Here is a 72,089-nt window from a genome sequence, read left to right as displayed (position 1 = left end):
AGAGAATAGTCAGTGCAGGAGTGATTGCTGAGAGAACTGAGGGATGGAGAGACTGGAGGTTGTAATGATGATGAGCAGAGATTGGAGTTGCAGGCAGAAGGAGCAGAAGGAGCCAGATTAGGGTCAGATAGAGAATTTCAGAATTAATGAATGTGGATGTGGAGTAGTATGGGTGATAGCAAGATCAAGGGTGGTCAAGGTCTCCATGTTTGGTGGGTTGCCCGAAGAAGCCATGGGAAATGAGTAAGTTGAGGAATTGATAAGTTATGGGACTTGAGGAGTGTCATTGTGTATGGTGTAACTCCTGCTCTGAGGACAAGAGTCGTGGAGGAAAAACAGACTGTGAACCAAGTACCGAACTCAGTGAGCAAAGTGCAGTGTCCTGGGGACCAGGGGACAGCAGCCACCTGAATCTCACTTGGGTAATAAACAGGAATGGAAGAACCTCTGCAGAGGAGAGGTTCCTGAGGGATGATGGTAGAACCTGGAAGTGGTAATAAGGCCAGGAAGTCTGTGGGTATGAGTGAAACTAGTGTCGCTAGGGAAGGTATATCCTCAGGAAGGAACCAGTTCTCAGTAAGTACAAGAAGATGAAGGGAATAAGAAGGGAAAAACCTTAAGATGAAGTCTCATTTGTTACCTGTGGAACCGGCAGAGCACAGTGGACAGACTGAGAGAGCAAGGTATCTGCCATGACAGAAGCCTGGTTTCTCCTGCCTGCTTCTCTCCCCTGTACCTGCCTTTTGTACGAAGGCGCTCACCTTGAGTCGGCAAACGTAGACCCAGGTTGAAAATGTATATCTTTTCTTTGGTACTTAATTGTTGCATCTCCATGAGCCAGTAGTTCCTCTGGATGTTTTCCCTCTGAAAAGCCAAATCTGACCGGCCTGTAGTAATACAATTATGTCATTTATGTGTTTCTTAGTCGCAGCAAAATGTTTTGCATTAAAAATGACTCCTTGTTTTACAAAAAGATTTATCCTGAGGTTTCTTTACAAATTCTGTTTTTATGCTAGGAGCTTAGCTCTGTGCAGGATAAATATGACATACCCATAAATAAGCATTGTAAAAACCAGCACATAACTTTAATGGAAAGGTACCACAGGGTGAAGAGATCCAAGGGAGGCTGTGCCACGTGATGGAAAGGGGACTTGGGGTCCAAGGACCTAGCGGAGCTTGCCTTGCCATTCAGTGGAAAAGCTCCTTAACTTCTTGGGCCTTTGGGTGTTCCTCTCTAACAAAGTTTCTTAAACTGTGGGTCACCACCCCTAGGGGGTCATGTAACCGAACATGGGAATTGCCAAAAAATTTGGCAGCAGTGAAAGGTTTCTACATGCAACGACCAGAAATGAATTTAAAATCCAACACGTCATGAGTCCGAGTTGTTTCTGACAGTGCTGCCCTGTGCCTCATTGCAGACTTCACTGCAGCCTCGGTTCTGAACACGCACAAGCGCACTCTGTCTGGGCTGCCCGAAGGCTGCCGGAACCGCCTCGGCTCGGATTCAAGCTGGGTCACCCCGAGATTTCTCAGATAAATGTAGGTCTTTAACGCTGAGTATTACACCACAGGCCGTCTAAGTTCCTCCCCAGCTAGAGCCTCTGGGCCTTGAGATCACTGTCAGCCAGTGGGTCAGAGGAGGCACCTCAAGAGAAGCATTTTCCAACCCCCAAAGTTGGATTCTTTCTTTGATTTTGTGTCTGGGTTTAGGGCTGACCTCTGGGCTGCAGTACCAAATTCTCCCAGCGGGTGTCACCCACCCACGGCTTTGTAAGAGCCGGGATTTCCCAAGTGGGGCTGATTGTGCGGGACCACGGACAGCTCACCCAGGGAATCTCACCTTCCCGGCCCCAGGCGCTCGACAGCTCCTTTCTCGGGTCTCAGAGACCTTGGGAGGGGATCGCCATCCCCGCGGAGCATCCTGGCAAGCTGCCTTCAGTGACGGGGAGCTCCCAACCCGCACCTACAGCAAGCTGAGAGCCGCCTCCATCCCGGTGTTCCTGGGGCCCAGCTGGCTCTGCCCGCCCTCGTCTCCCTCCGTAAACCACCTTCTGGGGTTTAGGTCTTCGGCCTGTCCGGCTCTGTTACATCCTGGTTCTGTCCCAGCTTTATGTCATCTGCAGGTTTGATAAGCATTCCGTCTGTGTCTCCATCAATCACTGATACAAATACTGGACACTGCCGGCCCAGTACGGACCAAGGTTAGGGATGGAGGAAAAGCCTCTGGGCTGACATCATCTCTTACCTATCTCAGCCCTCGTGCACGCGGCCATCAGCCTGGACAAGACCTTTCCCCTCCCCTTACAGAGGTTGTCTCCCTGCCTCACTGCAATCCACCCTACACTCAGCCATCCAAGTGATTTTCCTAAAGTGAACTTTGACAAGGTCTGTGCTCATAAACCTCAATGGCTTCTTCCTGTCGATCCCCTGCAGCTGACGTCCTTCACAGCCTCGCACTTTCCTAGCTTTCCTCATCCCCGCTGTGCATTTGCTGGCCCTCCATCCCTTCTAGTGCCTTCCCTCTGAGAGGACTTTCCAGCCATTATGTGCTGCTTCACCATATGCTTGTGCACATTTCTGTCTAACCTGGCTCTGGCTCCAGCAGGCCGAGGAGTGACAGCTCGGGGCTGGGCTGCTGCATCTAGAGCAAAGGGGACTCCTCTTTGGACAGAGAGCAAGCGTTCTCTCTGAGAATGCTCAGTGCTGTGGGACTACCCAAGAGACTTAGATCAGTTCTATAAACTCTTGCAGAAAAGAGCGGCTTTGGAAGCTGCTGACATGGAAAGGAAGCAAGCCCTTCAATGAACCTCTGGTTTCCTGCTCGCCGCCTTGGAGACTTTGGAGAGAGGGCTCCTCTTGGCACAAAATTGGGAGTTAAAATTTTATCTCACTTCAAACTGAAGAGCTCATTTACTTGTGTGTATCATTTGGTTTATTCTTTCTGCAGAGTTCCTCTAATTTCTGTTTTTGTCTTTCATTGCATCTCTGGTGCTTAGGACAGTAAACATGCAGGATAACCAACAAACACTATAAATTTTTGTTGACTGGTTAAACCTGTCCAGATCCTTGTTCCTGCCACGTTATTCTCCCTTTTTCCTCAGGAGTTTGGTAGCTGACTTGTATTTTTTCTTTCCTCCTTTCTTATTTAGAAACTTCCATATATATATTGAGACCCTCATGCAATTTGTCAGTCTCAGCTGCCATGATCCACGTGTCTACTCCATAGACATGATCATACCTTAGATATTTCCCCATGACATATAGCTAAGTAATACCATTTCATGATCCAAGCTCTAAATTTCTCTTTTCTTTCTTGACTGAGTATCTATTCCATTCTTGTGCTACAGGAGATGGGGGAAGGGAAAGGTGCAGTTCGGGACACTGGGAAGGTAAGATGGGAGAGAGTTTTTATCCAGCGTTTGAAATAGAGGGAAATAATGACTGAGAATAAGGAGCAGATGAGATACAGGAGACATGTTTCTTTCTCTGTTTGGGAGAACTGTGGGTAACTAAGGAATAAAAAGGAGATTGTTGGATCTTTAAGGTCCCTTTCAGGTCTAGATTCTATGATTTATGATCATGGAGTTAAGTGGGGTAGTGAGGATGAAGGATGGAACAAGGGAAGGGTTAGATTGTTAGAAGACTATTCCCCTAACATTTTCCTATCTAAATCCCATCATTCCTAGTTATAATCTTACATGTCTTTTAAAACCCAGATCAAATGCTATGTTCTTTTATGAGTGAGTAAGATCTTTTATCTAGCCCAGGTATACACCCAAAGCTGCAAGTGTTAGAAAAAATGTGTTTCATCAGGAAAGCCTTCAAGAACTCACTTTATTTTATTATTAGTATTTTTAATAATTATAACTTTTTATTGACAGGACCCATGCCAGGGTAATTTTTTACATTATCCCTTGCACTTACTTCTCTTTCAACTTTTCCCTTCCCTCCCTCCATCCCCTCCCCCAGATGGCAAGCAGTCCTATACATGTTAAATATGTCACAGTATATCCTAGGTACAATATATGTGTGCAGAACTGAACAAAGAACTCACTTTAAAAGGCCATTTGATATCCACAGTGCCTGAACTAGGGGAAGCCTCAGGGATAAGAAACCTATAATAGCTAGCACCTTACCACGTAAGGCCCCACGGGTGACAAAAGCCCATGGCAGCACCTAGACCAGGGATAGAAGCCAAAGGTAGCAAATAGACCAGCAACAGCCAGTTCAAACTCTTGACTAAGGACACTGATGATTGCCAGCATTATGAGTGCAGATGTACTGGGGAGGGTAGAAACAAAATCAGGGTCCTAAAAAATCAAGATTTGTCCAAAATAATGTCTGACCTCCCCATTCAAAAATGTAGGAGTGGATGGAAACTAGTTAGTACTAGCATTGAAATCCACACTAGGACCTGATGTTGGACATAAAAGTAAACAGAAGACACCAAACACCATAAAGAAATATTATTGGCCAAAAGAAACCTGAGATAAAAACCCAGAAGAAGAGAATATACAAATGCTACAAGTAAAGCTTTGGAAGAAAAAGATGACTTGGCCACAAACAAAATGAAACAAGTGAAATTTAAAAGTGAAATAAGAGCACTGGAGGAAAGAATTGGAAGAATAACTAATTTTAAAATGGAGGTGGGCAAACTATGGCTCAAGGACCAAATTTGTCTCTCTCTTTGTTTTTATATAGGCTATAAGCTAAGAATCACAAAATGTAAATATTTTTCTTATTTCACAGACTACAAAAACAGGCAGTGGCCTGTTTCTCTCTCAGCCTTTAATTTGTTGACTGTGAGCTTTGAACATAAGGTAGAAAATATTACCCAAATAATAGACTCGCTGAAAAATAGAAAAAAATGTAAAGTGTCTATTATCAAAAATATCTGACCTAGAAAGTAGCTCAAGGAAAGATAATTTAAGAGTTATGGGACCACCTGGAAATTATGATGAAAAATAAAAAAGCTTGGGTGCCCTAATTCAAGAAAACATAAATAATAACTTCACAAATTTGCCAAAAACCACAGAGTAAAATGAAAATAGAAAAAAATTCACTGTTTCTTAGAGCAATTCTAAAATGAAAACTTCCAGAAATATCGTGACCAAGATCCAGAGCTTCCGAATCCAGGTCAAAATACTGCAAACAACTAGAAAGAAAGACTTCAATTATTAAGGAACCACAGTTAGCATCAGAAAGAATGAATAACTTATAATCCTATAGGGGAGAAAAAGGAATTTTAATGGGATAAAGGACTAGTGACAATTACCAATAATAAGAGAGAAGAGAAATGTATCTTCAAAATCTTCATGTCTTTAAGAGTCATAGGAGTTAAATAAGATAAACAAGGATTGGACTGCTTTTATCATTTTTAAAAATGATCTTGAAAGGAAATGAAAGAAAAGGAAAAGAGTTTATCAGGGAAGAGTGGTGAAATATGCAGTACTTCATTAAATTATGAAGAGGATACAAGCTTAGAGGAAAGGGTGAGAAGAATGGGAACCATATGAACTTTACAAATTAGAAAAAAGGGGGTTGAGTACACAGACAAACACAGAGTTTGATGAAGAAATATATTATGCTCACAGAGAAACAGACAAGAAAAGAGGAAGGGGAGAGGATACTTACGGAAAAAGTGTAGAATTGAGGAAGGGATAGTCACAATCAAAACATCAAGTAAATTAGAAAATTAAAAGGAAAGAAAAAAAGTATAAAGCTCAATGACCAAGATTTGATTGAAGGAAAAAGAGAAGGGCCAATGGAATAGAAGCAGATCATTTCAAATTATTGATTATAATGTTGCTCATATTCCTTCCCATTTACATACCTCCTTTTAAAAAAATGTAAGAGCAAGGGCCAGAAGAAAAAATATATAAGAATATTTTGAAGGGAAATACAGGGGGCAGCTAGTTGGTGTAATGGATAGAGCACCAGCCCTGAAGTCAGGAAGGACCTGAGTTCAAATATGTCCTCAATCACTTAACGCTTCCTGGCTGTGTGACCCTGGGCAAGTCACTTAAACCTAGTTACCTTCGGAGGGGAAAAAAAAGGAAATACAAAATTAATAATCATAGTCATGAATCTGAATGGGATAAACTCACCCATAAAATAGAAGATAGTAGAATGGATTAGAAAGCAAACTCCAACATATTTATTAGAAACACATATGAAAAACAAAGATTCATTCAGTTAATATGAGATGCTAGAGGAATATGAAAATATGTTTAAAAGAATTGCATTAACCTATAGTGGATTGCTTGCTATTTGGGGCAGGGGAGAGGAGGAGAAGGAGAAAGATTTGGAACACAAGGTTTTATAAAAGTGAATGTTAAAAATTGTTGTTGCATGTATTTGAAAAAATAAAAAGCTATTGTGAAAAAAAAAAAAAAAGAGGGACTAAAGCAGGTAAACTGAAAAAAGCAGGAGTAGCGGCCATAGTCTCAGACAAAGAAATAGTAAAAAATGAATATGTAGTTAAAAGGCAAATATAGAAACTAATATTATGTTTAAAGACATAGACAATACTAAGATACCAGTAGTCAATCTAAATAATGGTATAACGTGAATACTTGGATAAAAGTTGATGAAATTAGAAGGAGAAATGAAGCAAAACTGTAATAGTTGGGGAATGCAATGTTCTCTCAAATCTGGACAAAAAGATAAAAAGAAAACTTTAGAGAAATCCAATATGACAGATATTTATGATTATTGAACAAAATTAGGAAGGAATATACTTATTTCTATATGACACCTTTATAAAAATTGACCATGTATTAATTAGGGCATAAAAACCTCAAAACAAATCAGATGTCTTAAACACATTTATTGACTGCAATGCAATACAAATTATAAAGTAATTTATTTTCTTTGGGGGGGGGGGAAAGGAGGCAGTTGTTACAATTAAGTTACTTGCCTAGGATCTCATAGTCTGATGCTGGATTTGAACTCAGGTCCTCCTGATTCAGAGCCAGCATTCTATCCATGCACCATCTAACTGCTTTATAAATTGTAACCAAAGGGCCTTTGAAGAAAGTCTTCATACTTAGATGGAGACAAACAATTTTAAAGAATTGATGGGTCAAAAAATAAATCATAGAAACAATGCATAATTTGATTCATCAAAGAAAGTATCAACAATGAGACAACATACCAAAACTTTAGAGAAATAGACCAGGTCTTAGAGGAAATTTTAATGGTTATAACACTTTCATAAAGAAAAGAGAAAGAACACGTTAATACATTGGGATATAAAAGAAAAAGACTATAAAAACAACAAATTCCCAGCCAAAGTCAAAAATAGAAATCTTGAAAATCAAATCAGAGAATTAAAAAATTGAAAACAAAATCCATGAAAATGACAAAAATAAGTTTATTTCTTGAAAATTTTAATGAAATACAGAAACTATTTGCAAATCAAATTTCTGTAAAAAGAGGAAAAGCAAATTATTAATATAAAAAATGAAAAGAATTTGTAACAAATGAAAATAAAATAAATTCTTAGAAACTATTTTACTCAATTACATGGAAACAAAATTGACAGATGAATTAGATTTACAAAAATAGAAATTGTCCAAATCAATAGAACAAGAAATGTAAAACATATTTGTTGGAAGAACACCAAACAAATGAGTAAGTCATAAATAAGCTTCCTTTAGAGGAAAATATCCCAGGACTAGATGAATTTACAAGTGAATAACTAAAGATCAGTTCATTCTTATATACATTAACTGTTGGCAGAAATAGAAAAAAGAAGGAATGCTATCAGATTCCTGATAATACAAATTTGGTTTTCATTCTCAAATCAGGGAGGGACAAAGCAGAAAAAGAAAACTACAGACCACTATTTCTCATGAATCTTGATACAATAAAATTGAATAAAATATTAGCAAAGAGGTTACAGTAACACATTAAAAGATTATGCACAATGACCAGGTTAGATTTATGGTAGGAATGCAGAGATGGTTCAATTGTATGAAATGGGCCATATTAAATTTTTTTTTAAATCATGACAACATCAATAGATGCAGAAAAACTTTGACTAAATGCAATATCCATTTCTGTTAACACTAAAAAGCATTAGAACAAATGGGTTTGCATATTATGCTAAAAAGCATATATTTAAAACAAGACTTAGCATTATTTGTAAAAGAGAAACACTAGATAGAGATGTCTCTAGTATGATCAGAATAAAAACAAGGATTTCTACATAGTTTTCTAAAGTTTTTCAACTACATAAAATCAAAAGAAGTTCAATATGACTGATATCTGGGGATTATTGAACACATTTAGGAAGGAATACACTTATATCTATATGATACTTTTACAAAACTTGACCACGTATTAGGACATTAAAAACCTTAAAACAAAAGTACAGGAACACCATATCATAGTAGTCATTAAATCTAAAGACTTCACCAATTTGTGTAACAGACTTACTGTTTGACAAAAATTTCTGAGAAAACTGGAAAAATACATATTATGTGATATATGTATAAGCTCCATATATATATGGAATTTATGTAATAAGCTCCAAAGGAATGCATGAGCTACATGGATATTGAAAGTCACATAAACAAATTAGGAATAATAAAAGAGATACCTTTCATAGGTATGTGGGAAAAATTCATGACTAAACAAGGGATAGAGAAGAAAACAGATAAAAAGGAACACTTGACCATATCACTTTTGCTGAAACAAAATCATTGAAGCTGAAATTAAGGGAAATAGTTAACAGAGGTGTGAACAATAGAACTGATATATAAATAATAGTTCTCAAAAGAAAAGCAAGATAGCAACAACCAAGTCAAAAAATTCTCCAAGTCACTAATATTTAGAAAATGTGAATTAATCCAACCCTGAGCTTTTTTCCCCAATTTTAAACAGATTTCCAGCAGCCAAAGATTTCAAAGATTTAGAATGTGAAAAGGTATTAGAGGTCATCTGGTCAAACTTTTTTTTTTTTTTTTTAAAGTACAGATAATAAATGTGACACTTAGAAAAGTGAGGAGGTTTATCCAAGATCACATAGTAAGTGTTTTTTCTCTCTTCCACTTAAAAAGTGGAGGTTTTTTTAATAAGAAAAATGTGTTATTCTGAATGACAGATGTCAATAAAAACATTTCCAATTATAGGGAACAGGAAACAATTGTATATGGAATCATGAATCTCTTTGTGTACAATTTGTTTTTTTAAAGAGTATCTATTCAATTCAGCCTATTCATTCCAAAGTTGCTTCCTTCTCTGTATTGCCCTCTGAACCTCCTGATCTTTTCTGGACTTTTCGTTCTTTTTTCTTTCTTTTGCTTCCTCTTCTTCTTCTATTTTTCTTCTCTTCTTCCTTTTCTTCTTCTTCTTCTTCCATTTATTATCTGTACTAAAGAAAATGTTTGACCAAATGACCTCTAATGCCTTGAAATCTTTGGCTACTGGAAATCTGTTTAAAATTGGAGAAAAAAATTCCACTGAGTCTAAGCTTTTTAATTCTTTACTCATATCTCTGAACCTGGATGGTGAGTTTGTGTTGAAAACCATGATCATAATGCCTTGTGAGAGTCCAGTAAGTAAAAAAGATTAAATTGCAGGTCCTACTAACAAAGTAAGAGAGGGGCCCCAGACATTTAAGAGAAGCTGCCAACATGTTAGAACATGAAGAATTTTCTGGTTTATTTCGAATTAACCAGAAAGTTAATTTTGCAACTTGTTAGAACACAAAGAAGTTTTTGCTTCATCCCGAATTAACTAGCAAGTTCATTTTCCTGGCACTCTGTGCACAATACTTAATTGTGATATGATTGCACATTCCAGACTTAATTCAGCTCTCTCAGCAGGGTGGGATTTTCCGGGTTTGAAGTCCTTCCTTCATCTGGTTGGCAGTCTTCTAGAATCATAGTTCTTGAATTGAAAAGATGCCAGAAATCATCTAATCTAACTTCTGCCTCATCCTGGACTTCCTTTTAGTATTTCTGATCAAAAGTCATTGATTTCCTCTAGTCCTTGAGTTCAGAGCTGAAAAAGGTCTTAGGAACCACAAAGTTCAGCCTCTTAATTATACAGATGAAGAAATGGAGGTTCAGAAAGGACAAGGACTGCATGCCATTGTATTTGGAATCTGCAGCAGAACCAGGATTTAACCCTAAGCTGGACTTTGATGTCATTCCACTCCTTTGATGTCATCTGAGGCTGAGGGTTTTTAGGCCCTTTTAGGCCAAGTGCCTGAATTGTAGAGTGCTATAGTCTAAGCAGCTAGCCTGAACACGGGCTGCTAAGCTGATGGAGCCAGAGATAGAGAAAGAAATGTCTGCAGAGGAAGCAGGCTGAGAACAGAGTCCAAGAAGGCTGGATGAAATGGGTCCAGTTACTGAGTCCATATCAGTCTACAGGTTTTAATACAGAGATATTCAATTCAACAAACACTTATTAAGCACTTAAAAAAAAGCATCATTTTTTAAAAAGAAATTATAATTGACAAATGAGGGAGTAATGAATCTTTAAATGGTTTTGAATAGTTCTGGTGATAGGAAGCTCACAATCTTTTCAAGACAACCCATTCTATTGTTGGACAATTCCAACTTTTAAAAATGCTTATACTAAGCTGAAATCTGCTGCCTTATACTGTATATTCATGGATCCTAGTTCTGTCCTCAGAAACCTTACAGGATATCTTTTCCCTGTGTAGATCTTCCATTAGAATTATCTTGAGCAAAGGATGCACAGGAGATTAATTCATTTTATGTAATGCTTTAATCAGAGATATCCGTCATAAAGAGTCAAGTGTCAGCAGAGTCACCACAAAGGAAATGGGGCCTTAATCCTTGCCTGTTCCAATGAATCCTGGGTGGGCTTTCCCTTTTCTTTGCAAAGAAAATGAAGAAAAAAGAATAACATGTTACTCGCCTTCAGGAAGCTATCCTAGCAGTCCATCAATTTCTCAAGGCTCCTTCCACCTTGATGCAGACAACAGTATGAAATCAGACTACTTGTTAAGATGAACTTTGAAACTTGACAACATAATAGCGACTCGTTTTTCTGTTGTACTATCAGTTACTATAGACACATTTTCCTTCTGAGGTAGATAAAATAAGTATGATCCCCATGTTACAGAAGAGAAAACTGAAATTCAGGGAGAGAAGTAATTTGTCCATGGTCACATTGCCAATAAGTGACAGGAACTGAGATTCAGGGCTAGCTCTTCCCTAGTACTCTGATGGACATTCCTGTGAGCCACAAAATCCCTATGCATGTAAAACAAAAATTAAATTTTGAAAATTCAGAGATGGCCCCAGACCCTTTCCTTATAGATGAGCCCAATACATTGTGATTCTTCAAGTCTTATTCCTCTAACTTGAGTGGATTCTCTGTCATCTGAAGAGGAATTCTCTTGTGGCTTGCTTGAGTTTTTAGATTCCCCTGATGGGTTTGGTTCAGTTGTCTAACTCTTTGGGATCCTATTTTTTTTGGGGGGGAGGGGTTCTGATGAGTACCAGACCCAATTATATTTTCCTCAGGAAATATTTGCTTGGCTTTCTACTACTTTGTTATGTCAGTCTCTCTAATTAGAGGCAGCTAGGGGATTCTGAGCTAGGGGATGTCTTCAGGAAGACAGGCTCAAATTCAGCCTCAGATAATTCTGTGTTATTCCTGGCAAATTTAATCCCCTTCTGCTTCAGTATCCTAATTGTAAAATGGGGACAATAATAGTGTCTGTCTCTCAGAGTTATTGTGGGAATCAAATGAGATCTTTGTAAAGTGCTTCACAGGGTGCTTGGCTCATGCTTGTTCCCTTCCCTCACACCTTCTACAATAGCACTACAGTTTCAGTGGCGTGAAACCTCCAGGACATTTGCAGGTCTTTCCTGTCCGATATCCCTGGTGGGCAGCGTCCAGCTTGTCATTGTTTAAATCTAGTGGGTTATTATTATCATCATATACATGTTCTTTGAACTTCTCAGGAGCAGCCTACTTCAAAGCCGAGAAGTTTAGATTGTATAGATAAGGTGGAAACGATTGTTTTTTGGTGACCATTTCTCTCTTGAGAGTGTTAGGGAATTCCACAACCCAGAATCCCTAAAATTCTCCTTGGTCCTGAATGAGATGAGGTGAGATCTTTCAGGACAGTTGTGAAAATCGAGTACGGCTCCATCTATTTCAGAGTCTGAGTAGGCCTGAAGGACTTTAAGCATTAAGTCAAGGGCATACTTAAGTCCCCTTCTTGTTATCCTCCTATGACATCAGTGTCTTTCTGTTTCGGTCAAATATGGGCAACTATGTACTTATTGGTCAAGTTCAATTTCTTGGGTAGTTAGAATGTAAGATCCTCAGCCAATAAGGATGGGGGTCAGTGGTGGGAGGGGGAATTTGCCTTAGGGATTAAAAGTGTTGACCCTGCCCCTTACTGAGCTTCCTCCCTTCCATTGGGAGGGACGCCCTTCTCCCAGGAACATATAATAGTTCTTTGCTTTGCTTCTAGAGATCTCTCCAGCTTTTTTATTAAATGGTGACCCTTCACCATTTCTGAGCCACACAGTCCCTTTGGCTGGTGGTCAGTAAAAAAAACCAAAAAAAACAAAAACAGTACTAGGAAATTTTAAAAACTTAATTAGCATCAGCTGATGGGCGGTTGGCAGGTAGCTAGCAACACCCTTAATTAGCATCAGCTGATGGGTAGTTGGCAGGTGGCTAGCAACAGTAGGAACAAAAGGAAAGGCAGATATCCGCAATATAGGGTTTTACCCAGCCTTAGGGGCTTTTACTAATAGGGGAGGCTACTCAGTCACTTGATTTGGAGGTTGAGTCATTTAGATGGGTTTTTTCATGATTGGAAAACAATTGTTCATCAATATAACCAATTGTTACATCTATGGTGCCTCAGAAGTGGCCAAAAAATACCGTTAATATTTCCCACCACAAATTTTACATGGCTTGGGAGAGGGGAGTATTACGTCTCTAATATGTAGTTTTTTCCTCCATCTTTTATGTTGGTCAAATTTCACTGCTTTGCTAACGTAAGGAAAAAAAGACCATTCGGAGCAAAACCGTGGCCTTTCTATCGTTTACCGGTGCTGAGAAAAAAGACAGAAAACGCTAAGTGGACTTGTTGCAGCAAAAGCCCTTGCCCGAGTGAGCCACTCCACTTTGCCTTGTGGTGATTAATTTCAATTCAGTTACTTTCACCTCCCATGATCCTTTGAGAATCGTATGTTGATGAGCAGCGTGGGACAAAGCCGCCTAGGCCCCGGAGGCGAGTTCATTGTCTCGTGGGCCCCTTCATATGCAATGGAGCTATTCAAGCTTTTCTAGAGGGTGGAATGTCTACTTTGCATCTGAAGGCTTTCCTTTTTACATTTCAATGTCTCCGTCCATTCGCCTTCAGCCTTTGCTGAAATCCCCCCTTCTTCCCCTAGAAATGTTATCTCTGGAGGCTTGGCTGGAAACTGAGTCTGAAAGGCCTCGCGGGCTCGGGACTGGGGGGCTGCCCTGGCCACCGGCTAATGGGGAACCCCTGATTTTTCAGTAAACTGCGTAAGCCGTGGAGGGAAACCTCCGAGCGGTTAGTGGTAGAGCTGGGACCAGACCCCGGGCTGCCCTAACGAGGCTCCCATTTCCTTTCCCCTCTAAGTCGCGGCGAGACGCCTCTTTTCCCTCCGTGAGGGATGGGGAGGGCTTTTCGGGTCTAACCGATCCGCGTGGAAGGGCATGTGCGTGCGTTTGGGACGTGTGCTTGTTCCTGGGCTCATCCTTTGCCTCCTGGAGAGTCTGTCAAGAAACAACTTAAAAGCCCTGGCAGGAGCTCCTGACCCCCGAGGAGGAGACCATGAGCCTGAAAGGGAAGAGGAGTGAAAAAAGAAGTCGACACTTAAAAGTAGCTTCTCCAAAGGCTACACGGATCTTTTTTTGGTTAAACCTTTTTAAAGTGTTTAAAAGCTTTAATATTGATGGCCCGTCAACTCTGTCCTGATTCTTTGGCTTTCAGTTAAAAGGTTTTTGTTGTTGTAGCTTATGCAGTTGCTCTGTTGCTATGGAAACGTGACATCAAAATGACGTTTCCCTGTTTAAAAGCTTTTAACTAAATTCCTGCCTGTCAGATGTAGGCCCCATTTTGTGCACTCAAGCTTCAAGCTGTTGCAAAAAGGTTTCACATGGGCTGTTGTCATTCAAATGCTTTGCCCACTTCGCGACGTCGTGCACGACCCAAACCTGGGCTAAAAATTCTGCCTCTATTAAGTGTGCTCTTTTAAAAACCCTTTTAGGTCAATCAGCCATGGCCGCAGCAGAAATCCCTAGTTATGTTGTTTCTCCTCAGACTGAGAAACACAGGAGGGCCAGAAACTGGACGGACGCAGAGATGAGAGGCTTAATGCTGGTCTGGGAAGAATTTTTTGATGAATTGAAACAAACTAAGCGGAATGCCAAAGTTTATGAGAAAATGGCTAATAAACTCTTTGAGATGACTGGGGAGCACCGTCACGGAGAAGAGATTAAGATCAAAATCACCAACATGACATTCCAGTACAGGTAAGCCGCAGCCCTTTGTTCTGCCTTTGGGACGCCTCCCTGGCCCGAGCCCGGGCAGCAGGGGACAGGGGCTGGCCCAGGGGCAGGCCGGGAAGGGGCCCGGGAGGGCCGCATGCACAGCGCCCACGGGCAGGTGTGCTCCTCCCGTCTCCTCGGGCAGCAACTCCACAACAAGTTGTTGGGCTCTGAGTTCGAGGCTCCTCGTCGGTGGGACTGGAAGCCTCAGTCTGAGTTAGAAAAAAAAGGCCTGGCTTTCCTGGGATAAGGATGAGAGGGCTGGGGGTGGGGGGGAGGAGGGGGAGGCGGAGATGAGGAAAAGTTCCAGTTCTCCATCCCAGCCCTTGATTGGATCTGGGCCGGCTGAGGGGCTCTGATTTGCAGGGCTGGGGAAAATCGGATGCCTCCCTCCTGAGTGACAGGCTGGATCCTGATTAAAAGCAGCCCCGGCCAAAGCACCGGGCTCTCTGCAGAGGTAGGGGACGGAGGAGGAATCGCAGCATTGTGGCTGCTGCTCCCCAAAGGATGGGGGAAGGGTAGCAACATTTGGGGGAGGGAGGCGGGACAAACGAGCTGATACTGCTTCCACCAGAAAGCAAAGTTGATTTGAGAGGATTTCAGGGATTCAAAGTCTAGAGATGAAATGTTTGCAACTTCGGAGGAAACCTACAATTTGTGCATTAAAATCGTCCCCTGCTCCCGGCTATTTTATTCTCTGAGAGGGAAGAACTGTTCAGGGATTTATTAATTTATTAATAGTGACAGTAATAAAAACCATTATCATCGAGAAATACTGACGGTTAGCTTTCTATTTTCAGCCCTGTCGGCTCCCACTCCTGACTAAGGGGAAAGGAAAGAGAAGGGAAGAGGAAAACAGGATTTTTAGTTCCCGCTGTTTCTTTTCCCCTACTCTAGTGTGTCCCCACTTATTACAGGTTTCTCTCCCTCTGACCCCGAGGAGGGGAAGGCTCCTCAGTCTGGGAGGGAGCTTTGGACGCTCTCATTTAACTCTCTTACTTCGCAGAGGAGTAAAGTGAAGGTCAGAAGGCTGTCCGTGTCACGCGGGTGTGAAGGAGCAGAGCCGCCTTGGGAACCAAATTGAGTGGCTGGAACACTCTGGAGGGCAATCCTAGAGGCAGAAGAGGAATGATGTGGGATTGTCCCCTTCTTGTGCTGGAAATAGGACGGGGACAAAGCATGAGTCAAGGGTGATGATCCCCGGATCTCACTCTCCCACCCCGTGGCCAGCCCTCACAGGCAGCCCACGCTTGGGCCCCCAAGACTAGGACCACATCTCTGGCTTCTGTAGGATCTACACAGTGAATGCTAAGGGTTTTGTGAATTTAATTAAAAATATAATCTTGGGGCTAATCAGAATTTTTTTTTCATGTCACGGCAGTTGTAAAAGCTTGGAAAGAGCCCTGGATTAGGCAGGAGATGGAAGGTCTGGCTCTTGCACTTGTTAGCTGTGTGAGCCAAGGCTGGTGGGCCTTGGAAGCCATCACCATCGGATTCAGCACGAGCAGGAGCATCCTTTCACTCTCTCTGGTCTGTTTAGCCTCAGGAAGGGAATCCTGGGAGGTCAAGAAATGGATGGTAACATGATAGCCCTTAAGGATCTGAAGGAGCAGATGTGGGGAGAAGGCTTACATCGTCTTACTCCTCCTGGGAGGGAAAAGGGGAGAAATGGGCAAAACCCCAGAGTTAAGGTGGGTTTAAGTAAACACTTCTTCTCCAGTTACCCAGATGTAGAACAGGTCACCCCTGGAGGTGCTCTTCACTAGAGATCTTCAAGCCAGCTATGCTCATCTCCAAGGTCATTTACAACTCCGTTTGTGCCTTTTGATTTTCACATTTGAAAGTTGTTTCTCTCTTCCTTCCCTTATTCTCACATTTAAAACAATCATTTTAGAAAACAGGGCTTAATTTGGTGTTTTTTCCAAGCCCGCTAAGTTAAGAGAACCTTCTCTCCCTCTCCTCCAGCCTCCCCAAAACCATCTTTGTCCAGTTCAGCTCAATCCGATTGTAGAGAAACTAAGAACTCTCTAAGATTCCTTCATCTCTACAATTCCCTGGTTCTACTTCTTGGCCAGCTAGGGATAGAAGAAGGGAACACACTTCTTGCCCTCAAGAAGCTTCTCCTTTCATAGAGTCGCTCTACCAGGTTGACCAGATAAAGGTTCGTAGCTTCCTCATGGGATTTAGCTCTGAATAGAGGCAGTGGGGGGACAGCTGGAAAGAGGAAGATCCGACTCCCACCGCAGACACCCGCTATGTGGGTGAACTTTAATTTTGCTGAGTCTCAGTTTTCTCCGAGGAAATAAGGAGGTTGAATGCAGTGACCATTCTACCTCTAAATCTGTCATTTTTTATGATCTTAGAGATGGAATAATCCACTCAATTTCTACACGAGAAGACTGAAATCAGATTTTGGGTGACTTGTTCAGGGACTCTTGGCAGGGAAATGCCCTTACTGTCTCCTTTTTAAGCCAAATGAATGGCATAGACCGTGATTGCCAAAGGAGGGCACTCCCCAGGGCGGAGGCAGATGCCTTGGACCTTGGCAGATCGATGAGCAATTGGGCAGAAGAAGAAGGGAAAAGGAATAGGAAGGGGGCTGCTCTCGAGAGCAGCTTCCCCAGTGCAGACCGAGATTCTTAAATCAAATGTCCTCAGCTGGTAATGCTTCAGTGCCCTGCCCTGCTGACTTGTGTGGGTCCTGGCTTTGCCCGCCATGGCGATGCCACAGAAGGGAAGTTACACGGCCCGTTAGCTCGCCTGCATCTCGAGACTGCTGCAGGACTGGAAGTCTTCATGTTGCGTAGGCCGACAAATAGCTTTTGAGATGGGACCCAGCCTTTCTTTATCATGAAAAGTAACGATGATGATGACTCACATTTTTGTACCAATTTAAGGTCTCCCAAGTGCTTCCATTATTAACGCGGGAGATAGACAATACAGCTATTATCTTTCCTTTTACAGATGAGGAAACTGAGATCAGAGTGGTTAAGTGACTGGCTCCTGGGTGATGGAGCTGGTTTCCTGACCTCAAAATGTGCAATAATTTGTCAGTTCCCAAACAAGCGGAAGCATTATAGAGTGTCAGAACTAGCCAGGACTTTGGAGGGCATCTAATATAATAAGTGCTCAATTTTACAGGGGAGAAAATCAAAGTCTTGTATTGTTAGCGCTGGATTTTGGTCTAGCCTTGGACTTTATATCATTCCTGTTTTGGTCATTGTGTTGTGTCCTTGATGCTAAAAAAAGAGTCATCATCCTAAGAAAAAGGAGTAGAGGAAGGCGTGAGAATTATAGAACATCAGATTTAATAGAGATCTCAGATAGCATCCTTTGTGGTTCACGTCTTATGAGGGGGAACTCGGCATACCATGAGTCTCCTCCTTGATAACTCTTACTGTTAAGAAGTTCAAATCTGCTGTGTTGTTACTTCTGTTGGCTAGAATTTTTTGCTTTGGACCTCTTTGGCAGTCTTCTTCTCAGAATAATGCTTTTAAGTGGATAAAATAAAATAGAAAAAATTACAAAGCAATCACTTATTCTGAAATTAGGGTATACAAATCTTTTTTAAAATTTCACAAATCCCAAGTTAAGAACCTGTGTCTGGAGCAGCAAGATTGCAGTGGATAGAGTACCAGCCCTGGAGACAGGAGGACCTGAGTTCAAATGTGACCTTACATACTTACCAGCTGTGTGACTCTGGGTGAGTCACAACCCCAATTGCCTCAAAAAAACGAAAACCAAACAATAGTAACAGCAAACCCCACACCCATATCCTATTCCTTACTCTTTACCTTTGGGCCAATAGAACATGATTCTTCAGATATTTGAAGGCAGCTCTAAATATCCCCTCTATTTACCAAGTCTTCTCTTCTCCTGGTGGAATATTCCCTGTTCCCTCAAGTGATCCTTATTAAGCTTGATTTTCCAGATTTTTCATTAGTTTATCATTATCCTTTCCTAATCATTTCCTATTAATCATAATTATAATTCCTAATATGTAGCTCTTAGGATTGAACAGAATATTCCAGATAGGATTAGCCCAGAGTAGTGGTTAGATTGTTTTGACCACTGTTAAAGAGGGACTTTTAATAAGTCAGTCCTCAATATTCTGCTTCTCTTAACAAAGCCTGAGATATTGTTGATTTCTTTGACTGCCATATTATAGTGTTGATTCATACGTCCCACTAATACACTAAAATCATTTTTGGAGAAAGTGCAATCTAGTCACTTCTTCTCCATCTTGTATCTATAAATTCAAATTTTCAACCCATATATAAAACTTAACATTTATTTCCACTTTTTCTTATTCAATTCAACTCAGTGATGTATTCCATAAGTCTTTTTAACTAATGACTAATGTGCTACTAATCTAATGGCTTAGGTGCAACTTAATTTTTTGACCTCTGCAAATTTGATAAGTAGTCTATCTTTGTTTTTATTAAAGTCACTAATAAAAATGGCACAAAACACCAAGGACAGATCATTGGAACACTCCATTATATAGACCTTTCGAATTGATATCTAATCATTAACAACTACTGGGTCTGGCCATTCAACCAGTTTCACATTCTTTTAATTATAAGTGTTCTCTATATCATTCCATCTGGTTCACAAGAGTAGCAAGAAAGATTCTGTCAAATAATTTAATAAAATCTAGATGAACTGGTTAGTCCACTCAACTTTGAGACTCTACCCAGATTGATGAGAGATCAAGTGAAAATTCACCTCAATTCACTATTTCTAGCCAGCCTCAGATTATGCTTCAGGCTCTCCTCCAATGCCCAATGAGACACCAGAGGCTACCAAGTATGGGCATCTTGCCATCTGCCTTGCCACTGTGACCATGGTCTGATCACCTCCCTTGATCCAGACATTAGACTTTTGCTAATGCAGAAATTACAGATCCCTCCCTGATTGCTGAGAAATACAGAGAGGAAGTAGGGGTCCTCTATTATCAAATGTGTGGAGCTGACCCTCCTAGCTAACTATAAAAAAGGGAGGTCAGTGGTTGGATTTAGGAGTAAGGATAGACGCTATTCCCTTTAACTGATGAGCTTTCTCAGGGATAGAAGCACATAAACAAGAAATACAAGGCTTAAGATCTGAAATTATTATTTATTTTGATTAATAATTTTTATTTATTATTAATTGTTATTGATAATATTAATGACACAAGTCTCCTGCTTCATGAAAAGAACACCGATTCTGAAACCAAGGAATGAAAATCAGATTTTCCCTCTGATTCCCCACCCTTGTGACCTTGGGACTCAATTTCTTCATCTGTAAAATGAGGATTTTGGATTAGTCATATGAGAAGTAGAAACATGATTTGAACCTAGATTTTATTATTCTAAATTTAGTTCTCTTTTTACCATGCTAGTCTCTTTTATCTTTCTGAGCTTATGGACTTTATCTGCATACCTACCGTGTTTAACTCAGACAACTTAGTGGCTATAGTTCATTTACACAGAAAAATTATAGGTCACCTTTCAAATCTGACTGTCACGCATGTGCCGGAGGATCTAACTTTCCTGGGCCATCAGATCCAGATAATAATACCCCATGTCATCTTAAAATGCTAGGAGAATTACCAGGCTTACTGAGGAGCCAGTTTTCAAACTTAAATAGCTCAGTGATTTTATTTTATCTTTTTTAGAACATCAAAAGGAATCAGTCAAATAACCATGGGCTCTAAGGGAATATGCAAATTTTTCTCTCCCTTCCCCCAACAGAACCAGAAAAAGGTCCCTCAAACAGGATGCAGCTGTTCCATTTTTGAAGGAATTAAAGTCAATTAATGTTAATGAATGTTAAATCTGAACCACCATCTCATGATTTGAGTGGAAAAAAGGCTAAAGTCTGACTTATTTTTTCAGCTGTTCATGGCTGCATACAATTGCAATTAAACCCTGATGCCTGGTGCCACTTTTCACCAAAATTTTATGAAATTAAAGCAACTGCAATCTTTGACCTTCAGTTTTTCAAGGAATGGTGGCTAAGTGCAAAAGACAGCTGCTGAAAGCGAAATTTGAATATTTTACCGGCTTTCCCTTTTCAGATTCAATAATTCATTGGAGACATACAACTTAAGTACTGTCCTTGCTTTCTCCCTCTCTCTTTCTCTAGCCTGTGATTGGTGTCTGAGTGAGGTTATTCATTATTTATTCTGAAAGCTTTTTTCAAAATCCTCAAGGGAGAAATTCTGTTTCCATTCCTGAAGGAAAGTGGAAATATCAAACAAATATGGTACTAACTAAACATAGGGATATCAGAAGAGGAGAATCAGACATTGTTAGACAGGTGGGCTCCATGCTGACAATTGTGGTTGTTTTGTTTTGTTTTGTTTTGTTTCAAAGGGAAGGCAGGTTTCTAAAGAATACATAACATTTAAGGTTACTTAGGCAATTGTGAATGGGGACAGACCATACTCCCTGCTAGAATTACAAAGATGCTGTATCAACAGGATGTTGTCCCTCTGAGCCACAGGCCTCGTGTTCATCATGTGTCCTGACTAAATAATAACAATAGTACTTATGCATTTTAAGGTTTGTGAAGCATTTTGCAAATGGTATCTCACTGGGGATTTTACAATCCTGGGTTACAAATCTGGAGTTACCTGGGTCCAAGTTCAGCCTCAATTACTCACTAAATGTGTGATCTTGGCCAAGCCATTTAACTCTGTCTGCCTCAGTTTCCCCATTTAATGTAATTAAATTGAGTCTTTTCATCTATTTAATTAAATAATAGCACTTGTTTCATTGAGTTGTGAGGATTAAATTGGATAATATTTAAAAAGTACTTAGTACAATATCTAGCACATATTAGGCATTCCTTCCCCTTCTTCCCTTCCTTCCTTCTGTTGTGCCAAAGTTCCCTTTTTAATGTCGTGACCTAGTTTCTCCAATTGTCCTATTTAGTTATTCTGCCTCAGGTTATAACTTTTCCCTCTTAATGTTTGATGAGATAAAGGTTTTATATCTTTAGGTTATAGACATTCCTTCTTAATGTTTGACAAGATAAAGGTTTATCCATTTTAGATGTCATTAGAATATCAGTAACCTCCCTCCATTAAGTTATCCCCACCTAGGTACCTCCATTATGTCATTGTTCTTGTTATCCTATAAAAAAGCTTTTTTTTTAGTCTTGGGCTAGACTCTGAGTTGATAGTCTCCTCTAGCCCTGGGATCAAACATGGATCCATTGGTCCCATATTTCTCTCCATTTAATAAACTATTGAATTGGTCTCTAATCTCTGTCTTGCTCAGTTTCTCCAGCATTAATTACACTTCTTTCCTTTCTTCCTTCCTTTCTTCTTCCCTTTCTCCCTTTCTTCCTTCCCCTAGCTGCCATCCATGTAGAACTGTTTAGGACTTTGGGTAGCATCTAGTTCAACTTTCTCATGTTCAGATGGAAAAACCAAAGCCCACAAAGAAAGTGACACCCAAAATATATAGCCAGTAAGCCTCAGAGTTATGACACAGAGCTAGTTGCTCTCACTGTAAATCTGCTGTTTTTTTCTTCAAGGATCATAGGAATTAGAGCTTGCGCCCTGGTTGCATCTGTTCCAAATTCTTACTTTACAGATGAGCAAAGTAAGGCTCAGAAAGGTGAAACCAGTGCCTGTGGTCATTTGTGAAAGCTCAGGGATTGAGCCCAGGGGTCTGGCAGCCAAATCCTGTTCTTCTCCCAGGATACCTCACTGAATTCATCCCTTTAGTCATGCACCAGACATTTCCTGAGCCTTGGTTGTGCCCGGCAGTGGGGCAGGGCTGCGGGGAAGAACTGTACCTACCCTAACAGGAGATGGATGGATCCAACAGTTGTCAGTTTGAATTGGTAAAAGCTGTTGGAAACAGAAAGAATGTCACTAGAGGTATAGATAAATTCATAAATTACAATGCACGAGATTATTAAGAATGTTATTTGAGAGCATCTTCAACTTATAAAAATAACCTTAATGGAGCTTCCCACAAACCAACCTTTGGTGTCCTCATCAGAGTCAGGATACTGAAGGTTTCTCAAGTTCTTGATTTATTGTTCTGTTTTAAAGATGGTTTGCTTTTAATTATATTCTTCCTTTCTTTAAATAATGTGGACATTGTTGTTTGTTTGTTTGTTTTTTTAACTCAAAGAAGTATGCTGAATTAACTCATTGCACTCTTGAAGTAGGCAGAGAAGAGCAAGGATTCTTGTTTAGCGGTCAGGAAGCAGACAGAGTTGGAGTGGTTTGTGGCACGTTGAGTTGATCATAGAACTGGGCACACAAGCTGCAAATCCCAACCTCCAGTGCTATCTTCTGTACAAAGCTGTTCCCTTTCCAGTTAGTGTTTAATTAAATAATTGTCTTCCCTCTGACTTTCTCAGAACTTAGTTTCCCAAAGTTAACTAAGAGTTATATTTTTAACCGATGCTACTATCTAATCTATCAAATCAAGATAATTGGAGTAACATTCTTTTCTTACAAGCATTCTTTAATTCTGTTCCCCTTGATGTGATAAAACAATCTTTTGCTATATTATAGACTTGATCCTGAGTTTGAAAGCAAGATGGTTTTCCTAGACACTAGTTCACAGATAGACAGTAATTACATCGGTGTCAGTTTATTGCTGCTCTAATTTGTTTTTGTTTGATGTGTTTGATGTTTTTGGAACCATGTGTAATTTCATTATTATAGAGAACTTTTGGTATGAAAACTCCTTCGAACACTGCAGGTTGACACCTGCTGTGAAATTTATAATTTGGACAGTCTACATCTGAGATGGATCTTGGAACACATCTTCAGTCCATAGTCAGCTTTCTGTCCATGCTGAGATGCCTTTCAATTTCTTAGTAGACTTTGTTATTACTCATTATTTATTCATTCAACAGATATTAAATGCCTACGGCATGCATTCATTATTCATTCATTCAACAGATATTAAATGCCTACGACATGCATTGCATTGTGGCAAGCAACTAGGTAATAATACTTCAGATTTATACGGTGTTTAATAGCTTACAGGGCGCTTTTGTGTCCATTATTGCATTAATTTTTTTCTTACAACAGTCTTCTGAGGGAGGCAGGGATAGGATTGCTATCCCCATTTTAAACATGAGAACACTGAGGCTGAGATAGATTAATTTGCCCAAGATTATACAGATTTTAAGTGGTAGAATTAAGTTCTTTAGACTCCAAGTCACACTCCCAAATTAATCACTTCACAAACTGTAATATTACAGGCACTATTAACTAATTTTATTTATAGGACTCAATTTCAGCACAAAAGTCTCTAGATTACATTGTTTTTCTAACTCAGGGCTGGTATTATCATTATATAAAGTAATGTGTTGTCATCCAAAACTTGGCTAGTTGATAGTCTGAAGAAACTCAATATACTCTCTGCTAATGAGCATGAGGAGTGCTCACAAGAGTGAAAACCTAGTTCTTTTGAAGTCAGGATGCATTCACATTGATGAATACTAAGAGTGGACTGCATTGGGTGATCTCCAAGGTCCTGACTCATAGAGAACTGTATGATTGGAGGCAAGGGTGATGTAAACTAGCATCCCTGAAACCTCCCAAATACTTTCCTGAGAAGGAAGGAATTCAGCCCCTCCAATAACAGATTTGGCCCCCAGAGAGTTTCCCTTTGGGAAGAGGCATTAAAAAGCCCTTTTCTTTGTTATCACTACTTTCAAATACATTGGAAAGAGTGGGATCTGGTTTCAAGAAGATTGAGACAACATTTAATAATTTAAGAAATCTAAGCTGTATTCTCGATTCCTGGGGTCCTCATGTAAGACCCAGGACTACTCTTGGCAAAAATTTCCCTCACCTAGAAAACGAGTGTGTAGGAATCCTGCTAGGTAAAAGTCGAATCCTGAGTCCCATCGGCTGGGAGCTGTATCACAACATTGATGTGTGAGAATATGGTCAGCTCTTAAGATGGAATCCCCCATTAGTCTACTTAGTTGAGATACCATTTATATTTCTCTCTCTCTACTTATTCTATTCATTATCTTTGAGATGGTTTTCCCAGTCTCTCCCCACTTCTTGAAATCTTTCTTTCTTTTTCTTTAATCTTTATCAACAGTCTCTGACTTTCAACAAAGGAAGAGATAACTGAATATTTCCTATATGCATTATACTCACAAGAGCCCTTTTCACTAAGTAAAATTCTCTGATGAAAATAAAATTCTCTTTATTCCCCCAAATGATTTCCCATGCTCACTATATTCATAGGGTTTTGTTCCCTGATGTAAGTGAACTGATGCTCAACAAGGCATAATTAGTAATAGATGGTTTTCTTACATTGTTTACATTCACAAGGCTTCTTTCTATTATGATAAGAATTATGGATAATAAGGGATGAATTTCTACTAAAGCTTCTTCCATATTTATTACATATATAGCATAATATGTACTTAGATAATTACATATCCAGTGTGATGTAACATAAGATACATTCCCTTTAGGATTAATTATCTGGTGGTAAATAATGCAAGAACTCTGATGCAAACCTTTTATCATTCATGACTTTTATGGGGTTTCTAAAAAAAATTCTGTTAAGCTGTTTTCTCTGTATGTTCTGTATTCTCTGTAGTATTATTTCTCTAATTTGCATAAAGGATGAGCTGTCACCCTAGGCTTTCCCACTTTACTGAATTCATAGAATTTTTCTCCTTCAAGGTCCAGCTTAAGTCCCAAGTCTGATAAGACTCTTTCCTCAGTCCCACAGCTCCAAATCTATCCTTTCTCCTGATTCCTAAAGCATCTATACTTAGCACACTTATCTTGTCAGTCACCTTTTCTATCATATTATGTCTTGGCTCTCCAATGAGAGAAGCTCTTTTAGGTTCTTCCTCCCATCTCTGGTGTCTTACCATTGGCTGTCGCACCTTCCTGGGATGCCCTCCTAATTCTCCTTTGCATGTGTTGTTTCTTTTAAGACTCAGTTTAAACCTTATCTAATATAGGATGTCTTTTCCGATCCATAAATGCAAGTGTATCATGGTTACCATGTTTTTATTTTGTGCACTTCCCCTAATAGAATAAAAGCTCCATGAGGGCAGGAACTATTTCATTTTGGGTTTTGTACCCCATTACCTAACATAGTAAGGAATTACTTCCTTAGCAGACCACTTAGCAGAAAGCCTTGCATGTAGTAGGCACTGAGGAAGTATTGGTTGAAGGAAAGCTTTAAACAGCCATTTGTGGACAAATTTCAAAGAACCGTATCGAGGCTGATTCATGGCCAGTGGTAGCAATGGAGCCCTCTATCATGCTGGGGTCAGTTAGATGGATTGATCCCAGAGTATCGTAAAACTACAGAAAATCTGAGCTTCATAAGACTTCAGAGATCACTTCATCCCACTCACACCTGAGAAGCAAGCCCTTTTACACCTGCCCTGAACAGTGATTAGCCCAGTGGTTCTCAAAGTCTGGTTCAGAGCATCCTGGGAATCTCTGAAATCTTTCAGAGAGTCTACAAATTCATAATTAGTTTTTATTTTTAATGTGATCAATATCTATAACTATAAACCACACAAACAAAAACTCTTTGGGCAGATCCTCAATCATTTTTAATAGGATAAAAATATTGAGAACAAAAGTTTGAGGACCACTGGTAGCCCGTCTTTCCTTGAAGAGAGAGCTGAGAACTTTGTTGTTGTTCAGTTATTTGTTTGTTTTTTCTTCAATAATATCCAACTTTTCATGGCCTTATTTGGGATTTTCTTAGCAGAAATATTGTAGTGTTTTGCACTTCGCTGCAGTGATTTCACATAATCAGTAAGCATCTTAGACCGAATTTGAACTCAGGTCTTCTCACGTCTTGTTTGAGCCTAGGCAAGTCACTTGACCCTGTTTGCCTCAGTTCCTCATCTGTAAAATGAAGGAAATGGCCAACCACTCTAGTATTTTTCTTCCACTTTTGGCCTCTTTTTCCCTTTATCTCATATTCTTTCACTATTCTTTCTCCTCTTCATTTCTTTGAGATTTCTTTGATTTGTCTCAGTTTTTCAGCTCCTTTTATGTTGTCTTTCCCCATTAGATTGTAAGCTCCTTGAGAGCAGGAACTCTTTCTTTTGTTCATATTTATATCCCCAATTCTTGTCACATAGTAGGCACTTAATAAATACTCATTTTTTGACTGGTAGTTCTCATTTTGATCTTTTTGTGATGTTTTGTCCTGTCTTATGTTTTTTTCCCCTGACTTTGTGTCTTATTCTAAGTATTTTCATTCTGCATGTGTGTGTCTGTCCATCCCCCAGTAGCATAGCATGTCAGCTTGTGCCTATCATTTTATAGGAGAGGAAGCAAAGGCACCAAGAAGGGAAGTGGCTTGGCTGTGGTTTCAATGTGTCGGCATCAGGGCTGAAACATGCTTGGGACTTTTCTTTTTCCCTAGTTTATTCTCCACAGAAATCTGAATTGTTTTGGATGAGTTTGAGTCATTAGGCATAGAGTACTAAAAGAACTGGCAGGTAGAAAAACAACAGAGGACAGAAGGAAAGTTGAAGGCCTAGAAATGGGCATAGAGCTCTATTTTTATAAAAGAGAAGGTTTTTTTTTTTTTTTTAACACTGTCCAAGAGCTTGACTGTGATTCCTGCAATGTTCTAATACTCATTATTGAAGCAATTGTTTATGACGGGTTAGAAAAACTAGTGATTATTACCACCAATCAGTTGTTCATTAAGAACAACTCAAGTCATGCTAACCTGATTTTATCTTCTGGAAGTAGTCAGTCATATATGGATTTCAGCGGGGCCTTTGACAAAAGTTCCTCATGTATCCTTATGGGTAAAATGGGTAGCCATGGCCAATGTGATGGTAGTACAATTTGTAGATTCACATTTGACCTAAAGAGCAGTGATTGACAATCAGTTTTTTCACATGAAGAAGTTGCAAAAGGGTTCTATCTTGTCTATCAGGGCTTTAGGTGAAGGCATATTTAGCCTATATATCAAATTTTAGAAACTTAAGATTTACATCTAAAAAGAACATTGATCTAGTTTCACCCCCTCATTTGGCAGATAAGGAAACTGAGGTCCATAGACTTTATACAACAGAGCCAAGATTCAAGCCCAGGTCCCCTGTAGCTAGTGACTTGCACATGAGAACACTTTATGTGAATTGAATTGAACATCTAATCGATATAGATTGATGCATGAAGGCTTGATAATGGTTTATTGTTAAGTTAATCCTTCTTCCACCATCCAGAGATTTGCATTTAAGCTTGGGACACAATCAAGAGGGATGACCGATAACTGAATTTTAGGTGCCATAGCAAATCAGTGAGGAAGAGATATTTGGAGGCAGGAAAATCGAAGTGTCTTTCAAATTGTACATACTATGTAGTTCTCATAGGATAGTATGCTAGACCCAGTAAGGATGTTACAGATCAGATACTCCAGTCCTTTGATTATAGAGTGGAAGAAACTAAATCCCAGAAAGGCAAAGTAATTTGTCCAAGATTGTCTAACTAGTCTAGTTTGTGAAATGAGACATCCCGGGATGTCAACCTGGGAAGCTTTTCAGAATGTAAACCAGCGTTGCCATTGAATTCAAAGCTATTTCTTGGCCATAGAGATTAGGAGCAGAGTTTTTATGATCTCTTCTCTCATCCTTCATCATCCTAGGGCTATCTCATAAAACATCAGCGATGAAAAGGATTTGAGGAGTCAGCTAGTCCAAAGTCCTCATTTTACAGATGGAAACTAAGTCCCAAAGAGGGGAAATAATTGATCTCAGGTTTCCTGTGTGCCAATCTTTCTTCTAAACTTTGGTAGGCATGAAAAAAGGAATAATTGATAGCTGGATAAATCTGGAATCAGTTCAGATAATATACACTGGAAAATTTTACAGATTGTTCACTGAGTTCAAAGACTTCTTTTGACCACATTGATTTTAAGTAACTCAAAAAATTGTCACAAATCCTCCTTTTATTCTTCAGAACCTTAAGAACCTGGGAGAGCTAGACCAGCCCTCTCAGACTCTAGAATCTAACAATAAGTCTTCATGCTTTCAACCTCTCCACTCTGAGTCCTTTCCCCAGGTCTTAGTTGTCCCTCCACCCGATTTTTTCATTATTTTAATAGATATTAGAAGCTGTTAACTAAAGAAAAAGAACCCTAATTTTAGCATTTCAGATATCTATCAAGAAAGAGACTTTAGGAGGCAGAGGATAATTCTAAGAGACTCTGAAATTTCTCATTTAAGTGGCAAATTATCCTCCCAGTATTTTAAGATGATGCTCTGGAGAGCTATGGCAGGACCTCTTCCTGGAAGCCTGGTGGTGCTTAGGAAGTGACTCTGAACTCTCCAGGACAATAGCAGCCCAGCACCAGCCCCCGGGCTAAAATATCGGACTATCCCTCCGGGGGCTCATCGCCAGAATGGCTGCATTTTTCAGCCATGGCACCTCCTGTAGACTGTTTACTAGATGTCTGGGGCTTTTGTATGTCGGTGAAGAGAGAGCCCCGACCTACACAGCCACGGCTCCTTGAAATAATGACTGAAACGCTGCATTCTGATGCCTGCGATTCTTTATTTGTTTGGGTTATTTTTAAGATCTAACTTAATCCAGAACCCAGAGTCCGATGTCCTTCTAAGTCCAGCCTACTTCAGGACCGGAGCCCAGGTTTTCCAAAGCCCCATCTCCTTTAGCTCCCATAAGCCTGAAGTCTTTTCAGGCTTGCCCCTAATTTCTTCCCCACCGGCGCCTGCCGCGGGCTTTCCTGACCCGGTTCTGCCGGCATCAGCTGTCCGGCTGGTTTTTTTGGTTTCCTTTTTCAATGGAAGACACGGGACCGGGCCGGTTCCCCAGCAGAGAGGTGTGAAAAGCTAGCCTGAGATATTTGTGTGTGTCCCGTGCATATGTTATCACGCTTCACTGTTGTGTGTCTTTCGTTGCAGGAAATTAAAATGCATGACTGATAGCGAGTCTGTTCCACCCGACTGGCCTTATTATATAACCATTGATAGAATACTGTCCAAAGTCACTGAATACAATGACGTGAAACTGCAGGAGAGCCAGCAGCCGGGGCCTTCCACGTCCCAGACCGAGGCGTCCCTCTCGCCGTCCGCTAAGTCCACCCCTCTGTACTTACCGTATAACCAGTATTCATATGAAGGAAGGGAGGAGTGCTACGAGGAAGACCACTCCGAGAGCTCCTCCAGCTTACTCTCTTTTAAGTTAAGGTAGTGTTTGCATTTGTTCCTTTTCCAACCCTCCCCTCCGAGCAGGATGGTCAGGCGGAAGGGAAGCATGGGGGCCGGGTGGGCCGGGGTGGGGACCCTCCCACGGGGCTCTTCCCCGCCAGCGCGGCGCTTGGGAATGGTAGAACGAACACCGCGTGTGGAGTCAGAAAATCCGAGGTCGGAGCTTGGCTCCGCTGTGTGCGGTGACCCTGAGCCCCGCGAGCCTCAGTTTCCCCATTTATAAAATGAAGGAGCCGAACTAGATCTGGAAGGTGTCTTCCTGCCTAATTGTGCTGGGAATCCCATCCCTCCCACGGCGGAAAAGTGCCAGCCCCGCCGCCGGGAATAGCTGCCACCTTCGGTGTTTCAGACAAGCCATTCCTTGGGAGCCCGCTATTCCACGCCCCTTGCAGTTGTGTCGTGAGGATGGAATGAGATCACGCCTGTGCTTTGTCAGCTGCATTAAGTAGATTTTCTATGATTACCATCAGGCTGGACATGCCTGGCAAATTTCTCTCTGTACCATGAAATCGCCATCTCGGGTCTGGGCAAATCAGGCAAGCGATAGAGTGAAGGCTCAGGGACCCACCACCACCGCTGGCTCTGGCCGCTGAGGGCTGGAGTCCTGCCTCAAGCCAGTTGTCTGGGCTTCCCTACAAGGAGCCATGATCGTAGCCCATGAACCCCCAAAAGGGTAAATAAAGTGGGGATGATGGCTGGGGCCGAGTCTTGAGGAGCTGGACTGAGGTAAAAGCTTGTCCAGCTTCATCCCTTCAGCAGTAACCTAAGGAATTTAGTACCTTTACATTTTAATATGTATTTTAAAATATATTTTTATATATTTATATATAATATGTTATATATTTATATATTAATGTATATTTATTTATATTTACATATATTTAATACATATTTAACTCCTTCCAACTCCTCCAAGAGGTAGCAAAAGTGTGATATAGAGAAATACAGGCTTCCCAGGTCAGATTTATAAGAGGAGGGAAGGAGAGGCAGGGAGCTCAGGTGACCTGGGGGGAAAGACCTTGGTATCTGACTCCACAAAACCAGTCAGATGGACCTAACCTCCACAGGGTCTTGGGTTTGTGTGGTAAATGGAGAGAGAAGGCAGCGTCTTGAAAGTATGCTGTCATATTCACTAAGAGCTTATTATGGGCAAGGCCCTCAGCACTATGGATATTACTAAGTATAAAATATAGTATAACTTTTAAGTGGAAAGTATGGCATGTTATTAAGAACAGAGAAAGAAGAGATAGATCATTTCTTTTTGGAGTCAAGAAAATTTCATGTGGAAAAAAAATGATTTAGCTTGAGCTTTGAAGATAGAAATAGGACAAATAGATGTGGTAGGAAGGGCAATCCAAGTAACAGCAATGTCAAATGAAAAGGAATGGACAAAGTGCAGAACATAATTCACAAAGGCTGACTCAGCTTGGCTGAGACTTTGGGTACATGAAAGGAAGTAGAAGGAGATAATCCTAGAAAAGAGGTTGGGCCATATTCTGAAAAGGCTTAAAGGCCATGATACAGACATCCTCTGTATCTAAACCCAAACCCAGAGGCTCAGACACAGGTAGATGAGATCAACTTCTTAATGGTCAGTGTCATTTGAAAGAGTTTGACCCTTGTTCCTCTCTGTACGATTACTGGGCTATCTCTTGGGATCAGTGAATCATAAGATCTAGGATTAAATCTTAGCTTTCCCATTTACAACCTGTGAGGCTTGGGAAATCCCTTCTCTCTGGGCCCCAAGTGTCCTCATCTATAAAACTATCAACTAAACGAGCTTTGAATTCTCTTGCAGGTCTAATGATGGATCTGTCTGTTCGTTTCTCATCTCTTCTCCCTCCTCGCTCTTCCCCTCTCTTTTCCTCTTTTCCCTTTTCTCTTCTTCCTCTCTTCTCTTCTCTTCTCTTCTCTTCTCTTCTCTTCTCTTCTCTTCTCTCTCTTCTCTTCTCTTCTCTTCTCTTCTCTTCTCTCTCTTTCTCTCTCTTTTTCTCTCTCTCTTTCTGTTTCTTCTTTCTCTCATCTGTCTGTCTCTCTCTGTCTCTCTCTTCCCCTGTCTCTTCTTTCTCTTTCTCTGCCTCTCTCGTCCTCCTTTCATCCCTTCCCCACTCTCTTTTTATCCACCCCAAGAACTGAGTTGTTAAGTCTTTACTGAGAATATTCATTGTTTTGTATAAGTGTGCTGTGATGGATACAGGAAGAGAAACTTATGATCTGATTGAGGAAAAAAGTCAGTATGATCAGAGAATAATATGAGACAGAACAAAAGCAAGCCGTGTGCCCCAAATTCTAATGCTAGGACGTTGGATAGGGGAGAGAAGAGAGTCAGTTAAATGGTGGTAAAAGGCTTCCCTGGTTGGAGAGTCTCCTGGGCTCCCCACCTCCTGTTGAATGAATGATCAGACCCTTGTCTGTTCCCTGTCCTTCTCTTTCGTCTTAGATTAGATATAAGACAAAAAGTGCCACCTTCATTCCTATTAAAACACTGAACTTGACATTCCAGACGGCGCAGATCCATTTGGTTTTGTCTATTCCCCACTCCTTCTTTCAGCCAGCATCATGGAGACCTGCAGACATTCCTCCTCGTCTGATGCCTCTGGGGAGTGGTAGGGAGTTCTCTCGGGCCTGCTCTCCCAGTCTCACTGCTCCCAAGGGTCTCTCTGCTCCCAGGGGTCTCTCTGTTCCCAGGAGGTCTCTCTGCTCCCAGGGGTCTCTCTGTTCCCAGGAGGTCTCTCTGCTCCCAGGGGTCTCTGCTCCCAGGGATCTCTCTGCTCCCAGGGGTCTCTCTGCTCCCAGGGGTCTCTGCTCCCAGGGATCTCTCTGCTCCCAGGGGTCTCTGCTCCCAGGGATCTCTCTGCTCCCAGGGGTCTCTCTGCTCCCAGGGGTCTCTCTGCTCCCAGGGATCTCTCTGCTCCCAGGGGTCTCTCTGCTCCCAAGGGTCTCACTGCTCCCAGGGGTCTTTCTGTTCCCAGGGGTGTCTCTGCTCCCAGGGATCTCACTGCTCCCAGGGGTCTCACAGAGAGAATGCCTTGTGTGCTTGTGGCTGTTGCTGAATGGATGCTTCGGCATATACCAGCGGCATATGGATGCCAACGTTCTCTCCCACTTCCCAACCATTGGGTCGGAGCCTTTAGAACTTAAAGGGTTTGTGAAACGGCTTAGTCCAACATTATGCAAGAAGAAACTGCCTCAGAATAACAGAGATAGGGCTGCGTTCCAGCAAGGACTCGGGTGGCTTGTCAAGCGTCCAAAGGAAAGTGTCTCCCAGGGGAATGGTTTTGCCATCAGGCTACATGGGATTCAGCTGAAGGAACTGGAGACATTTAGTTTGAAAAAGCAAAGGCTTGATAGGAATCAGATAATTGTCCTTGAGGGCTAGAAGATTTGTCCTTCGAGAGTGGAAGGCCCCAGTTGGTCTGAGAGACTGGCAGGTCTGAGCTTGATGTTGGGAAAACCTTCACAGGGCACTGAAAAGCTGCAGTGGGCTGCCTTGGGACCCTCGGTAGTCAGGCGTCCCGCGTGTGGTGGAGGGGACCCTCATCCTGATGTGGTAGCTCAGATGCCTCTGAGGTCCCTCCAGCTGGAGGATGCTGCTGAATAACTAGATTTAGAGAGTGGTGAATAATGAATCAAGGACAACCTAGAGTGAGGGCTTCCATAGAGCATCACTGGGCTTTGGTCTTTTTTTTTTTTTTTTTAATTTTTATTTAATAATTGCTTTATATTGACAGAACCCATGCCAGGGTAATTTTTTTACAACATTATCCTTTGCACTCATTTCTGTTCCAATTTTTTTCCCCTCCCTCCCTCCACCCCCTCCCCTAGATGGCAAGCAGTCCTTTATATGTTGGATATGTTGCAGTATATCCTAGATACAATATATGTTTGCAGAACTGAACAGTTCTCTTGTTGCATAGGGAGAATTGGATTCAGAAGGTATAAATAACCCGGGAAGAAAAACAAAAATGCAGATAGTTCACATTCGTTTCCCAGTGTTCTTTCTTTGGGTGTAGCTGCTTTTGTCCGTCATTTATCAATTGAAACTCAGGTCTCTTTGTCAAAGAAGTCCACTTCCATCAAAATACATCCTCATACAATATCGTTGTCGAAGTGTATAATGATCTCCTGGTTCTGCTCATGTCACTTAGCATCAGTTCATGTAAGTCTCTCCAAGCCTCTCTGTATTCATCCTGCTGGTCATTTCTTACAGAACAATAATATTCCATAACATTCATATACCACAATTTACCCAGCCATTCTCCAATTGATGGGTATCCATTCATTTTCCAGTTTCTAGCCACTACAAACAGGGCTGCCACAAACATTTTGGCACATACAGGTCCCTTTCCCTTCTTTAGTATTTCTTTGGGATATATGGGCTTTGTTCTTAGTAGCAGGAAATGTCTTCTCATATCTCCTCTCAGGGGCCAAGCTCATTTTGATAATTTATCAACCAACATCCATTTTCAATTGTCTTGGGGTTGTAGAAATAGTAGAAATGTGATATAAAAAGATTTCAGAAGGATAGGATAGGTTCAAGCTGTGGAAATTAACAAAAAATTTGTTAAGGATAAAAAATTGAGTCCTACATTTGGTTAATTAAAAAAATCAAATGTACCAGTATAATACACGAGTGGAAAATTGTGTGAAAAATGAAAACAAAACTAAACAAATCTTGAGAGATTTACATACGGGATTGTAAATTTAGTAATAGCCAACATATAACTTGGCAGCCAAAAAAAGCGATGTGTTCTCGAGGCACATTAATATTGGTATATCAGTATCCAGGATGGGCAGGTAATAGCTGTACTGTCCTCCAGAAGAGCATGTGAAGATCACTTGGAGGAAATGGAGATACTTAGGAGGGAGAGAACAGAATAGTTGTTTTCAAGTGTTTGAAGGACAATCTTGTGAAAGAGAAATTCTAATTATTTTACTTGAACCCAGAAGGCAGAAGTAAGAGCAATGAAGGATGAGTTTGGAGAGAGTCTAAAAACTTTCTGGCAGAGCTTTCCAAGAATGAATTAAAGACTGGCTTTGGATGATAAGTATCTGAATCCAATCTATACTATTTCCAACCTGGCTTGATAGAGTCCCTTAATCTTTGGGGGCTTTAGTTTCCTCACTGATGAAATGAGTCTAAACTAGATGACTTCTACAGTTCCTTTGGTTTTAGATCTAGTGATCAGTGGAGTTTCCCCTCTCTGGAGGTTTTCAGGTGAATATGAGATGATGCACTTGTCAGAGAGGTAACAGAGAGAGGATTTCTGTTTGGATAGTAGGTGAATTGGATGACCTTGAAGGTTCCAATCTGGGATTCCATGAGCCTTTTGGCTACCTGTATACCTTAGGGATGGCTCTCTAGATCTTACCCATAAGGAGATAATACTTCCCAGTACCTTGGAAAGACAGCTTAGATTTGGTCAGTGTTAAAAGCATTTTGTCTGGTTGCTATTCCCTCTGGATTCTGACCATGAGAATAATTTTTAGCCAAATAAGGCTTGATGTCATTCCCCTAGGTGAAAGGCACAGAATTATATAATCTAAAAAGAAAAAGAAAAAATGTTCTCTGCAGCATGCTGCAAATGAACTGCAAATCTTGTTTCCTTGCTGAGAATAATAATAATTTCATAAACTATGCAAACAGAAAAAAATGACGATCCTCTGGGTAAATGTTTGCTCTTGGAGATAAGGCTTCGGAGAAAAGAGCCAGCTCTGGAAAGGTTCTTTTCTGAACCTGGAGCCAGAATGAGATGAACAGCTCCCAGCCAGACTCCCAGCAGAAGCATTAAATGGGAGACTGTAGAAGCAGCTTTCCTTTTCAGCCTCCTTAAACACCTGGCTGATGCTGGCTTTTGTGGAAAATGATATTTATTCATCTTCTAGGGCTGGAAGTCAGTACATATCAAGGACTTTTGGGAGTTGCTGGGGATCTGATTGATGGGGGTAAAGTGGAAATGAAACAGCAGCTAATGTTCTGCTAAATGAGGTGGATGGTGTTTGTCTTTCAGGTTCCCCAAATCCCCTTTCAACTTCATTTTTGGTTTTTCTCAGATCCCCTCCCTGCCTTGCACTATCAGATCCATATTGAACCTTGCTCCCAGTCCCACTGAGCCTTGCTCCCAGTTTGTCCCCCTTTTTAGACAAATGGAGGAAGGAATAACTGGATGCTGGAAGAATGAGACAGGCTGGGAAAAGGATGAGGAGAAAGAGGGATTTGGCCATTATGACAAGAGGTAGTGTTAGGAAGGTGACTGGACTGCGGGTCCACTTGGTGATCTTGGGCCATTTCCATCCCTTCTTTAGAGCTCAGTTTCCTCTGTAAAGTGAATAAGTTAGACTAAACGATCTCTGAAGGCTCTTTAGCTTACATTTTTAAATTTTATGACATCACATGTTACCACTTTAGGGAACTATATGCCAAGTGAATAACTCAACTAGACTGAGGAAGTTGCTGTACTGCCCAATTAGAAGAGCTTATTCAGGTACAATAATGATAAAACATAAGCACATAATGGGTTTTTTCCCCTATGTTTTTCCTTGTAATTTGCATAATCCTTGTACAAATCCTGCCCTGCTGTGCCTTTTGGAATAGTCATGGAATATTTGTTCCGTAAACTGTGCTCATTCATCATCTACCTAACATGGAAAGTTTAAAGAGTTGAACATGGCTTTAGTTTCTAGGAATAGGAAATTAGACAGAAGATCACCTAGAAAAGATAGAAACTCAAAATTGGAAGGATCCTTAGTTGTTATCATAGTCTAAAGCCATAAATAGTGCAATAACTCTACAACATTCCTAATGGTAGCATTCAGCTTCTGCTAAAAAATGCTTTCAGTGATGAGAAACCCGCTATCTTACTTGGCAACAATCTATTCTTTTTTTGAAATGCTCTCATTATTTGCAAGTTTTTCCTCATGTTGAAGGGAAATCTATCTTTTTAACTTCTACCTTTTCTCCTAATTTTACAGTCTGGTAAAACAAAATAAATCTAGCCTTTTTTTTCCCTTGTAAGACCATGATTCTTTAGATTATACACTTCAAGTTTCTCATATAAAAAGCTTGGGTTAAGGCATTTGAATGACATAAGTAGGTTTTAAAATTATTACTTCTATGTCTAATGGCCCAGTATAAATATTGAGTATTCACTATAATGCAGTCAACCTGACCTGTCACAAAATAAATATGTGTATAGCATGGAGGATAGAATTTTCTATCATTTGAACATGAACATTTTTTTTATTTAAATTTTTTCCCAAATTACCTATGAAAATAATTTTTATTATTTGTTTTAAAAAAAATTGAGTTCCCAATTTTCTTTTTCCTTTCTTCCTCTCCCTTGCTACTCACTGAAAAGGCAAGCAATCTGATATAGGTTATATATGTACAGTCATGGAAAACATTTTCATGTTATATTGTCTTAGAAAACAAACCAATTCTCCCCCCTCCAAAAAAAAAAAATAAAAAAGTAAAGAAAAAGTATACTTCAATCTACATTCATACTCTAACAGTTCTGTCTATGGAGATGGATAGTATTTTTCATCATAAGTCTTTCAGAATTGTGTTGGATCATTGTATTTCTGACTATAGCTAAGTCACTCAAAGTTGATCATCATACAATAATTCTGTTCTTGTATGCAAGATCTCCTGATTTTGCTCATTTCACTTTGCATCAGTTCACCTTTGAGGTTGTTCTGAGAGCATCTTGCTCTTCATTTCTTACAGCACAGTAGTTTTCCATCACAACTTGTTCAGCCATTTCTCGATAGATATTCCGTTCAATTTCACTTTCTTTGCCACGGCTAAAAGACCTGCTATAAATATTTATGTACATAAAGGTCCTTCCTCCCCCCCCCCTTTTTTTTGTTTTCCTTGTCTCTTTGGAATACAGGTGTAGTAGGATTATCATTGGGCCAAAGGGTATGCAAGGTTTCTAGTCCTTTGGGCAGAATTCCAAATTGTTCTCCTATGTTTAGTTTCTAAGGACAACCAAAATAAATACTAAATAATAAAAAACAATAAAAAAAAAGTGGGGGAATCATACCCTCTAACTTATTTTTAAAAACCTATATGAAATCTTGTCCCCTTTGGCCCTGTATCTATTTCCTTTTTTCCTTCTAAAAAAAATAGTTGTAGACAGTGAGTGTATAGTCCTGGTTCTGCTGATTTCCTTCTGAAGGACTTTCTATAGTTTTTCAGATACTTGAAGATTCCTGTCATGTCTATCATAGATCTCCATCCCAGCGGACCTAGTACCATCTTATTCTCCCCATTATGGATGTTTTTCAGTTTGTCATTGTCCTTGCTAAAATATGGCCCCCAGAATTGAATATAATACTTATGAATATTGGTGATTATCACTTCCCTTATTCTGGGCACTGTGGTTCTATTAATGCAACTTAAGGTTAAGTTTTAGTTTTGGCTGCCATATTCATAAACTTTAAGTCCACTGAGACCTCCCCCCCTTACTTTTTTCTTAAGTACTTTACTCTAATCACCCTCCTTTATTCTATACACACATGGAATAATTTTTGAACCCAACTGTAGATCTTTACATTTATCTTTATTAAATTTCATTTTATGTTTGACCCATCACTTTAATCTGTTGCAATCTTTTTTGATCTTGTTTCTGTTGTACGTCGTGTTAGCTATCTATATCAGCTTTGTGCTATCCTACAGATTTTATCCTGCTCACAGACAAAAATATTGGGCAGTGCAGGACCTAGGACTAATCCGTGAAACTCTGCACTGGAGAGTACTTTCAGTTTAAGGTTGAACCCTTAAAGAATTCTATTTGGGTTCAATCTTTCAATCAGTTCTAAATATAACTGTCTTTAGTCTGCCCCTGGTCAGCTTGCTCAATAGTATACTTGCTCTCTTAGCATATGTGAGGAAAGAGAGACTCAGAATGCAAATAATTTGTTTAAGTAACACAGCCAGGATTCAACTCAGTTCTTTGGGCCAAGTCTGGTTTCTTTCCATTATACATTTTTTTACTATGCCCTTGCTGAATCATCCCAGGCAGATAGTCACCGAGTCTACTTAGCGTGGATGTTTTTAACCTTTTTGTGTGTCATGGGTCCCTTTGTCAGGCTGGTAAAGGTTATGCACCCCTTCCCAGAATAAACTACATAAGATCGATTACAAAGGAAATCAGTTATACTGAATTCATATGTATTTTTCCCCATCCAAGAACATGGATCCCTTTGAAATCTATCAGGAAGACCTGAATTCAAATCCAATCTTTAGGATCTTATCGGATGTGTGAGTCACTTAACCTCAGTCAGCCCCAGTCTCAGCATTGGGCACATCAGCAAGATCTGAAATCCCAGGAGAACTTTCTGTAACTCAGAGCGCAAGAATTCCTGAGTTTTCAGCAATTATTGAAATATGCCTAGAGACAATCTTTGGATCCTGGACAGTGGGATACATAATTGATTCAACTCCCTATTATTAACACAATAAACAACCCCACACTGAGGAGATTTCCAACAAAGATTTGGAAATTAAAATTCCAATGCTGATGGCAAAAAATATAATTTACAATCCAAATATGTATTCAATTACAGTTACCCAGAGAGAAGGAAAACAAGAGAAAGCCGAGCAAAAAAGTCAGGAGATTTATGACCAATTGTTGCCCACTTAATCTAGCCTAATTACCCACAGTATTATCACCTAATAGGCTGATTGTTTGAAAGCCTCAGATTTCTGGGACCACATTACTACATTTAAATGTGTGTTATTGCTCTGCCCTCCCACTGATACTGTAAATTAAGGTCTCTGCTCCGATATTTGTTCTTCTGCCTGGGAATGAAAGGGACCTCCAAGCCCAATTGGACCAGATCCTTGTCTCTAGGGCTCCTACTTTGTTTTTAAATGGAGAAGACAAATAGTGTGCATTGGAAAGACATTTAGTCTGGAGTCAGAAGACCTCTATTTGAGTCTCAGCTAAATAAGACTGGGAATAAAATATCACCTTCCTGATGTTCTGGTCCTCTTGGAGAATGGAGGACAAACAACTACAGGTTTTATTAGAGATTTTATATAGCCACCGATAGGAGCTGGACTCTACCAAGACTTGGATGCAAATCTTGCCTTAGATATTCACTGGCTGTGTGATCCTGGGCAACAACACACTTAAATTCTTTGTGCCTCATTTTCCTCAGTAAAGAGAAGGAGTTGGTTGGACTTAAAGGGGTTGATTTAAAAAAAAAATCTATAAGGAAAATTATTTTCCCCTTTCCTAGAAGCAATAATTAACACTCCCTTCTAGTGGGAACCATTTTCCTTTTGGACTCACAAAATCCTCAAGACACAAACCCCCAGTGAAGGTGACAAGGGGAACCCCGAAACTCTTTCTCTCTCTCTCTGACTTTGGGGGGGAAGTCTAAGCTCTTCCACTCCTAGCCCTATTGAGTTGGAATCTCCAGCTCTGGCTAAGTAGAAATGGGCCTGCACTCACTCAACTAGTCCCACCCAGATAACAGAATCACTTTATCTTGATTCTCTGGGATGGGTCTCTCAAGGGAGCACTTAGCGTTCCCCACAAAGTCAGAGAGAGAGAGAGAGAGAGAGTGTTGGGGCTCCCCTTGTCAAAGGCATAGGTCTAGGTTGTTCTGTAATTCTTTCTGATTAAGTTCTTCCTTCAACATTGAGCCTGCACAAATAGTTAGTGTATATGTTTTTCTTAAGAGATTATTAAAGCTGGAAATTGGTCTTCTTTCTCACCTTTTCCCAGGATTGCTCTGGAGCCCACCCTGTTCCTATTATCAGTCATAATCAGGTCAGTTTTTGCAGACTATCTTGTTAGCATAGATTGATGTGAAGCTGGAATCCACTGTTAATCTAGTCATCCTGTCTCCCACTTCTGAGACTGTCTTGATTAGTATATCTTTATTTTTTAAATTAAAGTTTTTTATTTTCAAAATATATACATGGATAATTTTCTTGTTTTATTATACCTTTTTATTTACAAGATATGTGCATGGGTAATTTTTCAGCATTGACAATTGCAAAACCTTTTGTTACATGGATAATTTTCAACATTCACCGTTACAAAACCCTGTGTTCCAATTTTTCTCCTTCCCTCCCTCTCCCAGATGGCAAGTGATCCAGTATATCTTAAACAGTGCAATTCTTCTATATGTAGTTCCACAAATATCATTCTGCACAAGAAAAATCAGAAAAAAAGGAATAAAATGAGAAAAAAAAACCCAAAATTAGCATATCTTTAGACAACCCAACTCCTTCTGGTTCTTCTCCTTACTCCCTAGATCCTGCCACCCTGCCTCAGTTTCCCCCAAAAAGCACCTTAGTCAGGATTGGTGAAGTCCTTGAGCTATTTCATGTAATAAAGGCAAACCTTTGTAACTTGTGACTTGATTTCTTCATGTTGATTGAACTCTTTATTATGCTCTCCCAAATCTGTTTCATAGGGTGCCTATTAGTATTTCAGCCACCTAAGAGTACAGTTCAGTTGTTTTTCAGTCATGTATAGCTGTTTGTGATTTATTTGGAGTTTTCTTGGCAAAGATACTGGAGTGGTTTGCCATTTCCTTCTGCAGATCATTTGATAAATGAGGAAACTGAGGCAAACGGGCTTCAGTATTCTGTAGCTTGACCAGGGTCACACAGCAAGGAAGTGTCGGAGGCTGGACTTCAGCTCAGGTCTTCCTGACTCCGTCCCGGAGCTCTGTCCACTGCCCCACCTAGTTTCCCCGAGAGTGGGAAACCAGTGAATAGTCATGAAGAACTGTTCCCTTTGGGGGGTATGAGGCAGGGGGTGGGGTGGGAATGTTTGCTGTCTAAACAGATGGTGGGAGTGACAATACAGGGTGTTGTATGGGGTACACAGATGCTGAAATCAGTTATTTTGTAAAAGCCCAATTATGTTGTAACTTCCAGATCCACAAAACCTAGAAGCACTTAATGGATTTTTCTTTTTTCATCCTTCACAAAGATATATTTATTGTGTTATAAATAGCATGGGGGAAAAAAGATCTCTGTGAATAGAACTTTCTGCTAAATGCATGCAGGGCAATATGCATGTTGGAATAGGTGGGGCAAAATCATGGTAACTGGGAAAGGGCAGAGGGAGAATGTTTTAGGTGGCTAGTTGAGACCAAGAAGACTGGACCTGTGGCTTTGATGGAATAGGTTCTGATCTTTGTGGAAAGTGGGTTACCTGGCCTGGCGAAATTCTAAAAGTGATCCCCACCCACCTGAATCTCCAGGCTGTGGGAAAACTACCAGGTTCCCACGGGAAACTCCCCCTTCCAATTGTTCTGGGAATCACTTTGGTCTGGGAAACAATCACCACCCTTATTGATTTGGAAATTAGCCCCTAATCGCTCTCAAGCCCCAAACTATAAAAGGCTAAATAAAAAACCAGACTCTGTACCCCAGATTTCATTATTTTCCTAACCAGGAAGCGGTGCATTTAGGGAAATAATTTGTGACTGAAATAAACCCATTTTTGCCAAAAACCTCACTTGGAGATTGGAATTGCAAAGCTGGGACACTGGCCTGGGGACCCCTATTGCTTTTAGGGTCTCCTCACCCTTCAACAACTTCATTGGATACTCCCAGGTTAGAATCTTGATCTCTCTAGCTTCTTCTCGACAACTTATAAACCTTAAAGAATCTGTCTCCCTTTCTTTCTCCCTCTAAATGTCACTCAAGAAAGTCATATAACCCTGCCTGATTCTACAACACATTTATATTATCTAATATCAACTGAGTCCTAACTACTGCATAGCACTCTGCTTATTCTTTCCTGATTAACTCTCTTATCTTATTTCCCCTAATGGCTATTTTAAATTATCTCTTCTCCCTCTAAGCCGTCTATATCTTCTCATCCCTACTCAACAAAGGACCCACTTTTCTATTTTATTTAGAAAATAGAAACCATCCATTATGAATTACTTCTTTTTCCCTATTCTGTAACTTCAGAACCCTTCATCACTTCCCACTTCCTTTTTCTTTGCTACAGTCTCAGAGAAAGAAATAGACTTTCTCCTTGCCAAATTTGACTCTTCTACTTGTGTGCTTGATTACATCTTCTTCCTGCCACATGGAAGTCTTTTGAATCTTTATGATTGCCTTCCTCCACATCATCTCTCTTTCCTAGCCTGTTGCCAACTAACATAACTTTCCTTCTTCCCCCAAATCCTTACAAAATCTGAACTTGACTCTGCTATCCCCTCAAACTATTTTACTGTCTCTCCTTTCATAATCCACATGAATTTCATTTACTTCTCAGTCTCAGGCAATCTGACTTCCCTCTCCCTCTCTTCTTGGAGCAGCATCCTCAATTGTCATCAGTGACCAGAGCTGCTAATGCTTGGGTCCTATCTCAGTCCCCTTTTATCCTGACTTCTCTGAGGATTTTGACCCTGTTGACCTTCCTCTACTTTCTCTGCTTTTTTGATTCTGTTCAGCTGACTACTACTTCATCCACCTTCTGTCCAACCATAACTGCCCTCCAGTGTTGTGTTCTGGACCCTCTTATCTCTTCACATGATTTCAACAATGTCTGTGGGTTCAATTTTCATTTTATCTCAGTCAGCTTTGATTTTTTGTTCTCCCTCATTCCCTCTATTCAAAATATTGGTTTAAAGATGCCTTTACTCTGGGCTTCCTGGCAGGTGTGGATTTCCCACCTTTTTGGCCTGGGTCACTGCATACTGTATCATCTTCCTTCCTGGATGGAAAACTCAAATCAGTATGAATTTTAGAAAAATATCTCATGACTAAAATTCTTTAACTTGGTGGAGGGACAAATAGCTGAGGAGATATAGGGTTGAAAAAGGGCTCTTGGCTAAAGATTACCATAGATTCATTCCCTAAAGACCTTTTGGTGCCATTTATAGCTACGGTATTTTGTCAAACTCTGCTTTGGTTTTCATTCTAGAATGAGTTTGATTATCTTTAAAGACCTGCTTAATTATTAACTTAAGGAGGAAGGTGAAATATTTTGAGATAGAGGGAACTGACTCTAGGGCTGAACTCAGAGGAAATACTACTTCTAGAGGGCTCTCCCTGAATGTGGCAAGATAGGACAATCCACAACAATAAGTTCATAAGCAAGGAGTAAGAACTAATGAATGAATTATCATTGAGTAGCAATCAAGGCAAGGTAGGAACCACAGAGAAGGAGACTCCTCATATCAAATTTTCTTAAAATGGGGCCAGTCTTTCATTAAAAATTGTACAAGGTATAAAAGTCCATTATCACAAGATAACAAACAAAAAGAAATTGGAAGTAAGAAACATCTCCAAAATCCAGAAGAGCAAGTTGAGTCAAGTGCTAGGTTGCAAAGGACAAAGCAAACAAGATTAGTCTGTAATAAGGCAGAAATTCAAGAAAGCAGATTTGAGCCAGATGGATTAAATTTCAGTTTGATTCTTTCAGGGCAGTGATTGTCTCTACATCCATTTGAGCACTCTAATGTTTATAGTTAATCTTACTGGCCTACCCCTATTTGCTTTTATTCTTTTATTTTAAAAACTTTATTTTTCCATTTAGTGTTATAATTAACACTAATTTTTACAAATAAGAGTATTTCAACATACAAAAAAGGTATTATATGTGAAACTATGAATTTCTGTCATGTAGTTTTCCTCCCAACTATAAGCCATTTGTTACCTTTTTTATAATTCATGTTTAATACGGTAGTTCCAAAACTGTACTGCTTGTCTGTGGCGTCTTCAGAAATTCCTTCTGCTCTCTCCTTTGATCTTTTGAACAAGAGATTCAGCTGGAAAGTAGCCTCTGGGAAAATCTGTATTTGTGCAGTAGCAGATGCTCATGTTGTGAATTGATACAATAAAGACTGATCCCCTCACCCCTTCAATAGATGTTATTATACATGAAGTAAAATCACATACACATCTACTCGTGACCCTACATTTAAAACTATCCCTAACTGGGTACTTTATTCTGTTGTCATCTCTTGGGATTGGATAATGATCCCTCATTTGAACTTGACCCGATATCATCAAATATGGCAAGCACAGTCCTTTACCCTGCAAGCTCCTTTCAGTTCACATGTCTCATAATCTGCAAAGAGAAATGGCACTTCTCTATTGTGCTGTCCATTGTGTTTGCTTTATTTAACAGATGTCCTGAAAAGTTCTGTGAAAATGATTTTTTGCAGACGGAATCACTTTAAATTCAGTAAGAGAGCTAAAGTTCCTTCTAGCTCTAAACTCTATTATTCTCACTAAAGAAACTTTATTATAAATCCTTTGCAAAGAAAACTTTTTGGAAATATTGATAATTTCCAATTTTTATATTATTTGTAAATCTCAATTTCCTCATATCAAATTTTCTTAAAATGGGGCCAGTCTTTCATTAAAACTTTAAAAGTTAAAGCAATAGTAGAAAGAGCTCAATGGCCAAACCCTTTCTGGGGTTATGGCCTGGTTCCAAGGGAGCAATCCTGAATCCATGAAATCATGTACTTTAAATCATCTATTTTAAAGTCTCCAGGAGCTATTGCTTCTAGGACAAAATACAAATTCTTCAATCTGACATTTAACATGTTCAAAATACAACTCATTCCCAAAGTCACTCTCCTTCAAACTTCTCCATTTCTTTTGAGGAGACAACCATAAGTTTGGAAGCCTCCCTGACACTTGCCTTCCTTTCCTTTATTCATATCTCCTCAGTTGCCAAGTCTTGTCAACCATACCTCCACATTTCTTGATTTCTACTCTCATCTCCATTTATTGGCTCTATTCTGGTTCAGATGTCCATTACCTTTTACCATTGAAATAGCCTTCTAATGAGCCTTTTTTCTTCTCCAAAAATTCTCCATAGTTTCTAAGTAGTTTTGACCACATTAATGCCCCCATTCAAAAATGACTAGTAGCTTTCTATTGTTTCTAAGATAAAACATACAAACTTCTTTTCTTTTTTTAATTATAGCTTTTTATTTACAAGATATATGCATGGGTAATTTTTCAGCATTGACAATTGCAAAACCTTTTGTTCCAATTTTTCCCCTCCTTCCCCCTCACCTCCTCCCCCAGATATCAGGTAGACCCATACATGTTAAATATGTTAAAGTGTATGTTAAATACAATATATGAACATACAAACTTCTTAACTAAGAAATTAAAGGCTTCCACAATCTGGCTTTCACCTCCCTTTTCCAGACTAATTTTATGTCATTCCCCTTTTTTTCCTATTCCAGTCAAACTGGCCAGGTAGATGTTTCCTACATACAGTATTCAATCTCCTTCCTCTATGGTTTTTCCCAAGTTTCCCCCCAAATCTGTAATGTATTTTGTAATGTCTTACTTTGTAAGACACCTACCTTTTTTTCAAAGCAGAGCTCAATTGCCATCTAAAATAAACCTTTCTTGGTTCTTCTAGTTATTGAGCTCATTCTGGGTCTTAAAGCAAATTTGTATTACTCTTTGTATACTTTGCAATTGCTTGTGTACTACTATAGTCCTCTTATATAATATGTGAACACCTGGAGGGTGAGGACTTTTTCCATTTTTTATCTTAGCAGCTCCCCCATCTGACACTTTGCCTTGTAAATAATAAATTTTTAATAATTGTTGGATAACTTGAGTGCAGTTAAATTAAGTAACCACTGAGCTCTAGTCTACCAGTCTACCTTTCCAGGTTTATTTTACATTGTTCTTCTTCTTCCACTCTATATTCCAACCAAATTGTCTTATTAGCTATTTCTCCAAACTCAACATTCCAAATCCCATCTTTGTTTTCAGTTTCTCGTGTCTGAGCATGAACATAGATTTACATAATCAATATTAAGGCTTATTGGACAGTGAGTCTCAAATCAAGTGTATTGTTTGACCTACACTGGGCTCTCCTGAGGTGGAGATTGAGGATAGGGCACTCCTTTGGACAAAGCCTGAAAGAGAAAGTTTTAGAGACTTGGTCACTGCCATTTCTTGTAATCCTTAGCTTCCTTCAAGGGACAGTGTAGGTCCCACCCGCTAATGGAAAGACTTTCCCTCTCCGGTTGCTAGTAATTTTTCCCTTCTCAAATTGTCTGCTTATAAGTTAGTCTCTCCTAGAATGAGTGCTTCTTTTTTTTTGCTGAGACAATTGGGGTTAGGTGACTTGCCCAGGGTCACACAGCCAGGAAGTATTAAGTGTAGAACGAGTGCTCCTCAAGGACAAGCACTGGTTTGGGGTTTTGTGTCATCAGCACTTAATGCATCCCATATAACTAGTGCTTTAAAAATAAAATTGAGTTTTACTGAATTGAATGAATGAGCAAATCCCAAACTGCTTAATCCCTTAGAAGATAAACCATTTCACTAGTTTTTATTTTTCCCCTTATTTCAGATCAGAAGAAAGACCAGTCAAAAAAAGGAAAGTACAGAGTTGTCATTTTCAAAAGAAAAAACTCAAACTGATGGAATCAATGTTGGAGGAGCAAAAGAAACTCAGTCGGGCCATGGAAGAAACCTGCCGGGAGGTGCGGCGAATCCTTGATCAGCAGAACATCATCCAGGTTCAGAGCCTCCAGCTTCAGGAGCGCATGATGAACCTGCTGGAAAAGATCATCTCCAAGTCCAACGTCTAGTTAGGGTCTCACCAGATTCTGCTGCCGGCCCGGATCCCGCCATGGACGGATCCTCTCCTGCTTTACATTGCCCTCTTCACAGGATGTGACAGAATATCTCAGAAAAAAAGGGAAAGAGAAAGCTGAACCAGCCCAAGAAATACAGCTACTATCGAGAAGCAGAAAATCCTTAATGCCCCCAGCCAAGGCCGGCCCCCCACTGCGGGCAGAGCGAAGGAGGAGGTTGTATAATTCTTTGTCTCATGGCCAGGTTCACCAGGGATGGTGGAGTTTCAGCTATAGCTACTCTTGAAGACTCGGTACTTCAATAAACTGTGGAGGAGATTTCCACCATCGAAATCCTAGCACACTGAAGTACTGAAGCTTTACATTTCACCGAGGGTTAATTGTCTTAATTATTTTTGTATTTTCAAAGTTCAAGAGACTTCTTGCAGGAACTGAATTCTTACTGTGCTATTTCTGGGTCATTCTGAGAGTGGAGGCTCGGGCAAATTTGTCACGGATCCGACTGAGCTGACCTCGGATCTGCCGGGAGAAGTCACCTTGGGAATGGGGCGTCAAGCTTGTTTCTTGTTTTGTCCAAAGGAGCGCCCTATCCTAAACCCCCACTTTAGGAGCCCCAGTGTAGGTCACCCAGTGAACTTGATTTGAAACTCAATATCTGATGGGCCTTAATCTTGACCGTGGAAATCCACGTTCATGCCCAAACAAATTAGCATTAAAAAGTACCAAGCTCACATGTATATGTATATATATGTGCACATATATACATATGTAGTAATTGTTAATACTTGAAGTTGATTTTGATAACAAATGTATAAATTTTTTTTCATTATTAAATGAAATAGTTCACTTTGAAAAAAATAAGCAATGAATGATATCACCAATAAGCTGTCTTGAATTTTTTTTCCTGAGGCAATTGGGGTCAAGTGACTTGCCCAGGGTCACACAGCCAGGAAGTGTTAAGTGTCTGGGACCAGATTTGAACTCTGGTCCTCCTGACTTCACTGCACTGTCTAGCTGCCCCGAAATTTTTAAAAAATGTATATAAGTCAAAGGGAAAAAAAAATCAAATCTCATCTTCTGAAGAAGAAACATCAGGCATCTCCCCAATTATTGTCTTGTATATTATTAAGAAAATAGCCTTTGATATATATAACTCATAAAGAGAGATGAATTGAACTACCTTTGTGTGTGCTTTTTATCCACCACTTTAGGGCCTAGGCATTTCTATTGCCTAAATAAGCATAATGATGATAAAAATAGTAGCATCCATCATCTCATCTGATTCTCACAGCTGTCCTTTGAGGGGATTATTTACATTTTCTTGAAAATGAAATTAAAGTCCAGAGAGGGGGGAAATGTCTTAATCAGGGTGCCACAGTTAATGACTAACCCACAACTAGAATCCTGATCTCCTCATTCCTAATCCAGTTTCTCCATGCACATTTGTCTAGGCCCAGAGGATACATCTCCATTCAAATTCTGTTCTGATAAATCATTGAGAAGAAAAGGGGACCCTGAATTTTCAGAGGCTATCTGTGGGGAACAATAGCTCCAGTAATTCTACCAACTAGGAAAGTCTTTGTCGGCTATCTCCCTCTGAAGACCAGTCTTAACAAAGTACATAGAGAGTCATCTCCAGAGAACCCAGCAGCCAGATATAAATTCTTTTTCCTGCAGCAGCTCATAGAGTTTATCTCTTAAAATGAGGAGGGAACCCATTCTGATAAACCCAAGGGCTTTGTGAAGTCCTGAAGAAGTGAAAAGGATTATCATCCAAAGAAAGCTTGGATTTTAATTAGCAACCTCCCTTCTCCCCGCAAAAGCAGCAAAAAGATCTTTGAAGCAGAATTGTATTGATGCAATTTTCTTCAGTGATCTCAAGTTTCTTTAATTAAAGGGTCCCCAAAACAGAAAATCCTCCTAAAAGACTATTCAATAATTGGCATAATGAGAAAATAATTGTAGTTGACATAGTTTTTAAAAGTGCTTTAGCTTTATCTCAATTGATCTGATTATTGGTTATCAATAGAAGAGCAGCTTTAAACATATTGACTTCGCATAAGAGGTATTTTTAGCTTTTGTACTGTATATTTGGGTATATTTGGTTAGCTCACTGCATCAGAGCATGATGATTAATCATAGATTTTAAGTAAGAAGAGAATTCTCTCATTCAATATAAAAATTCCCTCTACACCATCCAACCTCTACTTGCATATTCCATTATAGGTAACTCACTATGTTAAAAAAAAAAAAAAAAGAATCCACAGTATTTTGAGATAACTGGTTGTGGAATATGATCAACCTTGCAAGGCTCTAAAATTTTTTGTCATAATATTTAGGTACTATTTTTATCCTTAAGATTGCCTTTGCCACCAAAGCCTTCAGCAAGTTAATATGCACTTTGCTAGCTTGAAGTAAACAACGAAGAGATAACCTAACAATACTGCAATGGAGTCAATAGTTACAGGAGTTGTAGATTAGGATAACTGGACTAAATGCTCTCTCTTCTCACATACTGATTTAAGTGACACAGACACAACAAAATGGCATCCAACTGACCACACAGACCACTGAACACATCTTAAAAAATACTTTTTAAAAAGTACTAATAGGAAAATAGTGATTACAGATGTTGAATCAGCTCATTATCTGGAATTATAGTTTATTTTGGGTTTTTTTTCTCCCCCAAGGATTTTTCAAGGCCAGACTTGGTCATGTTTGGTTTCTTTTACTATTGATCTTTAGAGGTGACTTAATAGATAACTCATAAACAGAGATGAACCAAACTACTTTTGTGTGTGCTTTTTATCATCCATTTTAGGGGCTAGGCATTTCTATTGCCTAAATAAGCATGATGAGGATAAAAGTAATAGCATCCATCATCTTATCTGATCCTCACAAGTCCTTTGAAGGGATTATTTACATTTTCCTGATAATGACACTTAATAACAGCCAGAGAGAAAGAACAAAGCATTATATTACTAATCCTAGACAATAAACTGAACTCCAGAGAAATGTATGATAAAATATAAAAATAAATTTCACACTCCTGCATAATAGTAGTTGGTATTATTAGTATCCATCGATTGAGAAAATACTATAGATAAATCTATTACATGTTTATGAACATTTTAAAGTGAATTTGTATTTTATTAATCACAATAATATCAACATATTTTGAAATAGTACTATATGCTCCTCTCTCCTTTGACCTGCCACCAACCTGAAGTAGGCCGTCATTCTCTCATGCTGGACTGCATTGCAAAAATCTTAATTGATCTCTCATCTCCTAAATCCATCCTTCATCAGCTGCCAGAGTGATCTCCCTAAAACCCAGACCTGACCATATCGCCTCCCTCCAGGAACTCCCCATTGATCTCCAAGACCTAATCTAAAACCCTCTGGTTTTTGCCATTGATCTCCAAGATCAAATCTAAAACCCTCTTGTTTTTGCCATTGATCTCAAAGATCAAATCTAAAACCCTCTGGTTTTTGAAGCTCTCCACAACCTGGGCCCTTCCTAGCTTTTCGGCCTCCTTGATGCTCTCTGCCCCAAACCAAGTGTTTTCACAAATTGTCCATCTTGCCTGGAAGTTTCCCTCCTCTGTCTCCTAGCTTCCCTGACTTGGTTTAAGTCCCAGGTGAAGTCCCACCTTCTATTTTTCATTTTAGTGTCTTCTTCCTGAGCATTCCCCCAATTTATCTTATAAACCTTCTGTTTGTACATCGTTCTTTTACATATTGTGTCTTCCCTTAGACTGAGAGCTTCTTGAAAGCAGGGACTGTTTTTTGCCTTTCTTCGTTTCCCTGATAGGGATGTGTCTGGAGTCTAGTGTCCGGCACCCAGTAGTTGTTTCATAAATGATAATTGACTGTAAAACGTTCGGTTTAAGCCATTTAAGGAGATGGCTGGTGCTGTTTTGCTGCTCGTGGATCAAAGCTCCTTTTCAATAACTGCAGCCCCATTCACGGTTATGAACGAGTGCTCTAGATCCCTTCATTACATGTGAGGTATGTGTGTGCTAATAAATTCGGAGCACTTTATATTTCTCAATGTCCTCTGACAATAAATATTTTTCCCCAAAAAGCTTTTAATCAAAGCAATACAAATCATCTGTTTTTCAAATGTTGCTTTGAATTCCCGAGGGAATTCCTCTTCACAATCGCTAAGTTCCATTCCATCCCTAGTCATTTTGCTGTACTCTCAGCTGATTTTAAAAAATTTTTACCAATCCTCTCTCTCACTCTCTTCTCCTTTCAGTCCTTGGAGCCAGAATAATCGCTTCTTGTCCAGGTGAATCTCTCAACCTGTGTCTCCCCTGGGCCACATCCTCTTTTGGCTTCTTCTAGAACTTAGCTGGCAGATGAATATCTGTCATTCTTTTTCTTTTCCCCCATCTCTGAGCTCTCCATCTCCTCTGGCTCCTGCTTTTCCTTCCAACAAGTTCAGGTCTTCTTCTTCTTTACCCTGCCTCCCTGATTGAGCTGCACTCTTTCCCTCTCCATGTATTCTCTGTAGTTTTTCATAGAACAGAGCTCTAATAAAGTAGGAATTCCATAATAAATGCTTTTCAATAATTGTGTAAATATAACCTTCTTTCTATGGTAATCTGGTCAAAACCAATTAATATCAATCAAGAAGTGTTCATTGATGATTTATGACCTGGTTCTGCTACCACTAAGTCACAATCACCTGGGTCACTTTCCCCTCTCTGAACCTCAGCTTTTTCATTTGTAACATGAAGATAATAATATTTGCACTAACTATTCATAAGTTATTTCAAAGAAAAAATTTGTAAACTTTGACATATTCTGTAATATGTTATTAATACAAATGCAATTCTGTGTTAGATGCAAGGAAAGAGAAGGAATATGTACATAAGGCACGGTCCATATCCTTAAGGAATTCTTTGTACAGATGAATAACAGATTCAATCACTATGTAAAAATTATTTTTATTTTTAAACGTAAAAATTGTGGTCTATAAAAACATGAAATATATAATTACTTGAATATTCTAATTCATTTGTAGCAGGATTTAAACTCTAAAGTCACTTACAACTCTAAAATTCTGAGTTTAAATACTATATTAAATACTAAATTACAGGCCACTATAAATGGCCTAGTGTTTATGTACTATAGTTCTTGAGAAGCAGTTTATCACAGGGGGTTGAGATAATCAAAAGATACCTAACAGAAAAAACCTAGACCTCACTTTGGATGGTCTTTCGCTCCTCTTCCATCCTTTCTTCACCTCTTTCTCCCTCTCTGTCTGTAGCATCAAGTAAACCAACCCTCATCCAGGCATTCTCTGGGAAAAGATCTGAAACTTGTTCATGGAAGGGAGCAATGACTGTAAGTTTAATAAGCTAGGAAGAGGAAGGAAAAATATGATTATGAAGGAAGAGCTCGATGAAAAGAACAGAAAATAGAAATGGACTTTTTTTCTTGAAACATAGCAATGAAAAAAAGTTGAATTGGTTGGATTCCTCTCTAAATGTTAGAATTGTATTCCCTGAGCACTGATAATATCTCTTTTAAGTAGAACATGACACCTCTTTTCAATATATGAAGGGCTGTCATGTGGAAGAAAGAATAGATTTATTCTGTTGGGCTAAACTAATACAACGATTGACAGCTGAAGGGAGACAGATTTAGGATGATTTTAGAAAAACACTTCCTAGAAATTGAGCTATCCAAATGGAGAATGGATTGCCTTAGGAAGTAGTAGTTTCGCCATGACTGGAAGTTTTTAAGCAAAAGTTGAATGACCACCTGTCAGGGATTGTAGGATGATTCTTATTTAAGTTCAGATGGGCTAAATGACTTCCATTTGTTCTAGCAATTAAAGACTGTTCTTTACTGCTTTGTCCATTTTCTCCATCAGTGCAGAAATTCATCCATTCTCATCCTGTGAGATTCTTGTGGATAATCCTGACTTGTGTATAAGCCTCTGGTGGTCTCTGCTCACTTAAAGTCTCCTGCCTGTATCTGGGGCCAGCCCTACTGTTACAAGGAAAAAGTGATGTCATAGGGAATTAGAGGTCTTAGGAGACCCATGTAGTCTCTATGAACTAGATAGGACAAGGAAGGCCTGGGTCTCCCCCTCTTTTAAGTAGGTGTCCACCAATACAGTAGCATTAGAAATCCTGCTCCCTTGGAGATATTTGCCCTCTTAGCCTATTGAAGTACCTGAAATGCAGTTAAATGAGCTTTGTTGCTTTTGTTTAAGATTCTGCAATGATTAAATTTTTACCATTTCAAGTAGAAGGGAATCCTTTTATTTAAAGAAACTGAAGGGCTTGCCAAGGACCCACAGCTGATCAGTGGCAAAGCTGGGCTTTCTGATTCCTAAACCTAGTATTTTCGAGTTGAGCCCATGGAGGTCTTTTCGCTTATTAAATGCCACGTCCCTGGGAGGTAAAGCTTATTAAACTTACAGTCATGCTCCCTTCCATGAACAAGTTTCAGATCTTTTCCCAGAGAATGCCTGGATGAGTCTGAGGGTTGGATTACTTGTTGCTACAGACAGAAAGGGAGAAAGAGCTGAAGAAAGGATGGAAGAGGTGCGAAAGGCCCAATGTCAGTTATGTTACTATTTATCGTGGGGCCAGCAGCCAAATCCAAAGAAATAAATTCTCCCCCTTCATAAATTCAACACAGCTAGACCTATTACCAGGGCCCATATATTCATTCAGCCCAAAAGAATTAGTCTTGAGTGCCACATGACAGTGACTTAGAAAAGAACCATCTGCAAGTAATGAAAGAAACCAGACTCCAAATAAAAAGCAGAATTTGTTCCTGAGTAAGTCCCTTGGGGCATAATGGAGTAATGGTATGAAAGTGAGCAAAGGAAATTTGGGTCTCCAGGGGACAATTTCCCCAAGGAGTTTGATTAACCTATAGTGAAGTCTCACAAACCCAACACACTATTACTTGCCACATTCACAATTATATAGGGGAAAACACTAGAAAATACCATTCAGCCAGCTCTTAACTCTTCATGATAATAGAAGGTGAAGAGCCAGTGGGAAGCAGGTTTTTGTAAGAAGAAGGGTCTTTTGTGCCCCTCAGATCACACTCCTTTGCACCTACAATCTTGGCGGGAAGCCTTGTTGCAGTTATAATCCCAGATTTGGAATAAGCAGAGGAGGAATGAAGCATTCAGTGTTTCTGAATAGCATTAAGAATGCTGGACTTCTAAGTTCAGAAAAGTTTCTGATGGAGGTTTCATCCCCCCCAAAGCAGCCCATCTTTGTTAAATTATTAATATGTATACAATATATATATATATATACACACATACATTTGTACACATATTTACATATATATTTACATTATATATATTTATACCCATATTTATATTTATATAATACAATTTTATTTATATTTCCTCTAAGTGCTCTTACATGTGGCATTGAGGACAATACTGCACACAAAGGTGCTTGATAGTTGTTCTAGGTGGGGAAACAGGCTCAGAGATGTTAACTAGCCCAGGGACCTCACACACCAGCCGCAGTCACAGTCCCTGCCTTTGGTCTCTCAGTGGGATGGAAGTTTATGGCTTTGCCCTATGGCTGTCAGAAGGAATGCTAACTTCAACTTGCCAAGGTCAGCTTGCTCTCGTGGATGCTGTTAAGTCCATTCAAACTAAGTGTTCCGTGAGATTGCTCACAGGAAAACTTTGAAACACGCCGAGTTACCACGCTAGCTTAATTAGTTAAAATGGCTCCTCTGGGAGAACAACAGGATCTCTAAAAATGTTAGAGTTTCCTATGGCAATTGTCAACAATACACATGAGGAGGGAGAATCTCTCTTCAAGATGACAAATGGCCTATCTACCCTTAAGGCTCACAGAATCCCCGCCTGCACATTATGATAGAGGTCTACCCTAAGATCTCCTGTCACATGAGATCTTGAAGATGGTTGGAAGTTCTCTCAAAAGCCTCTTTTTGTGTCTAATGATCCCTCGTGGTAAGGAAGTTATTCAGAAGAAAGACTCCCTAAAGTTCCCTACTAAACCCACAGAAATCCTTTCTAAGGAAACAAACTATAATAGATCCCAATTTATCTTTATTTAAATTATATTTTGTTTCAATCAGCAAAAAAATCTAACTTCTCATCCTTCTACTCTGCCCTTTCCTGATTGAGAACAAAAGAACAACAAACCCCAACACAAGCATGTATAGTCAAAGTAGATTTTCATATTTTGTTGTTCAGTCATTTCAATCGTAGCAAATTCTTCATGACCGCATTTGGGGTTTTCTTGGCAAAAATACTGGAGGGGTTTGCCATTTCCTTCTCCAGCTCATTTTATAGATGAGAAAACTGGGCAAACAGGATGAAGTGACTTGCCCAGGGTCACATATCTAGAGAGTGTCCGAGGCCAGATTTGAACCCAGGAAAATGAGGTTCTCTGTGCCGTCTAGCTGTCTCATTTCCATACTGATTATGTCCAAAACATTTTGTCTCATTCTGTACTCTGAGTACTTCATCTCTGGAGACCATGGTTCATCATAAGTTCTCTGGAATCAAGATTTATTATTACATTGATAAGAACTCATAATTTTGTATATCTATCAAATTCTTATCAATATATAATTTATTCTTCAGGTTTTTTTCACACTGTATCAATTTATAAAAATCCTGGTTTGTCCCTCATCGATTCTTTGAGCACATTTATTTTCCCTAACTTGTTCATCCATTCTCTAATTTATGGACATTCCCTCAGAATCCCATTCTTTGATACTTCTAAAAGAATAATAGATATTTTTGTACCTTCTAAGAGTTTGTTTAGGACTAAACCCTCTCTTAATGTGTTCTTCCTCTAATATCCTCTCTTCTTTATCTCTATTTTCCTTTTGAGTAAAATGTATCCTCTCTGTCTTTGTATGTGTATTTCTCTCTCTCTTGGTAAAATTTTCCTTGCTTTGACCAGTTTTAATGAGTAAGGTTGAAGTGTTAGTTGCTCCCCTGCAGGGGTCCTCAAACTTTTTAAATAGGGGGCCAGTTCACTGTCCCTCAGACTGTTGGAGGGCCAGACTATAGTAAAAATAAAACTTTTGTTTTGTGGGCTTTTAAATAAAGACCCTTCATAGCCCTGGGTGAGGGGGGATAAACATCCTCAGCTGCTGCATCTGGCCTGTGGACCATAGTTTGAGGACCCCTGCACTGCCTTCTCATTTGTATAGATGTCTTACTTGTGCATCCAAATTATATGAGATAACTTTCTCCTAACGTTCACCAACTTTCTACTGTTGCTCAAACCAAAACCCCGGTCAGAAACTTCAAAAGTTCAGATCAGGAGGCATAAATCAAATTTTACCATGGATCAGACCACTTTAAAAGTTCAACTTTCCTGCTAATTACTGTTCTATTCTTGTGTCAAGGATGTCAGGGAGTCTGGTCACTATCTCTGCAACACTGGTTGTCCTTCGAGAAAGTCTGGTCTTTACCTCGTGATACTAACTGGCCACACAGTGGACACTACCTGAACCTTGCATAGCAACAAGGTAGAAGGGGGGATCGTTGCCAGCCCTACATTCCAAATTTCTAGCTAATTATAGTGTTCTAAATTTATAATGCTTTTGATTTTGTAACCAGGGTCCAAAGTCGGGAAGTAGACTAGAAGAAAAACAAAAAAAGGATCCCATCATAAAGAGCTATTATGGCAGCACAGGGAAGTAGGTAGCATAGGGTAGCAGGGAAGCTCAAGATACCAGCTCGGAAAAAGAAGATGACAGCCAAACATCCTCCAGTAGTGCCTCAGAGGAAAAGGCAGCTTAGGCACAAATTCAACTAGAATTTTTGGAAGAGATGAAGGTTACTATCCAGTGACCCTGAGTAACTTACTTATCAATAAGTCACCCAGCCCATTAAACCAACTATTAGGTGCAAGAGAATACAAAGATGGAAGTAAAAAATCACTGCCCTCAAGGAGCTTACATCTAATAGGGGAGGCAACGTGTATGTATATGGGTACATACAAAACACATATTCAGTGCATTTGGCTTTTAGGGGGAAGGCACCCTCATCTAGGAGAGGAAAATTAGGAGAAACCTCATGGAGAAGGAGATACTTGAGCTGATTCTTGAAAGAAATCATGGGTTCTAAGAAGTAAGGTAAGGAAGGAAAATATTCTAGACACATTCTAGGACAGCCAGTGCAAAGGTGTAGAAATGGGATATGATGTGTGATGTGTGAAGAACTAGTCGATCAACGTAATTGGACCATTGATTATATTTAATTACTATATAAGAAAGCTGGAAAGGTAGGAGAGGGCCAGGTTGTGGGATTAGAATTTAAGAAAGGATGTAGGTCTCTCATATCACCCCCTCCTCTGTCAAACTCTCTCTCATAGAAACTAGGAAGATTACCAAGAAAGAAAACATTATATTTCAAATATTATATTTATTATGTAATAGAAAAGACCCTATACCATAGAAAAGTGTGTGTGTGTAAAATGTTTTCTCTCTTGGTGATCTCACTAATTTCCAGAAAATCATCAAAAGAGAAAAATGGAGAGAGAGAGAAAAAAGAAGAACTAGACAGGGCCTTGGTGGGAAGGAATACTCTATTTAGTGAGTATGACAGGGATAGTGATCTGACAATAAAAAAAGATTGATTGGGAAGAGAAAGAAGCAAGAGAGGGTATAATGAAAAACCAGAGAGGAGAGAATATCTATAAGGAGATGATAAAACAGCATCAAATGCCTTAGAGAAGTGAAGAAGGAAGAGGACTGAGGGGGGATGGGGATGGGAATCTAGATTTGGTAATTAATTTGTGAGGGTGAGAATCAACTGACTCAATCAACTAATCACCCATTCACTCCATCCCACTTAAAATAACAGAAATATGCAATGCTTTGATACTTTTATATATATATATATATATATAAAATACATATGTATGTATTTTATTTTATAATAACTTTATATTGACAGAATCCATGCCAGAGTAATTTTTTTACAACATTATCCCTTGCACTCGCTTCTGTTCCGATTTTTCCCCTCCTTTCCTCCACCCCCTCCCCTAGATGGCAAGCAGTCCTATATATGTTAGATATGTTGCAGTATATCCTAGATACAGTATATGTATGCAGAACCGAACAGTTCTCTTGTTGCACAGGGAGAATTGGATTCAGAAGGTAAAAATAACCCGGGAAAAAAAACAAAAATGCAGATAGTTCACATTCGTTTCCCAGTGTTCTTTCTTTGGATGTAGCTGCTTCTGTCCATCATTGATCAATTGAAACTGAGTTAGGTCTCTTTGTCAAAGAAATCCACTTCCATCAGAATACATCCTCATACAGTATCGTTGTTGAGGTATATAATGATCTCCTGGTTCTGCTCATTTCACTTAAATGCTTTGATACTTTAAGCAAGCAAGAATGCCTACTGATTCAATGAATCAACGACTTTAGAAGACATACCAAAAAATCCTTGTTCAAATGACAAGTCTTTGAAGGCCATTGGATGAAATAAGTGATATCCCACAGGAAATATATTTGGGTTGACTGAGGCAGTCATGGCCTGTGGGGCTTTATAAAGCCATCCAGCTGGCTCGGAATTGGGCATTAGAGAGATTGGCAATTTAGTGGAAGGAATCACTTGGGAAGAGCACTTCTATTCCACCCTGACTGGGGGAGAAACTTATGAACTTTGGAAGAGTGGAGAACTGGGATTTCTGATGAGAAATTATCCCAGGATAACAATGGCTTGTGGTAGAGTCTGCATGAGAAGCCCAAGTCAAACTAGTCACAATGAGGAAAGGCAGATTCAAGACTCCACAAGGAGTCCCACAGAAAAGTTGCATCGTGTTTAAGGAGAACTTCAAGAAAAGGACTTTTGGGAATCAGGAAATATGAATTACGCATTTCCCACCAGTGCTCCCTAAATTTGTTCATTATAGGAAGAGTGAATCAAGAGTTTTCAAATCAGGGGAATATTTGGTACAACCCTTCTTCCCATTCCACATTAGCAGATGTCCCTTTCTAAAAGGTAAGTTTGGCTAACTATTTAATTTCTTTAAGACTACTAGAATGAGGGAGTTTTTAGCAGCTGCTTTCTGAGGACTCAATTTATTAGAGGGAGTTGTGATAATAGCCTCAAAGCTTTTGTGTCTCAATGAAGTCATTGGTATTTGAAATAGCAATTTTGATGGAGTGATGAAGTCAGAAATCAGATTGCATGAGATTTAGAAGAGAGTGTGAGGAGAGGAAGTGAAGGCAAAAAACCTGGCTGTGAAATGGATGAGAAATGTAGGATGAGAATGGGAGAAACTAATAAAGTGTTTTTTTTTTTTTTTTTAAGGATGTAGGAGACTTGAATAATATCTCAATATAAGGAGAGACTGAAGAGTAAAAAGAGAGGAAGGATGATAGTAGGGCAGTCTACAGAGATAAAAGAAGTAGAGAAGCTAGCCTTGGTGATAGATCACCTCTTCCTCAGAGACTGGAATAAAAGAAATACAGTAGGTGGTGATTTCAAGGGAAGATGGAGAGACAGTAAATAGCCTTGATTTTTCTCTGTAAAGTAGGAAGTAAAGCTCATAATTATGAGTAGAAGGAAAGGGTGCTGTAGTAGAATTGTGAAAAGAATATGAGGGTGCTGTAATGCAGGGGTCCTCAAACTACATCCGATGGGCCAGATGCAGCAGCTGAGGACATTTAGCCCCCTCACCCAGGACTATGAAGTTTCTTTATTTAAAGACCCACAAAACAAAGTTTTTGTTTTTACTATAGTCCGGCCCTCCAATAGTCTGAGGGACAGTGAACTGGCCCCCTATTTAAAAAGTTTGAGGATTCCCGCGTAATGAGTGGGATAGAAAACCAGTTAGGATTGCCTTGTTTCAAAGAAGGCTCAGTTGAGATTAACTTACACAAATTTGTGGTGTATCTAGTATGACTTCTAGTTCTGTTCAGCAGTACCTGAGTAAAAGAGGAGAAAGTAGATTTAATTAATTAAGGATTAATCCAGAAATTGAGTGGATGCCCTTCAGTTGGGGAATGTCTGAATAAATTATGGTATATGAATGTAATGGAATATTATTGTTCTGTAAGAAATGATTATAAGAAATAAGGCTGATTTCAGAAAAACCTGAAAAGACTTATTTGAACTGATACCGAGTGAAGGAGGCAGAACCAGAACATTGTACCCAGTAATAGAAAGATTATGTGCTATCAATTATAATAGACTTAACTCTTAGGAGGTGATTAGTAGATTCTTTCAATGACTATTTTACCCTCTGGTTCTAGGTTATCAGGGCAGTTTTTCTTGATAATTTCATGAAAAATGTTGTCCAGGATCTTTTTTTTTTTTTTTTTTCCGTGGCTTTTGGGTAGTCTAATAATTCTTAGATTGGATCTATTTTCCAGATAAGTTGTTTTTTTAATGTGATATTTTACATTTTCTATTTTTTAAAAAATTTTGTTTGATTGAATCTTGATGTCTCATTGAGTTATTTACTTGCATGTATCCAATTCTAATTTTTAGTGAATTATTTTCTTCAGTTAGCTTTTTTTTTAATCTCCTTTTGCATTTGGCCAATTGTACTTTTTAAGGAGTTGTTTAGTTCAGTGAATTTTTTTTCCCATTTCTGTTTTTTAAGGAATTGTTTTCTTTTTCCAGTTTACCAAATTTATTTTTTTAAGTTCTTTTCTTCAGTATAAATTTCTTCCCATTTCACCAAATTTTTTTTAAAGGAATTATTCCTGTCAGTCACATTTTGGCTTTTTCCTTCAAACTATCATAATTCTCCTGCACAACTCTCATTTTTCCTATTTTTCTTTTCTCTTTTAAGATCCTTTTTGAACTCTTTCCAGAGAAGCCTTTTGAGCTGGGGCCCAGTTCATGTTCATCTTAGAAGCTTCACCTGAAGGCATTTTGCCTTCAGTGTCCTCAAGGTTTGTATTCTGATCTTCCCTATCTCCCTAGTAGCTCTCTATAGAGAGCTCTTTATACTTGTGTGTTCATTTTTAAAGGTTGAAGTCTGCTCCTAAGGCACCCAGGAGATTGTCCCAAGCTTCCTCTGTAGAGCGATGGTTTTGTCCGTGATGGGGCTAGTGATGCTGCAGGCTTCTTGACTGTGCTGGGGGAGTCTGACCAAGTCCCATTTTGTATGCAAGGGTTTGGGGGCTCTACAGTTTGCCTTCTGTGGTTACATTGGTGGTCTCACAGCTGGTCTACTGACCCATTAGTCTTTGGAACCAGGACAGAGTTAATTCCCTTTTGGGCTGATTTTTCTTTCACAACATGACAAATAGGGAAATATGTTTAAAATGATTGTACATATATAACCTATATTAGATTGCTTACTGTCTTGGGGAGAGGGAAGTTAGAGGGAGAGAGGAAAAATTTGAAGCTCAAAATCTTATACAAATGAATGTTGAAGACTATCTTTACATGTATTTAGAAAAATATAATACTACTAAGAAAGAATTAATCTAGAGTGAGGGGTTGACAAAGTGAGAACATAAGGGAACCAGAGATTTGATATTAGAGAATAGTTCATTTTCCTCATCTACAAAAGGAGAGAATTCAATTAGATAGCCTCTGATATCCCTTAGAACTCTAGAGGGATGAGCCTATGATCTTTCACATTTAAAATAAGGATAATAATGCCTGGTATATCTATGTCATAAGGCAGTTGTAAAACTTGCATGTGATGTTATATATACAAATTTCCTAACTGTAAAATATTATGAAATATGAGTTAATAAGAACAAGATTGGAATTCTGGAGAATCAGCTATAGTTACAGTTTAAAATGAAAAACCATGTAGTTTATTTTCCAACCCATCTGTCATGAAGAATTTCTTGACAGACTAGATAAGTCAGAATCAAACTCAATCACTCAATATTTAATAAAGCTAAATTATATTTAATAAACATATTTTTTTTTGAAAAAGAATTCCCTATTTTACATGAACTTCTGGGAAAACTAGAGAGAAGTTTGGGAGAAATTAGGTTTCAACCAGCATTCACGTAAGGTCATGAAAATTAAATAAAAAACTAATCTTGGAAAAATTTTTAAATGAAGTTATCTTATCCTTAAGGATATGGCTAGTAGGAGAGTTCTCAACCAAAAAAAAAAAAAAAAGATTTAAGGAAATTTTAAAAAGAAAAATTTTTTTTGATTATATAAGCAAACACAAACAAAATCAATGCAGCTAAAATAAGAAATGAAGTCATTGGGGAAAATATTTGTATTAAATCTCTCACAAGAGTCTGATTTCACAGATAAAATATTAATGTAAATCTATATGACCAAAATAATTCTTCAGTATTTCAATTCAATATTCTATCATTCAATAATTTACCAAAATAGGTGATCAAAGGATTTGAACAGTTTTCAAAAAGATCATATTACCAACCATATGAAAAATTACTCCAAATTATTAATAATAATGGAAACACACATCAAAATAATTCTGTGGTTTTACCTTACACATTGATAAATATGACAAATGATAGAAATAGTTATTGTAGAAAGAGCAAAGGAAATAAAGGCACACTAACATACTGACAGTCAAACTGAATTGGTTCAACCATTTTGTAAAGCAATTTGGAATTATGCTTTTTAAAAAAATGATTAAAATATCCATACTTTTTCATTCAGACAATCTACTGCTAAGCCTATTCCTCCAAAGGTCAAAGACATAGAGAAAGGTACCATTTATATAAAAATATTCATAGAAACACTTTTTATGCAAGCAAAGAAATATACAGAAAAGTTGCTCAATTAATTGGGGGTTATTTATACAACCTGAGATAAATTAATGTTATAGAATGTTACCCTTGCATATGTTTTTAAATAAAAAGCTTTAATTTAAAAAAATGTTTATAAGGTAGTATTGACAGGACTTAGCCCCAGATTGGATATGGAGGTGAGAGAGTCAAGGATTATACCTAAATTGTGAGCTCAGATGATTGGGAAGATGAGGGTGTTCTTATATAGCAGGGAACTTAGGGAAAAAAGGAGGGTTTGGCTGAAATGATCACATTCAGAAATCAAAGTGATGGAAACAGGTAACAATGAAAAAAAAATGAATAACATATGACTTGGTTTTCTATTGAACTATTTTTAAAAGAAGTATTTATTGAAACTAATATATGCTGAGATAAAAATATCATGTACCACAAGACTAGATGATACTGCTTCTGCTTTCAACTATAGCATAGTTAGGGAGATAAAACTAATACATATGGAATAAATTAATGATAAAACATGGAAAACATGGAAGGCACAGGACAAGTAAAATCCAGTTTCATTTTACAAATATTTATTGTATTCACTATAAATAAGATCCTATAATTACCAAGAAAACAGACAAAAAAGTCCCTTCTCAAAGGGAATTTGCAAGGGAAGAATGACATGGATACACAGAGCATATTTAAGTGAGAAGAGCCGAGTTTTGGGTCATCCAAAGTCCCTGTGGAGGGGGTCCTGAGTTACTGGCGTCTGTGCCAGGGAGCACAAGCTCTGGCAGGCTCTCCTGTGCTAAAAGGGATTAGGGTCTGGCAGCACAAGCTGGTGCCTGTTTTCTGAGGACCAGCCTAGCTAAACACAGAAAGACTCAGTGGCGGGCTGTTTGATGAATTCTTTGGCCATGGCAACGGATGAAACAAAGAAAACGATAAAATAGCCACTGTTTTGGTACAGCCTATTTTTGCTTCTGTGATAATATGGAAGAAAGGGAGCAGATTAGACTTAGAATCTCATCTTTTTTAGATCATTTATAAACATTGTGCTATAATAAGTAACAATGGACATATCAGAAATATTGAATTATATTCATTTTGATGATTAATTTCAGATTATAAACGAAACACCAAAGTTGTATCCGAAAAAAAAAATCTGTGATTCTGTTAGAATTTATGATTTTGAGACTTGTTAGGTACTTCAATGGCCAACCCCCATGAAAGGAATCTTCATTATAGTGTAGCTATTAAGTGGTTACCTCGTCTGCTTGGAGACCTTTAAGGAGAATGGACTTAACACCTCTCCTGGTAGTTCATTCTACTTTTGAACAGATCTAATCATTGGGAAATTGTGATTATTGTTGTTATTTTACTGACATGAAGCCCAAACTTGCCTCTCATTGCTTCTGATTGTTTCTTCTGGGGCCAGATAAAGTTTAATCCCTCTTCTCTTTGAGAGTCACTATGCTATCTCTTCTAAGTATTTTTTCTCCAAGTTAAATATGCCTTTTTCCTTCAAGGAACACTGACATGAATTAGACTCAAGACAATTAGACTTGTTTTGTCAAGACAAGACAAAAAAAAAAAGACCTGTTTTATAAACAAAAAGTACAATTTTAGTTGTACTCCTCCAGACACACTCCAGTTTATCAATATCCTTCTAATGGAATGATACCCAAACTAATAATATTCCAGATGAGATCTGGAGAGCAGCTTTAAGGTCCGCAACTATCTTACCGCTACACAGCAATGAAAGGAGAGAAAGAAAAGAATTGAATAAGACTTTTTAAATGCAAACTTTGATCTTCAATGTCTTCAGCACAAAAACAGGTCAGCAAAAACAGCAGAAAATATATCAGAATATATGATGCAGTAGTAAGAAATGAGAGAACCCAAAGACTTATGGATTTACATAGTAGTTTTACCTATATATCATGAATATTTTAGTAGCGAAAAGTACCAGAAGACATTGAATATGGCAAAGATCAAATAACATCACAAAAATGAAATCAGTTCTATTTTAACAGCTAGGAAATGACTTATTACTAAGGCGGGAATCAATTGTGAATCATCTATCTGTATAGTCATGGCACCAACTTGTCAGAGCAAAGACTGAAATGATTATAAAACTGGTAGAGTAAAAATGAAAAAAAGTTATGGTGTGCAATCAAAACTTCAACTTGGGCTTTTTAAATTTGTATGACTGCTTAAAAATGAGAAATAGGTCAAAGAATGTAATCTACCCTAATTACAATAATTTTATGTAAAAGTTTAACTGATGTAAATCAATTGTCATAAAGAAGAGACCAAAGAGCCTAAAACCACCTATATCAGAAACAAGGGCTTTCCTTGACCAAGTAGAGTTCAGCACTGAGTTAGAATAAATTCATTTGTACAGTCTTCCAAAAATGGTGGAAGATTATGACAACTATCGGTTCATAGTGAAAAGCAGTGAAAGGGAAAAAAAAGTTCAAAGAAAGTTGAGTAAAATAACTTACTAAACCAAAACATTCCACAGACATTTGAGGATAATTAAGGTCTATAGGAACAAGGAAAATGTAAAAGATCTGTACAGGTTTTTCTATTTTTTAATTTTCTCTCACAATTTTATTGCTACCATTTTTAATTATAGCTTTTTATTTACAAGATATATGCATAGGTAATTTTTCAGCATTGACAATTGCAAAACCTTTTGTTCCAATTTTTCCCTCTTTCCCCCCACCCCTTCCCCCAAATGGCAGGTTGACCAATACATGTTAAATATCTTAGAGTAGAAGTTAAATACAATATATGTATACATGTCTAAACAGTTATTTTTTCTAACTAATTTTCACCAAGGACAGTAGTCACTATGTTTGGAGTCTAGCATCCACATATGAAAATGGCACTAAAAAACAAAAAAGATGAGAAAGCAGCTAAACTAGACCAAGTATCAAAAAAGGGAATCCATGCTGAAGGAGGGGAATGTTTCCAAAGAGATGATATCCCAAAGCAGATCTTATTATTACTCTTTCAGCAACTCTCTCCCCCTGTAAGAAACAAAATACCTTACCAAGAACTCCACAGACTTACAGATGAATGCTGGAAAGATTTATTTTACATTCTCATGAGATTCCTAAGTGAATAAACACATTTTTGGGACTCCAAAGACTCTATCCTGAAGCACAAGTCCCTCCCCTGATTCCCCATGAATTGGACGTTCCATGACATGAATTTCCATCCCTCATTATATAGCCAGTTGCTGCTCCCGAGGAGCTTCCATTCTTTTAGGGAAGATAACTAACATTCACCTTTAATTATTCTTTGATGTCCTTGTGGGTTTCATTTCTCTAATTTAATTTTTGTAACTGTGGAAAATAAATGTCCAAACATTTCTCACACATGACCCCCCCCCCCCCCACCAAGGTGTGAGAACATCAAGATTCATTGATCCTATCATACTACCTATTTAAAATTTTCTGAGACTTGTTTACAAATGCATCTAAGAAATCCTGAGAAGGGTATTGGAAATATGTGGGATGGACATAAGGCCTTCTCAGAGAACTGACCCCTGCGATAGGTTCCAGGAAACCCCCCTTACTTGTACCCTTGCCTAATCTCTCTTTGTAATCTGTAGTCCCCCTGTTCTTGTTCCCTGAGGATCCCCATGGCACACTGTGACCCTTGATCCTAAGCCAGGGCCAGCTGGGGCCCAAGATGGAGTAATAATGTTTTAGGGTATAAAAACCCACCTCTGCTGCCTGCCCTAGAATACTCTGGGGAAGGCGACATCCTTTTCCTGCAGGAATTGAATAAGCTGTTTCCAGCTCTGGCTCAGAGAAACGTCTATTTTGGGTGAGGGGTTGCTGTCCCATGCAGTTTTCTGGGGGCTCATTAGGGACTTGTGCCTGTGGGAAACTAGTCCTTGGACCTGATGGGGGAGATCCGGCTGTAGGAAAGTAGGAGCCTGAAGAGACGGGACTGGCCAGAGCAGAAACCAAAAGAAGCTCGGAATTAAGAAAGGAAAAACCTGGGAGGTGAGAGGATCAGTCAGGGAAGGTGTGCAGTTATAGCTGGAGGTAAAAGCTGAAAGGGGCCCTTGAGAGGAGCAGCCCCTCCTGAGCCCCTCTGGATGGCGAGGAAAGAGGGCACCTCTCCATAATTGGCAGTTATAAATCAGCGTGAACCTAAGAAACAAATTGAAAATTGGGGTGTATTTTTTTCTAGTAGATTTATTTATTTTTAATATGCATTGCTTTATGAATCATGTTGGGAGGGAAGAATCAGAGCAAAAGGGAAAAGCCATGAGAGAAAAAAAAGGAAAAAAGTGAACACATCCTGTGTGGATTTACATTCATTCTCCATAGGTCTCTCTCTGGATGCAGATGGCATTTTCCATTCAGTTTATTGGGATTGCTTTGGATCACTGAACCAGTGAGAACTAGGTTTTTCATAGCTGATCATCACACACCCTTGCTGTTATTGTGTACAATGTTCTCCTGGTTCTGCTTGTTTCCCTCAGTCTCAGTTCATGTAAATCTTCGCAGGCCTTTCTGAAATCAGCTTGTTCATCATTTTTTATAGAACAATAATATTCCATTATCTGCATGTACCTCTGCTCATTCAGCCATTCTCCATTTGATGGGCATCTATTCCTTTTCCATTTCCTTGCCACTACAAAGAGGGCTGCCTCAAACATTTTTGTACACGTGGGTCCTTTTCTCTCTTTTGAGATTTCCTTGGGAACAGACCCAGAAATGACACTGCTGGCTCAAAGGGACCTTTAATATAGTTTGATAGCCCTTTGGGCATCGGTCCAGATTGGTAAGTCCCTGAGTGTAAAAGGAAAAAATAAGACTGTTGCTAGGAGGAGGTAAATGTTAAGGAGCCTTTTAATCCAAAAATTTTAAAAAGCTCCTCTGCAGCACTTAAGGAATTTAAAAAGCAGTTTGTGTTTGTGGTGAGTGAGAGTCTGCGTCTTTCCCTCTATGTTTTTCTCAGTCAACTGAATTACCAAGTAAAAGAAATGACCATTTTGGGATTTAAAAGCGCTTTGTTTTGTGCATCTTGATGCAAAGTAATCTGAATTTTTCTTAAGCTTTCAAGCTTCTCTCTCTAGAGAGGATTGGGAATGGCCAGGGCTGCTGCGTGTGGACTGATGTCCAATCCGGCCTCCCCAAAGAACAGGAGGTTCCCCCCAAATCTCATGCTCTGGAGTCAGCCTCAGTTTCTCTAGATGAGTTTCTACGTTCCCCAGCCCCCAGAATCCCAACTTCTCAGGGGACTCTGGGTTCTGTAAAAAGGTGTGGTCTATCTCCACGTGAGTTGGGGACAGCAGTCCACAAAGGGAAGATAGGAGGATAGGAGCCATCTCCATTTTGCTCCCTGGGGCTGTGTCTTCATCTCAGGTCTCAGATAGTTTTGGGCAGTCTAGCAGAATGGAGTTTTTGAGGGGGAAGAGGAGTTTTCTCCAAAAATTACTAAATTACTGTGTGTTTAAATTTAAATGGTATATGATAGAATTACTTTCAATTGATGCATTTGGGAATAAGATTTTAGAAATATATGCGCATTAATATTGTAGTATTGCTACTAGAAGTTTAAATTTGTATTTGATTTGAAGTTGAAAAGTGGTTATTAAAACAAATTTCTCTGGTAATTTACCTAAAGAGGTCACATGTTTGTGTCTCCTAAATAGATGAAATGTGCTGCTTTCTAAATTGTATATCAGGTAATTTGTAAAAATTATGAGCTATGCTTTAAAATTTAATCAGCTTTGCTGGAAATATGTATAAGTTTAGTCCAAAGTTATTTAGATATTTTAAAAAAGGGGGTTTTAAAAACAAGGGACAAGAAAGATTAATTTGCAAAAGCAATTGATAGCTTGCTTAGAACATCCAGTTAGAAACTCACAACTTAAAATAAAGTATTTTTTTCTCAATTGGTGTGTATGTTAAAATTGGAAATACTTCTGTAAATTACATGAGATTCTTATCCATTTTTGTGATAAGCTATGTTATGCCTATTTGGCTATCACTTATGAAATTGCTAATTAAGTTATTTGGGGTTATTGTGATATTGAAACCTAAAATTGTTGAAGATTATAAATGTGATAAGTTGTTGGAAAGAGAAGGAGAGAGAGAGAGAGAGAGAGGAAGAAGGAGAGAGAGAAAGGAAGAAGGAGAGAGAGAGAGAAGAAAAAGAGAGAGGGGGAAGAAGGAGAGAGAAAGAAGAAGGAGAGAAAGGGAGAAGGAGAGAGAAAGAAGAAGGAGAGAAAGGGAGAAGGAGAGAGAGAGAGGAAGAAGGAGAGAGAAAGAAGAAGGAGAGAGAGAGAGAGAGAGGAAGAAGGAGAGAGAGGGGAGAGGGGAAAAAAAGGAAAAGGAGAGAGGGGGAAGAAGGAGAGAGAGGGGAAAAGGGAAGGAGAGAAAGGGAGAAGGAGAGAGAGGGGAGAGGGGAAAAAAAGGAAAAGGAGAGAGGGGAGAGGGGAAAAAAAGGAAAAGGAGAGAGGGGCAGAAGGAGAGAAAGGGGGAGAGAGGGGAGAGGGGAAAAAAAGGAAAAGGAGAGAGGGGGAAGAAGGAGAGAGAGAGAGGAAGAAGGAGAGAAAGGGGGAGAGAGGGGAGAGGGGAAAAAAAGGAAAAGGAGAGAGAGGGGAAAAGGGAAGGAGAGAAAGGGAGAAGGAGAGAGAGGGGAGAGGGGAAAAAAAGGAAAAGGAGAGAGGGGGAAGAAGGAGAGAGAGGGGAAAAGGGAAGGAGAGAAAGGGAGAAGGAGAGAGAGGGGAGAGGGGAAAAAAAGGAAAAGGAGAGAGGGGCAGAAGGAGAGAAAGGGAGAAGGAGAGAGAGGGGAAAAGGGAAGGAGAGAAAGGGGGAGAGAGGAAGGGACAGAAGGAGAGAAAAGGGGAAAAACAGAGGGGGAGCAGAGAGAGAGGGGAGAGGGGGAGATGGGGAGGGAGGAAGGAGCAGGATGGTTTGCCTGGCACCAGGACCCAAAAAATGGAGGGATAGAATAAACACCAGGAATAGTAAATATGAAATAGTGTGGGAGAGCATAGAAAGGGATTTTAATAATTCAGTGATGGAATGGGGAAGTTCCTTAGTGGAACTTGCCATTTGCCAGGAGAAAGGAAACACCCCATGGGGTTATGCGAGCCCCTAGCTGGCAGGCTGGGTCCTGAGGGGTCTTAGTCCCCTAAAAGAGTTAGCTATAAGGAGAAGTGGGGTTGGCAAGTATAATGGAGTTAGGAGAGACAGCATGCATCCTGGGGAAGAGGAAAGAGAAAGAGCAGTGGACTTGGGAAGTGAAGGTTTAGCCCATCTTCCCCTACTGGGCATGAGAGAACAACCCAGTCCCCGGAGCTCACTCCCCCCAACTTCTGCCACCCCCTTGCAGTTAAATGAGATGACTTTAACATTAATCTCTTCTGTTGTTTAAAGGAAAGCTCACATTTACGTTGTGCTAATAACTGAATTTTTTTTCAAGTTTATAGTGGTTTTAAGGCAAAGTCATTTATGATGCTGTATCAAAGGTTCTACCGTTCAGCAATGCAAGGAACTTGTAAGAGAAGTTTGTTAAATTTCTGGTTAACTGAAAAATCCCTGAAAGTGATCATTTCAAAACCCATTCAGCAAATTACCTAATATTTATTAAAGTTCCTCATGGTCTCTTTGCTTAATGAATATGATCTATAGCTTTCTTGCTCTACAGGCACATAGGATAGATAGTTTAGGATTTAAAACCTGATCAGTGAAACTCGCTATTGAGTTGAAATCTCTTGGGATTATAACTAATATACTCTTTTAAGTTCTGAATTTGGAAATGATTACCTAATGAATTATTAAGTTGGGAGCTGAATTGGCTAATGGGGGATTGTTTCCTACAGGATTGGCTGTCAAACTGTTCCCTCAGACTGAGGCCCTGAAGGATCAGTTTTGAGGCTATTTATAATCGTGTCCCTGCTTTTTCCTCTTACAGCAAATTTCCATAATCAGACTAAGTGGTCAGTAGAAGCCAGAAGCACAGATCAAGTATGTAATATTTTGCTGGTTTAGATTTGAAAACATGTAGTCATTATATCTTATAATGCAGTAAATGGGTATTTAGCGTGGTCATCTTTCTGTTGCTAGACGTCTGTGTCTGTGTGAAATAAGGTCCTTTAAGATCCTTATATAAATGTAAAAACAATTGATACAACTCTCTAAGAGAACTGTTATCTTATTGATTATTGAAACTGCAGCTAAACTATCTTGCTTACGATTTAGAGGTGCTCACGTAGTTTTCTTGGAGGGAGGTAACTTATGGGATGTTTTGTTACATCAATGGGAAAGTTTATAGAAATCTGAGTGGTTTTTATACACCTTCAGGCCGGCTTCTAACCCCAGAGCCAAGCCATGAAACTTCTCAAACCTGCATATGTCTCGTGCATGAGTCTGGGTGAATCTCTATCACTATCCTGCTTTTGATAGATAAATGAGACCTGCTAATAAAGGACTTTGTGAATACCTGTTATTCTGATGGGATTCCCCCTTTCTGAAAATTGCTTCTGGGATATAAGGTAGTCTCTAAACAGGAGCTGATAACTATTTACAGAATCCCCAGGGAAAAATATAAGCACACCTCCCAAGAATGAAGGTTCTGTTTTTTGTACATACACACACACACACACTCTCTCTCTCTCTCTCTCTCTCTCTCTCTCTCTTTCTGTCTCCTGTCTCCTCTTTCTCTCTCTCTCTCTTTCTCCCTCTCTTTCTCCTTCCCTCCCTCCCTCTTTCTCTCTCTGTCTGTCTCTTTCTCTCTGTCTCTGTCTCTCTCTGTCGCTGTCTCTTTTCTCTCTCTCTCTCTCTGTGTCTCTGTCTCTGTTTCTCTCTGTTTCTCTCTCCCTCCCTCCCTTTCTTTTTATCTCTCTCCCTCTCTCTGTCCCTCTTTCTCTGTCTCTGTCTCTGTCTGTCTGTCTCTCATTCTCCTAGGTTTGTTTTCCCCTAGACTTTGAGGAATTCACCTTCAAATGACCAACACTAGACAGGTATATTGACCAGCTTCAGGGGTCTGATTCAATCCATTAGATTTTCAGTCAGCTCGAGCTCCTACAAATGGGACCC

General features: G+C 39.4%; 1 protein-coding gene across 1 annotated transcript; it reads left to right on the top strand.

Annotated features, from left to right (window-relative positions):
- The first annotated feature begins 14,084 nt into the window (after window positions 1-14,084).
- MSANTD1 (Myb/SANT DNA binding domain containing 1) lies at window positions 14,085-48,492 on the top strand. Its single transcript, XM_051964994.1, has 3 exons — window positions 14,085-14,517; window positions 29,434-29,718; window positions 47,070-48,492. Exons 1-3 carry the CDS (start codon window positions 14,264-14,266, stop codon window positions 47,308-47,310), a joined length of 780 nt encoding a protein of 259 aa, XP_051820954.1. The 5' UTR covers window positions 14,085-14,263; the 3' UTR covers window positions 47,311-48,492.
- The last annotated feature ends 23,597 nt before the right edge of the window (window positions 48,493-72,089 follow it).

This window comes from Antechinus flavipes, chromosome 6 (assembly GCF_016432865.1).
Source record: "Antechinus flavipes isolate AdamAnt ecotype Samford, QLD, Australia chromosome 6, AdamAnt_v2, whole genome shotgun sequence".
NCBI classification, from domain to species: domain Eukaryota; kingdom Metazoa; phylum Chordata; class Mammalia; order Dasyuromorphia; family Dasyuridae; genus Antechinus; species Antechinus flavipes.
The sequence above is the reverse complement of the archived record's forward strand: the minus strand, read 5'-3'. Positions and strand labels throughout refer to the sequence as shown.

Bases quoted from the DNA above. Each gene is read 5' to 3' on its own strand.
- MSANTD1 (XM_051964994.1), top strand. From the start codon at position 14,264: ATGGCCGCAGCAGAAATCCCTAGTTATGTTGTTTCTCCTCAGACTGAG. The intron at 14,518-29,433 runs GTAAGCCGCAGC...CTTTCGTTGCAG, and splicing joins AACATGACATTCCAGTACAG to GAAATTAAAATGCATGACTG. The intron at 29,719-47,069 runs GTAGTGTTTGCA...CCCTTATTTCAG, and splicing joins TTACTCTCTTTTAAGTTAAG to ATCAGAAGAAAGACCAGTCA.